Source organism: Saccostrea echinata, unplaced genomic scaffold (genome assembly GCF_033153115.1).
Source record: "Saccostrea echinata isolate AGI-Se365-2 ecotype Australia unplaced genomic scaffold, CSIRO_AGI_Sech_v1 ptg000041l, whole genome shotgun sequence".
NCBI lineage: Eukaryota > Metazoa > Mollusca > Bivalvia > Ostreida > Ostreidae > Saccostrea > Saccostrea echinata.
The window spans coordinates 1,425,336-1,493,829 of record NW_026889790.1 but is presented as its reverse complement, the minus strand read 5'-3'; the positions used below and the strand labels follow the sequence as shown (position 1 = coordinate 1,493,829).

The 68,494-nt window shown below is 34.0% G+C and overlaps 4 protein-coding genes across 5 annotated transcripts in view; 3 read left to right on the top strand and 1 right to left on the bottom strand.

Annotated features, from left to right (window-relative positions):
- The window catches only part of LOC133200711 (tetraspanin-18-like), a 13,024-nt gene extending 12,766 nt beyond the window's left edge, over window positions 1–258 (top strand). Inside the window, exon 9 of one of the 2 annotated variants that reach the window (XM_061336481.1) lies at window positions 1–258. This exon is cut by the window's left edge and continues 26 nt beyond it. In XM_061336481.1, coding sequence (XP_061192465.1) covers window positions 1–70 — 70 coding nt within the window. In that variant the 3' untranslated portion in view covers window positions 71–258. The other variant, XM_061336482.1, reaches the window with a different exon arrangement.
- Window positions 259–18,684: 18,426 nt separating this feature from the next.
- LOC133200909 (deoxynucleotidyltransferase terminal-interacting protein 2-like) lies at window positions 18,685–24,411 on the top strand. The gene is made up of 5 exons (XM_061336723.1): window positions 18,685–18,971; window positions 20,677–20,806; window positions 20,945–21,043; window positions 23,879–24,153; window positions 24,300–24,411. The coding sequence occupies exons 1-5, from the start codon at window positions 18,694–18,696 to the stop codon at window positions 24,394–24,396; spliced, it is 879 nt and encodes a 292-aa protein (XP_061192707.1). The 5' UTR covers window positions 18,685–18,693; the 3' UTR covers window positions 24,397–24,411.
- A 3,663-nt stretch (window positions 24,412–28,074) lies between these two features.
- Window positions 28,075–57,286, top strand: LOC133200834 (folliculin-interacting protein 1-like). Its single transcript, XM_061336650.1, has 39 exons — window positions 28,075–28,123; window positions 28,378–28,539; window positions 29,068–29,153; window positions 29,263–29,316; window positions 29,468–29,550; window positions 30,048–30,297; window positions 30,585–30,850; window positions 33,457–33,570; window positions 34,651–34,739; window positions 34,869–34,925; window positions 35,041–35,170; window positions 35,552–35,652; window positions 36,191–36,270; window positions 36,386–36,456; window positions 37,646–37,807; window positions 38,616–38,671; window positions 38,847–39,010; window positions 40,154–40,254; window positions 40,641–40,765; window positions 45,930–46,025; window positions 49,809–49,923; window positions 51,610–51,726; window positions 51,906–52,006; window positions 52,231–52,293; window positions 52,379–52,467; window positions 52,594–52,680; window positions 52,812–52,969; window positions 53,094–53,194; window positions 53,317–53,437; window positions 53,615–53,787; window positions 53,945–54,062; window positions 54,186–54,238; window positions 54,330–55,301; window positions 55,411–55,521; window positions 55,659–55,824; window positions 55,983–56,044; window positions 56,145–56,277; window positions 56,435–56,559; window positions 56,675–57,286. The coding sequence occupies exons 2-39, from the start codon at window positions 28,388–28,390 to the stop codon at window positions 56,751–56,753; spliced, it is 5,181 nt and encodes a 1,726-aa protein (XP_061192634.1). The 5' UTR covers window positions 28,075–28,123; window positions 28,378–28,387; the 3' UTR covers window positions 56,754–57,286.
- Window positions 57,287–58,255: 969 nt separating this feature from the next.
- Window positions 58,256–67,881, bottom strand: LOC133200908 (coilin-like). The gene is made up of 7 exons (XM_061336722.1): window positions 67,598–67,881; window positions 60,960–61,683; window positions 60,308–60,472; window positions 59,343–59,390; window positions 59,128–59,200; window positions 58,718–58,788; window positions 58,256–58,558 (listed from the first exon to the last, which is right to left on the bottom strand). The coding sequence occupies exons 1-7, from the start codon at window positions 67,879–67,881 to the stop codon at window positions 58,505–58,507; spliced, it is 1,419 nt and encodes a 472-aa protein (XP_061192706.1). The 3' UTR covers window positions 58,256–58,504.
- Window positions 67,882–68,494: the final 613 nt, after the last annotated feature.

Below are 68,494 nucleotides of genomic sequence, written 5' to 3'. Positions count from 1 at the left end.
CATGTGCTGCATTGTAAAAAATGATGACGATGACGAAGAGGAAGATGAGGAAAACGAGGCACATGTTTGATGACATTATTATTTATTAATCATTCCGTCCGGGGTTATGACCTCTCATCCAGTCTTCCAAGGTCAAGGACAAAGTGCCTAATTGATACTGCATTCAATGTGACAGAATTGGTAAAGAATACAATCCTTGTTTTGACAGTATGGACATGAACTATAAAGAATTTATCTGATGATTGGACTAATCCTTAAAATGATGAACTCGGTCATCGTCACGTTGTCATGGGGATAATAATGTGTTCACAAATTTGTGAAGTCCATTTGTGTTAAACTATCGTCAGCAGACATTCCATTGACCAAGAAGTCTTAAGAACATCGGCTTGTAGCTGGGGACAGTCGGTGCTCTGATGTCCAGCGATGCTCACGGAAAGCTAAAATGTGTTAGATGAGAGTTCGCGTGATTGGTTGTATTTATTACACATACCAAAAGATATCAAATTGTCCACTAGAGATTCTGTGGCAGAACGGTGGCGGGAATTATTCACGAGGTATTTACATAGAATGGATAATACTTTTTTACGGAATAAATAAGAGTAGGAACTTTGGGCATGCAAATAAAATTGCTTATGCAATTGATGACTATATCTGACTCCACTACTGGAGTCGCTGTTTGTGCACGTCACTGTTAGCAATCACCAAGTGATTCGATCTTAGCTCCACGGTACCATCATATAGAAGATAAAATAATTAACATCATTGTTTATTATGTTGCAGTTTTCCAGATAGACCAGACTTTTATATGCAGGATGGATCCAATTTTGATTTTAAATACCTTCTTTCTTTCTTATTCTTCAACAGGATTTCTAAGTTTTAAAGACAAATCCGCCATATTGTGATTTCTATTTATAGATAAAACGCATCATGATCAATCAGACACCCTGCTATTAGTTGATACTCGGCGTTACTATTTTTAATTTTATAGACCTCTATTGGAGACTTTAAAGCTGTGTTTTGCTTTTTTTAAGTTTTCTGTTATTTGCATTACCACAAGGCTGTAAATTTTGTAATTTTTTTTCCCTCGGTATGCTTGAACATGGATGGTGTGAATGATTTAATTCTGGTTGAGAGTGATCGAGAATTCATTCTTTTTAAAATTTTAGCAGTTTCAAATTTTTTAATGTGCAAGTCATGAGCACAATTTATCTTGTGATCATTAGGGACCATTTTTGGGACCAATTGTGAAATTGTTTATACGATGATTGTGCAATTTATCGATGTTTTAACTGCATTTATGATTTTTATGAAAGTTCCGTTTTCGTTGGGTATTCACTTACTATTTACTTTTGTTTATGAATAAAACTTGATGTATTTTGATGATAATAAAAGTATTTAAAAAATAAACATTGAGTATTGATGAACTTATTTATATTACCCAACTCAGCGTCATGGCTAGCCACAATTAATAATTATTATGTTTGGGAAACACTCAAATGCTACAGCATACGCCCATAAGTGAGATTGTTTTATTTCTTCACATAATTTTTTATTGAACAAATAATTTTTACGGAAACATTGTGAGGTCAATTTTACCCCAGATTCCAAAATTTCAGCTCGTCTGAGCTGAAAGCTCAAGTGAGACTTTCTGCTCACATTTTGTCTGGCGTTCAGATTTATCAAATGAAGGGACAGGCCCTCTTTCAGGTGGAGGTGATAAAGAAATATTGAAAATTTAAATTTAAACATATTTTATTGATCGGGAAACAGGCAGAGCTTATACATAGCCTCTCCTTGTATAATAGGTCAAGACAAAGACAATAAGTAATAATACTTGTACATGATAATAAACATGTTAATAATAAAAGATAAAGATTCACAATCAAGTTTCATTCATCATTATAATATATAAAAAAAGACGATGACCCCCTAATTATGTATAAATTATTTACTTTCTGTACCAGCTTTAATATGCGTATTTTAAAACTGTACATTTAAAATAGTATTCAATATTACAATATACTTAGTTTGTTCTCTTGGTAGATTTAAAACGTGTACATATGAAAAAAATTCACAGTATGTTTAATAAGAATATCGACATTTTTCTCTCAACAGAGTGTCGAGATCAAAAACAACATCAATATCATTTAATTTTGTTACCAGTAAATTTCCTTCAACCTTATATATTGGACATTTGATAAGATACTGTAGATCGCTATATTTTTAGCGACACCTTATTTTCGCTATTTTAAGCTATTTGGTATTTATTAGCGAGACAAAATTTTCGCGAGCCATGCTTTTTGTTGTATACAATCCTTAACAATACAAATATACTCGAGAATAAAATTTTCGCGACCAGAAAGACTCGCGTAATTACGCAAAAATAAAGTTCTCGCGAATAAAAAGTGATTTACAGTAATGTTTAGTATCCTCAGTACAAAATCCACACTTTTCTCATGATTGAACATCTGATAAAAAATGATTTTTTAAATGTAATTTAGATTGTTTCGCAACTGACAATGCAAGATATTCTCTTAAATTCTTTTCCAAAGTTGAAGTACCTACATGGTTTATTAGTTGCTCCCCAGCTTTTTAAGCTTTGCTTTAAAGATAGATAATGATGGAGAGTTTTTGACATCTTCACTAAGACTGTTCCAAAGTATTATAGTTGAGGGAATAAAACTATTATAGTAAGACATTGTTTACAAACTGGTATACACAAGTTATTAGATCCAGACCTTAGGTTGTATGCGTGTTGAACTGGAAAAAAGGTTGAATCAATTCAATCAATTAATCAGGTGCAGAACTATTAATTATTTTATATATCAATTGAAGTTTGTGTTTTTCTGTTCTAATGTGTAATGGTTCCCATCCAAATTTACGATACAAACATTTAAGATCTGGAGGAATTAACTCTAAGCCCAGTAATAATTCTGGAAGCTTCTAACTGAACTTTTTCAAGCAATTATCCCACCAATGTTTGCATATTCTGTAATGGGTCCTATGAAAACAAAGTAAATTTTCGTAAGTGAATTTCTGTCTATACTTTGTTTCGTGCCTTTTCATATATATTTGATATATAATTATTCCAAGAGCCATCTGCCTGAAAATGTGTACATGTGTTTTAATTGTTTTATATATTCACCTCCATATATCCAAATTGAATGTCAGGATAACTTATGTTTCCTTGTAAAATCAACATTAACAGTTTTTTCACTATTGAAATCTACAGTCCAAGCTTTGGATCAATTTCTTAATTTTACAAGATCTTGAGTAATTGATATTGTTGGATTAGTAATATAATAAATAGCAAACAAAGAAGTATTGTCAGCAAACAATCGAATTTTACTTGATATACCTTTAGCTATATCATTTAAGTATAACAAAATAAGAAGGGACCAAGTACATACCCTTGAGGTACCCCAACATCTAAAATTTTATATAATGATGAAAAACTTTCCAAATTCACTCTTGAAAATTTGGTGGGGTCCTTAAAAATCTCAAGAACCTGGGCCAGAAAAGATGAAACGTATTGAAGCTTCCTGACACAGCAGCTAGAAATCATTGCCTATGTTGGAAGGGCGAGGTCACAATAAGGAATAGATTTTAACATGGGAATATATAGGAAAACATGTTTTAAGTCTGAGCCTGGGTAGCTTAGTTGGTAGAGCGCCCGACTACTGGTGCAGGGGTCCCGGTTTATATTTCCAGTCTGGTCATACATTTTCTCCTTTTCTTTTACATACTTTGGTACCGTTGACCACCTCTGGACTTGGAGGTTAAAGTCCTGCCAGGGGCAAAGAGACCTTGGGTTGTGTCTTCGAGGTCGAAGACAATTTAATGGTTTGGGTCGGCCCGGGTAGCTCAGTTGACAGAGCTTAGGCTTTGGCTTTTAGGACTAGGCTTAGTTGTGCAGGGGTCCTAGGTTCGATTCCCGGTCCGGTCAAACATTTTCTCCTTTTCCGTTACACTTTGTTCAAATCATGGCCCCATCGTTTTTACTTATATAAACATGACTTCGGTTCTTATTTTCATAATTTTTTATTATAAAGTTTGTTTGTATCATTGTCCTAAAGGTAGGTCCGGGCTTTCAAAAATTTAAAAATTATTAACTTGCTGAAAGAAAATATAAATAAATTCATGTTAAATTTGCTCACGTCCTTCCGAAAAATCACAAAATACTACATGAGAAGAAGAAAATACTTGCTGTGGCCTTCAACTCCGACATTCACATATATCGACGACCTCTTAGCAATTAACAATAGTTACTTCCATTCATATATCGATTCGATATATCCTAGTGAAATTGAAATAAAAGACATCACAGAGTCTGACACATGTGTTTCATATTTGGATGTTTTACTGACTATAGACGATAAGGGCCAACTAACAACTAAATTGTATGATAAACGAGTTGACTTCAGCTTTTCCATCGTCAACTTTCCTTATTTATGTAATAATATTCCGCTATCATCTGCAAATGGCGTTTACGTCTCCCAGTTTATTCGATACTCAAGAGCATTCTCTGAGTACGTTCATTTTTCAAACCGAGGCAGGCTGCTGATAGATAAGTTGATGTTACAGGTATTCAATAACCTCGTTTAAAGTCAGCATTTCGTAAAATCTATGGTCGTTATAATGAATGTTTGCAAATATAACCTATTATTAGGTCGTATTTTGGCTGACGTTTTTCATACCTATTTTTAGGCCTTTCTTTTTATACTAATTTGACTATGGGATGGTTGTCTGCCTATTCGGTACGTAACGCTCAACAGGGGATGCTTACTCCTCCTAGGCACTTGATTCCACCTCTGGTGTTTCCTTGATTCCGTGTTTTGTGGTCTGTTCGCGGATTTGTATTCTCTGTAGCTTTTTTTTTTTTTAGATCGATCACTGTTCGTAACTTCACTTTTTTTTCAATGTGGAGGTGTGCTGGTTGCTGTTAGGTCCGAGTACATTAGTGAAGATGCAAAAATAATATTGAATCTATTTTTGAGTAAATCTTATTTCAGAAAAATAATATAGTCCTCATCCTGCCATGGATAACATCTCAGTGACAAACAATGGAGTGTGTAAACTGCTAAGTAACCTTAACATCCATAAGGCAACTGGGCCAGATGAAATACCAATGCCTCTTCTTAAAGAGCTATCAGTCTACCTAGCTCCTATCTTTACAACACTCTTCCAGACCTCATCATGCAAGGGAAGTTACCATCAGACTGGAAAGAAGCTAATTTAGTACCAATCTTTAAGAAAGGGAAATTAAAAGTCTAAAGCTGCTATAACTACCGGCCTATTTTACTCACAGTAGTTAGATATAAGATCCTTGAGGACATGACATACAGCGCCTGGAGATGCATGGTTTACTTACTGATGCTCAACATGGTTTCAGCGAGAATAGATTATGCGAGTCCCAGTTGACCAGACATGGAACCTTTTACTTTTTGGATTTTTCCAAATCGTTTGATAAGGTCCCGAACGATAGACTTCTGTATAAGTCGTACTATTATGGAGTCAGATGGTCAGAGGGTCTACACTACAATGGGTCAGGGGACTTCCTTAATAATAGGAACCAGCGAGTATTAGTAGATGGAAGAGTTCCAGCAATGCTCAGGAATGCCTCAAGCAGTGTGCTCCGATCGCTGATGATCCTCCTCTTTATCAACGATGTACTGGAATATGTCCATCATTCCAATGTTCGATTCTTCGCTGATGATTATGTCTCTACCAAAAGACCTGCTCAAATAACGATATCACTAAACAGAAGACCTGAATACAGTGGGAAACAGACTGGCAGATGGATTTCCATCCTAGCAAATGCCAACCGCTGAGAGTTACCAACAAACGCAAACCTGTGGCCAGCTCTTACAACATCCGCGGCCACAAGTTAGAACTAGTGAACTCTGCCAAATATCTAGGGGAGGGGGGTGCTACCATCCAAAAAAGCCTCAGATAGAATGAAAACATAGACACCGTCACAAAGAAAGCAAACTCCACCAGAGCTTTGATACAACGAAACTTACAGCACTACCCACGGAGTACCAAGGCCACAAACTACCGGTATATAGTACGCTTGTAAGACGTTAAGTAGAGTGTGCCTATTATTGCCTGGGACCCGAATACAGGTCACAACTTTCAGAAGCTAGAGGCAGTACAGAAAGGGAAATTAAAAGTCTAAAGCTGCTAACTACCGGCCTATTTTACTCACAGTAGTTAGATGTAAGATCCTTGAGGACATGACATACAGCGCCTGGAGATGCATGGTTTACTTACTGAGACGATCGGCTCGATTTGTGAGGAACAACTACTCACAAAATAGCAGTGTAACACAAACGCTAGGAAACACAGGCAGTTGTTTCGTATACGGGGCACCCCCTACTTATGGCAAAAATAAGTAGGGGATGCCCCGTATACGAAACAAGTGCCTGTGCTAGGAACTCTCCAGTAGACTTCTTTGGCGGAACGATACAAAGATGCAATGCATGATGCACAGGATAGTGCAAGGCCTGGTAATTATTCCACCATCTGAGCTACATCCAACGATGTCTGCAGCCAGGGGACACACGTACAGATTCCAGATACCATATGTGAGGACACTAGTTTATAAACAGTCCTTCTTCCAAGACAGTATCAGGATCTGGAACAGTTTGGCACAGAGAGCAGTGGACAGTTATACCGGACATGTTCAGACAGTAGGTCCTAGCACAGAGAACAGTGGACAGTTATACTGGACATGTTCAGACAGTAGGTCCTAGCACAGAGAGCAGTGGTCAGTTATACTGGACATGTTCAGACAGGAGGTCCTAGCACAGAGAACAGTGGACAGTTATACTGGACATGTTCAGACAGGAAGTCCTAGCACAGAGAGCAGTGGACAGTTATACTGGACATGTTCAGACAGTAGGTCCTAGCACAGAGAACAGTGGACAGTTATACTGGACATGTTCAGACAGGAGGTCCTAGCACAGAGAACAGTGGACAGTTATACTGGACATGTTCAGACAGGAAGTCCTAACACAGAGAGCAGTGGACAGTTATACTGGACATGTTCAGACAGTAGGTCCTAGCACAGAGAACAGTGGACAGCTATACTGGACATGTTCAGACAGGAAGTCCTAGCACAGAGAACAGTGGACAGTTATACCGGACATGTTCAGACAGTAGGTCCTAGCACAGAGAACAGTGGACAGTTATATTGGACATGTTCCGACAGGATAGGTCCTAGCACAGAGAACAGTGGACAGTTATACTGGACATGTTCAGACAGGAAGTCCTAGCACAGAGAGCAGTGGACAGTTATACTGGACATATTCAGACAGTAGGTCCTAGCACAGAGAACAGTTATACTGGACATGTTCAGACAGTAGGTCCTAGCACAGAGAACAGTGGACAGTTATACTGGACATGTTCAGACAGGAGGTCCTAGCACAGAGAACAGTGGACAGTTATACTGGACATGTTCAGACAGTAGGTCCTAGCACAGAGAACAGTGGACAGTTATACTGGACATGCTCAGACAGGAAGTCCTAGCACAGAGAGCAGTGAACAGTTATACTGGACATGTTCAGACAGGAAGTCCTAGCACAGAGAACAGTGGACAGTTATACTGGACATGTTCAGACAGGAAGTCCTAGCACAGAGAACAGTGGACAGTTATACTGGACATGTTCAGACAGGAGGTCCTAGCACAGAGAGCAGTGGACAGTTATACCGGACATGTTCAGACATTAGGTCCTAGCACAGAGAACAGTGGACAGTTATACCGGACATGTTCAGACAGGAGGTCCTAGCACAGAGAGCAGTGGACAGTTATACTGGACATGTTCAGACAGGATAGGTCCTAGCACAGAGAACAGTGGACAGTTATACTGGACATGTTCAGACAGGATAGGTCCTAGCACAGAGAACAGTGGACAGTTATACTGGACATGTTCAGACAGTAGGTCCTAGCACAGAGAACAGTGGACAGTTACACTGGACATGTTCAGACAGGAGGTCCTAGCACAGAGAACAGTGGACAGTTATACTGGACATGTTCAGACAGTAGGTCCTAGCACAGAGAACAGTGGACAGTTATACTGGACATGTTCAGACAGGGGGTCCTGGCCTTCAGACTACGTTAATCACACCATCAGCCATTTTAACCAGTTTTTAATCTGCACTTGTAGATGTTGTTACACCTAGCATAAGCTGAAGTGCGATAATACTCATGTTGAGGTGTTGCACTTTATTGGAAGAAGAATTAAGAAGAATGCATGTAAAACTCGCACACTGACCGTTGATTTTTAAGACAACATTCAATTACAAATATTTTATTGGCACAAACACGATTACAAAAATTGGCAATGGTACAACATATAAGAATCATAAATTGTTCATACATTTACACAATATGCTAGAATGTGAGGATATGCATAAATTATACAATCATTTGAGTTGCGTCAAGCGAAAAGGGACCCTCGTGACATAAACGTAATTACGTCACAATAGCGCTTCAAAGACGTGACGTCTCGCCTGTGCGTTTGCCAAAGAAAAATTCTCAGGCGATAAAGCAACACAAAAAATATATTTATTTATGTTATACCTGATGTAAAAAAAATAAACACGCCTATTACTGTCCGAATTAAAACTGAACAACGTCCTCTATTTATGGATTTACTGGTATTTTTTTTTTGATAATGTATAAATTATTTTAATTTTTGACAGATCTTGATAGTTTTCATTCATGAGCTGTCAATAAATGTGCATGAACATTTCCATGTACGTTGCTCTCATGGCCGTAGGAACCGGGGGAGGGGGGGGGGGTGCCCGCGCCCAATAATTTTGCCGATATTTAGAATACTATAGAAAACAAAGCTATTATATGCTTGTGCCCCCTCAATAAAAACATCTGATGACTTTTTTTGCTTGTAGTTTTCGGTAGTTGTTAGTGCCCTTCCAATCGAAAATGTATGGTTTTGACCCCCCCCCCCCCAAAAAAAATGAAATTGCTTCCTACGGGTCTGGGTCTGAAGGCAATCGCGTCTTGTACCTTTCTAGCAGAGCTCCAGATTCTATAGATAAGTAGTCTCCTACATCTATTTCAATGTTTATGAAAAAAGAGGGGTGTCAAGGACATCGTACATTTATGTAACACATTCGAGGTTGTTTCTTCGTTTGTAGGAAATACCCGAGAAGTCGCGATTACTCTCAATGCCCAGGGATTTTATCGGCAGAGACTAAATATTCGAATCAAGTTAACTGAAACTAACATAGCTGCAATTGCATTTTGTCAACATGAATAAGAAAAACATTAATGCAGCAGCAAATGAAATTTAAGTTTAGCCATGTCATAAAGGGTGAAGCGGCGAATGCCATACAGACTTCTGAATCTCCTCTTCTACGCGGTCGCCTTCAAACTGTACGTAATGTAATGTAAAGATAACGAACAGTGATCTTTCAAGAGTAATTTGAAAATTCTGTATTCATTGTCTATAAATAAACTGCAATAAATTAAAACTAAACACGGTATAAACCTGATGCGCATAAAGTCAACAGCGAAGTCGGAATATAGAAATTAAAATCAGACTCGTTCCGCTTTCAACATGTCATCTCACCCGATCCGATACTTATTAGCTGTTACTTTAACAAACTTATTAGTGTTATTTGCATGCTTATAAGACTCATAAAGTCTGACTTTTAGACCGTGCGGTCTACCACGGTATATTATTAGCTTCAACTAGCAAAGGCTAACAATATGATATACCGATAAAGTATACCGCGGTCTATTATTATCTTTAAAAAGAACCTTGTAAATAGCAGCAAATCAACTCTTGAATGCCAGGGGTCATCGCTTCGAAAAAATAAAATAAAAATTATTTTATTTATCGATTTTCAAATTATTTAATTTCTTCTTATATCTAAAATGATCAATGTGAAATCGGAAAAAAAAATTAAATTAAAAAATCTCGTTACGTCACATCGCCGAGTAAAGTTCGCGGGAACATTCCACGAGATCTGACTGCCTGGAAATGTCACATGTATCCCAATGATCATGATTTGGTAAGTAATTAGATCTATAGCAAAACGAAGTGCAGTCGAATGAAGATGCAAACATGTGCATAAATATATACATGTAGTAGGGATATTTGTAGAAGCAGCACCTCTAAAGAGATCAATGATCCCATTACTCGAATTTCCTCTATCACCACATTTCGCCATTTGTGAAGAACACAGTGACTGTAGATGGCATCAGTATTATGATTTTTAGATTAAATCTAACTTACTGAAAATTTGATTAAAACTGTAAATCCATGGTAAAATTCATATCAATGAGACAAAATCATTAAAACCTATGCTTATACATATATTATATATGGTATCATTATTTGGCCATATCCTGGTGTTGCCCTTTATAATTAGGAATATATAATAAATTAATAATAATAGGCCTATATATATAATTATATAAAAGTTCAAAGAAGATGGGCATGTTTGGCATGTGATCTGCATACAAAACATTATTTATAGTTTAAATTTCTACAATTTGGTCGGTTGACCACAGCTGGACATACTTTATAAAGTTACGCACATGGAAAAATGTTACATTTAGTTTGAAATACTTCGTCAAATTTAATATATATGTCCACTCATCTTAATAATTATTACATGGATGTAAAACTTAGTAACGCTTCACATAAATGATAAATACATGTAGGGTATAGTTAAATGCAATTACAAGTACATATATATATTATCAGTAGGTTGGAAGAATTGCTATTGCTTTTGGTGCAACAAAACCACAATTTATCCATTTGAAAATAAATCAGGACATAAAATTAAACTGACAAAAGAATTTATTGTTTGTACTAAAAAATATTAACGTTCCATGCGAGGATCGAACCAAAAATATTTCTTTTTTATTGCACTGGATGGGTATCGCATACTACTGAGCTATCACCGCTACACACACTTTATGGTTTTTAAAGTGACAATGAAGCACCGCATTTACACATTGGAATTTTTTTTTAGAAAAAGTTCATTTTTTTTATCGTCTCTTGGTCTTCTCTCCATTTTTTACAAATGATTATTAGCTTCTTTGAATTAAAATGCACACAAATAACATTTCAAAATCATGGAGAGATGACCAAGAGATAGCAAATTTTTAGAAAAACGTGTTTAAAAATGTAACATTTTCAGGGTTAGAAACTCCCTAAAATTACAACTCGCAAATAATTGCGAGTACCAAGAAAATGAACTTGCAATTTTATAAGACTACTCGCAATTTTCATATAAAGTTACATTTATATAAATTAAATACATATAACTTAAGGAAAAAGTAACTACTGTACAATACACAAAATACAACTACAGTGTGACTTTTATTTAAATTACTGGTTTAAATCAAAAGTATTGTGTTCTGTCATATTATATAATTTTGCTACAGTTTCAATGCAAAAAAAATCAACTCGCAAGTTTTTGCGAGTTACCTAATTTTTAACTCGCAATTTGGGAATTCTAACTCGCGTTTTGCGAGTTGTATATAGTGAATTTCGAACCCTGATTTTGTACCAATTGACTCACCTAGCCAATTTTCAAGTTCTTTTTTCGCAAATCAAAATACAATGTCGGGAAAATATTTCCCTTTCCTATTTCACAGGAACCCGATACATGAAAAGAATGCTAAAATTTCATGTGACAGATCAATGAAATTTTCACTTTTCAAGTGTCCCCAGATTCCTGCCAAATGCCAATTAACGGTGCCCTCGGTCTTTGTTCATGTCAAGATTCAAACATAAAAGCTAGTCAATATTATGAGAGGAGAATACTTGTACAATCACCCCCTTCCATTTTTTTTAGCTCACCTGAGCCAAAGGCTCAAGTAAGCGTTCCTGATCAAAATTTGTCTGTTTTCTGTCGGCGTCGGCGGCGTTGTTGTTGTAAACTTTTCACATTTTCATCTTCTTCTCCAGAACCACTGGGCCAATTTCAACCAAACTTGGCACAAAGTATTCTTGGGTAAAGGGGATTCAAGTTTGTTCAAATGAAGGGCCACACCTTCTTTCAAGGGAGATAATTATGAATTCGTGAAAAATAATAAAAATAATAAAAAAAATCTCTCCTTCAATAGAGACAAATGCACACTGTATTATTTGTTGATTTTGTCAGTAAATACTATAGGATACATATAAGAACATATCTATAATATAGGCTTGTGCCAAGTTGTGGTCAACTTCATAAAAAAAGAAGTCTGAAGAACTTTATTCATTCTTTGTTTTTGGTTGTCTAAAGAAAACCTTTGAAGCCTATCCTTATGTGTATATATATTAACTCGTATAAAATACTGATGTCAGCTATAATTGCTCATAAATGTAAAAGTTTTGTTGATTCGAGGAAATTCGAACAAAGCCTAACATAACTACATGGCATGCAGGTCCTGATAATACCATTGACCTTTAACACCTTTCAAGTACTTCTACAATTTACTACATATATTTATGCACATGCATCTTCTTTCGACTGCACTTCATTTTGATATAGATCTAATTACTTACCAAATCATGATCATTGGGATACATGTGACATTTCCAAGCAGTCAGATCTCGTGGAATGTTCCCGCGAACTTTACTCGGAGATGTGACGTAACGAGATTTTTTTATTTAATTTTTTTTTCCGATTTCACATTGAAAGAAGAAATTAAATAATTTGAAAATCGATAAATAAAATAATTTTTATTTTATTTTTTCGAAGCGATGACCCCTGGCATTCAAGAGTTGATTTGCTGCTATTTTCAAGGTTCTTTTTAAAGATAATAATAGACCGCGGTATACTTTGTATCATATTGTTAGCCTTTGCTAGTTGAAGCTAATAATATACCGTGGTAGACCGCACGGTCTAAAAGTCAGACTTTATGAGTCTTATAAGCATGCAAATAACACTAATAAGTTTGTTATAGTAGCAGCTAAAAACTATCGGATGGGGTGGCTGATGTTTGCCTATAGTTACAATTTTTGATTTTAGGTTTAATAATTTTATTTCAGGCAAATAGTTCTGGACTATAATGAGCACACTTCTAGGGCTCATAAACTTACATAATATTGTATAATTTAATGGTTAAGTCTAAATTTTCCCCTTTTTTTCATTTGCTAATGTACGTTTTTTTTTTTTTAATTAATGTTTACCACAACGGAAAGAGAAAAAACCAACCCTAATTCCCAAATTCTTCCCCCTCATTTTTTTCTTTTTTTTAAAGATTTATTTTTCATTTCAATTTTTAATTTTTTTTTTGTATTTAACATTAAATTCGTTTTAGTCCTATCCCTGCCACTTTGAAAGCAATGCTACATACACAAGATTGAAAAAAAATCGCGTATCAATTTGAACAATTAGATTTAGTCTTGAAATCCAAATAAAGTCGTGGAGTAAATTTTCGTCCCTAGAATGTTACGTCATTTCATTACAATTTGTGTAATTTGTTTTTTTTGTTTTTTATATTTCCAGGGAATCATTAGAATTTGATATTTGAAAACCGTGCATCCCTTTTCTTGTCGTAAATTCCACAGTTTAGAAACCTATCTTAATTTACAATTTGCAAATGCAAAATCAATTCCTATAAAATTTTAATAATACTGTCTGAGGACTCCTTGTTTTATCTCTGATAAATCAATATGTTATTATGCCTCCTCCCTCGAATAAAATTGCTTTCTATATGTGCCTGTTTACCGCTTGTGATTTAAAAATATGTTAAATTTAAAAAAAAAAAAGAAATGAAAGAAAATTGAAATTTCTATGATTAGAATATCCCACCGCGTCATGTGCGACATTGAATCCTCCTTTCTCGGACGAAAAACGATTAAGAATGGAATGGAAATTTTAAATCGTAATTATGTTTTTAAAATAAAAATCCGTTACGTTTATTTCTTTATTCATGTATATTTTATATGGCGTACATCTTATACAATAATCATGAACTACCATATTAATCCAGGCACTTAGCATCAGGGGGCGCCCCCTTTTTTCAAACATAATTTTTTAGTAATGAAAATGTTCATTGAAAGCCCCCCCCCCCCCCCCCCCTACACACACACATTTGTTGCAGTCAAATAAGGATAATGTAATAGTTTATATATCAAAAAAGATTGATACTGAAAGAAGTAATATGAAATATGAATTTAGAGTTTTGACAATCTGACAATTTTTTGCTCCTCAAGTTTTTTTTAGGGTAGTTGATTTTTTTTTTCTTTGGCTGCCCCCACCCCTTTTTTTCAAAATGGATGCTACGCCCCTGTAATCACAAAATAAAAGCAAACTGAAGCTTTTGCTGACACATGCTGAGAATAAATTCAAGAATTTTTTTTTACCGATGACAGCTTGTACATGTATTGTTTGGATTTTCAGAGGTGAGGCCCATTTCAAACGAACTTATACATGTATTATATTGTAATCAATTACACTGAGTACGTGATACATGTATATAACTGGGCATAATTATTTTCTAAAAAATTCAATTTTTTAGGGAAATAATGATTAATTTGTACTTTTATAAGTTAAATTGTTATCCCGGGCCCTCGATTGGTCACTAAAATATCTTGTATGAAACAACCAAAACGTGTACATGGAGCAGTAGGTGGTACATAAGAAAAATACACCAGAAGCTAAATATATTTTAACAATTTTAGTACATTTTAAAGTGGAACAACGTCTTACATTTAATGCTGTCTGACCGATTATTTCGCACCAAGCCAAGATAGTAAAACTGGTTATTTTTTTACAAGTAATGTTTTAGTGCTGAACAAATTAATCTCAATCGTCTATAGTGAAATATTATTTACCATGGAAACAAAATACACGTTTTTCTTTTTACAGAATTGTACAATATTTGTCTTAAAAAAAAATTATACGAACTGCAAACACCAAGGTAACGTGCTTTTGTTACAAGCACAAAACGTGCCGGGCTCAAATTTCCCAATACAGAAGCCCATTTTTTCTCTCTCTTTTCCCTATGTACAAAAACTCCATTTCATGTGTATATTGGATATATTTTAGTATCATAAATCACTGGCATACAGGCACGTACATGTACACTGTAGCATCGGTGGGAGGATGTTGAGAAAAACAAAACAAACACAATAAGCCTATTTCAAAGGGGGGGGCAGATTTTCTAGATTTTCATTAGCATTATAGATAGAAATAAAATGATACGACATCGCTATTTAATACGAAAGCCCATTGAGCTCATTTTCGTAGATAAAAAAAAATTTATTTTTCGCGTTATAACGCGAAACTTTCGCGAATAAACGCGTAACTTTCGCGTTATAACGCGAAACTTTCGCGTTCTAACGCGTAACTTTCGCGAATAAACGCGTAACTTTCGCGAATAAACGCGTAACTTTCGCGAATAAACGCGAAACTTTCGCGTTATAACGCGAAATTATACATATATAGTCATGTTACTCAGGAACCTGTGTACTTGACTGACAGATAAAAAACATGAACGCAGAGGGGGACTTCTATGAATTTATAAATGACATTTCTTCAGAAGATGTAAAAGAGAATTGATGCGAGAAATGGATAGATTAGTGTTGATTTTGCATTTAATCTCAAAACCCTACTAATTAATTAAATGAATATTTCTTTAAAGATTTTCTTGTTTTTCACTTGTTGAATCCAAGAAATTCTGTAGACTAATTTTTTTTCTCAGGAAGATCTCCACTCGTTGCTTTCTTTGAATAAATTGTCAATGTTTTCGTAAGTAATGGTATGACCAAATGGTGCAACCTTAAAATACAATGTTGTATTTCTTCAGTGAGTCTATCGGAGATGAAATATTTGATACGAATATTTGTCATCCAATTTTCACATTAGGTTACTCATGTGATGTGACACAATTGTTCCATGAAATACAAATTTACCTCATTGTTGTCAATTTTCTGAGATCTTTTATTTCAAATTCTATATAGAATGTTCAATCTAATTAAAATTAGACTTGTATTTTCGCTCCTCTACTATACGCTTCAACACTTGTATTGAACAGCATCGAGAAAGACAAAATGTGACGGCAAAAAAGATTTAGAAAGAGGAAAGACACATTCAATGGCGAGAAAACATAAAATTTCAGCTCGTGATAATCCAAGTTCAAAATAGTCTTTCGTTTTTCACTGTAATGAATAAACTAGATCATTAAAAAGTAAAACAAACTGTAGACTTATGCAAATGTCTCTGTTTTACAGGGAAAGTTTCGCGTTATAACGCGAAAGTTTCGCGTTTATTCGCGAAAGTTACGCGTTTATTTGCGAAAGTTTCGCGTTATAAAGCGAAAGTTATGAGTTTATTCGCGAAAGTTACGCGTTTATTCGCGAAAGTTTCGCGTTTTAACGCGAAAAATATATATTTTTTATCTACGAAAATGAGCTCAATGGGCTTTCGTAATTTAAAGATGTGTAAAATAATTGAAAGCAAAAAATAAAAATCCTCAAATTAAAATTTACAAGCACACCCTCCAGAAATTGAAGTATGATTATGTAGATGATGTAAGAAAAACGTATTAATGAGATGATGTCATTGAATATATTCCTTGAAAATTTACTTCTAACTTTGTATTTCAGTATACATGCAAATTATATTTTTTTCCTTGAACAAACACCACTATTTTACAATAAATAGATTCATCTCATGATATTAAATTTTAAATACACCTGGTAAAATTAATTTCATCGCATACAAAAGTGGTTTTGGCAATGACGTTACAATGACGTTATGTGACGTTATTTAACGTTTTATAGCGTAAGCTTGTAAGCATTGCACTCATTCCATTTTAAGTTTTAATTAGATTTAAGTATCCAATAAAAATTTGGTATTAAAATATTCAAAATGACTTGCTCTATCAGAAACTGTTAAAAACCAATTTTCGGAAATTTGGTCACGAAGGTCCCTTTTCGCTTGACGCAACTCATTTGTACAATAATTATGTAATACAATCATTTCGAGATTTATGACATTTTCGCGTTTAATAAATGAGGGTGTTATTTTCAGTATTTCTGGACATTGACTATTAAAGCAAAGTATTACTTTTTAAGTACATGTATAAGACATATTTGACTTTTTCCTTGAAAAAAAAATCACCAAGTTCCTTTCAAAAGTTAACCTATGATTATTGTATTTTTGGCAGCTAAATAGAAAATGAAATTCATCTTCAATCTCTCCTAAAAGACAATACTACAAAGATCATGAAAGGGGGTCCATACTCTATACCAACTAAAGAATATTTTAAAAAACAAACAAACACATACACACAAAAGGTGAGGGCGATAATTACCCTTTATTTCGTGGGGGTGGGGGTGGGGGAGACTCTTCATCAACCTTTTTGGGTTACTTTACCATTCAATAACTCTAAAAATTCTAGGGGGTAGGGGAATGAGGGTTAGGACCAAAGATTTCTTGACAAACCAAAAAAAAACAAATAAACCCGAGAAAACCTTTTTCATGTATGTGTGTGTGTGGGGGGGGGGGGGGTTAATATTTCTCAGATCCTTCCTTCCTACATATAATTACCTTCTTTCTTTCTCCCAAGGTAGGGATAGAGGTTTCAAGGTAATTTTTGGTCATTTTACTACTAAGATGGGGATGTTCAGGATTAGCTGCAATAATGTAGCCCTCTCCGATTTTTTTTAATCTGATATTTTCAGGAGAGGGCTACAATTCCACTGCATCTCCGTAATGGTGCAAATATATTTTTTAGATACGGGCGACTGCAGGCAAAATAAATTGTTTTTGCATTCAACTTACTTCCAATGAGACGGAATTTTTATTCACTATCAACATCATAGCCCTTTATACGCGAAAACCAAGTAAAATAAATCTGCGTGTTTACCAGTCGTTCTCCTCAGCAGCCATGACAGTTCTCGCGTGATGCACTGAGACTTGCGCTTGAAATTTAGAATCACTTGATAAAGTAAATGTCGGTGTTGATAAATGTTTGTGTTGTATGATATCACTAAACATCGATAAATAATAGCATTCCATGGGATATTTTTTCATAAACAGTGATATTTATGCTTAAAATAAGGGAAATCCTCAACTATCCGCTCCCCTAGATCCCGTATTCTCATTGGTTGTCCCAAACTAAAATCGATCAAGGTCAGTAAACATGGCGGATAAATTCAAGTTGTGATGTTGACTAGCTGCAATAATGTAGCCCTCTCCGATTTTTTTTAATCTGATATTTTCAGGAAAAAAAAAAAAAAAAAATCGGAGAGGGCTACATTATTGCAGCTAGTTCAGGATATCCTCTTCCCCGTTGGGTCCCGTTTCTGCATATTTTGAAGCTGTGTAAAACAACTATGAAAAGTTGCAAATCAATGCACTTATTATTTATTTAATTATTTATGCATTCATTTATTTATTTATGCATTATTTCTTTCCTTCTCTCTCTCCCTTTTTAATCTATTCAGATAGGCCTATAAATTATATTTTGATCGGGATCGGGAATTCAAGTAAAAATTCGTACGCCGATTCAAAAACCATCAAATTTAGTTTATATGTTTATAAATAAGCATGTTTTTATACATTTTGAATGTATATTAATGGAATAAAATATAAATTAGTTTGATTTTTTTCTTTGAGCCTGAATGAAAATAACTATATTTTGGTGTAAGTGCAAATAGCAAAGTTGTTCCTCGGCATTTCCGGTTGTATAGAACGTGATGTGATAGGGAGATGAAACACAACTCGGAAACGTATTCTTCGTCGTCTGAAGACGAGAGTTCTTCTGACGAAGAGTTGAAAGAAGTAGCTTTTACTTTGAGTGAAAGTATTGCTCAACAGTTATCAAAAAGACAAGAACGATGTTCTCAAGTTGACAATTCCATATTTGTTTTGGACAAAAGGCCAGGCAATATTTCACCCAACCTTTCGCCAAAGAAAGACCAAGGAAAAGAAAAATTAAATGAAACCTCAAAGAGTAACGCTATTCGTAAAAAGAAAAAAAAGAACTAGTACGTAAATGAAAATTTTAAAATGAATTTGTTAAATTGTGTTGGATGTTTGGATGATCAGTCGTATTTAGCAGGTCTAGCACAATCTCTTGATTTAGCTATATAGCTTGATTTAGCTATATAACTTTATTAAGCTATTCGGAGTAGCTTGATTTAGCTATTTTACCATACTTTTTTCTTAAACATGTTATTTTCTCATCATGTACAAAAAGTCGCACCTTGGTGCAGTGATAATATTCAACCTTGAACTCTACTGAAAATAATGCATGTAAAAATCACTCATCAAATTGCGTCTCTTAAAGAGACTTTGTACTCAAAGTTCTATATGTTTTGGGGCTATATAAAGCAAGTGAAACAGTTACTTCTTCAATGAAATTATAAAGGAGGCCAGTTATGGTCAACAAGGTAATTGACTGGTAATAAATCAATACAATGAGAAGCAATCACACTTATCCATGCCTCAACGCACACAAGGTAGTGTACAGTTACTCAAACAATGGAAATTCATCTTTTGCTTAAAAGTATTCAAAAGCTGCAATGTTAGAACTATTTTTGATTTCGGTTTGTGTTTTCATAGCCCATAGTACATATATATGCATAGTCAAATATTTGCGACTTTTTGTTTATTTTTTACAAAAAAAATTTGTGAAAAACTGCATAGAAATAGCTTTATCAAGCTATTTTGAATAGCTTAATAAAGCTATATAGCTATTTCAAGCTATATACCTAAATCAAGAGATTGTGCTGGACCTGTTTAATGTAAACATGTTTTATGCCATGGGAACATGCAGCAACTCTGTGAATAAGTCATTAGAATTTTATTGTCATTTCTTATTTGACAATTCCCTCTCATTCTAACTTTGAATTTTTATGTTTAACTATTTATTAAATTTGCATTACTAGTGTAGGTATGTAATACCTAGAGTAAAAAACAAAAACAAAATTTTCCATTCAAATATTATAGCTTCCCAGTCATTATTCCCAAACTCCTGATATTGAAGAGTTTCTGTAGTTTGTTTTTTTTAATCAATGTTTGTGATGTGTTGTACATAGACCTATATCATGAGATTTACCTGCAAAACAGACTGAAAGAACTTTTCAGTACCCAGGAAAGGAATACTTTTGTCACGGGGCCATTATTTGAATGGAAAATTAAGTGCTTGTACTTATTTTGGATCTACATATTGATACAGTAAGCAATACAGTGTTCATAGTTTTTTACATTTCCCAGCATATTTTACTCTAGTCATGTATTCAAGTTTGAATGAAGAGAATGAAGTGACTTTGAGTAAGAAACAACATTTTCTTATCCTTCTTTAAACAAATATTATCATTTCACTAATAATTATCCATCCCTGTCCCTTTCTTACTCCACTGGTACACAAAACAATGACCCTAGGATTTTCGTTTTACAATGTTAATAAAATTCAACATATTAAACGGGCCACTTGTGTAACAATAGAGAGTTAAATTGTATGCTATACAATCCAACATATAATATTTATAGTATGAAGCATTGCATTTGTTTTACTGTTTAAAGTTTTTGAAAGGATTATGGATAGGCCTCATGCTTCTCAATCATCCCTAAATCTGTAAAGCTTCTGTAATTTTCAGTCAAATCTGATAACTTCATGTTTTTAAAATTATTTAAGTAGAACTTTATAAAGTATCCATTTTATGATTTAGAATATATCTTGTTTTCAAGTGATGGTTTATCTTCATACATTCACTCTAACATTAATCTCATGGATCCAAGTTCTTCCAAACTTGGAACTTCACAAAAGAGACGAAAGAATAAAGAGAAAGATACTAACAAGAGTGACAGAACTGTACAGGTAAGCCTTCTGAATATGATTTAATGTGAACATACTCGGTAGATTAAAATGTTACCAAACAAAAATTGCACTTACCTGGTAGTTAAACAACTGTCTTGATATGAAACATGGGCTGATATTGCTTAACTTTTCTTTAAGGAAATAATGAAAAAGAGTATCATTAAGCCGGATTTTGAAAAGCAGGATTCACTTGAACCATATGAGGAAAGTCTGAGAAAATTAAAACAAAAAAGGAAGGTTTGTTTGTTTTGTGGATTATTTACTTCTTGTTATTAATTTGTCTCTAGTATGTCTTTATTTTATTTTACTTTCCACTGATTTATTAATTTGTCTCTATTATGTCTCTATTTTATTTTACTTTTCACTGATTTATTAATTTGTCTCTATTATGTCTCTATTTTACTTTTCACTGATTTATTAATTTGTCTCTATTATGTCTTTATTTTATTTTACTTTTCACTGATTTATTAATTTGTCTCTATTATGTCTCTATTTTATTTTACTTTTCACTGATTTATTAATTTGTCTCTAGTATGTCTTTATTTTATTTTACTTTCCACTGATTTATTAATTTGTCTCTAGTATGTCTTTATTTTATTTTACTTTCCGCTGATTTATTAATTTGTCTCTATTATGTCTCTATTTTATTTTACTTTTCACTGATTTATTAATTTGTCTCTATTATGTCTTTATTTTATTTTACTTTTCACTGATTTATTAATTTGTCTCTAGTATGTCTTTATTTTATTTTACTTTCCACTGATTTATTAATTTGTCTCTATTATGTCTCTATTTTATTTTACTTTCCACTGATTTATTAATTTGTCTCTATTATGTCTTTATTTTATTTTACTTTCCGCTGATTTATTAATTTGTCTCTATTATGTCTTTATTTTATTTTACTTTCCGCTGATTTATTAATTTGTCTCTATTATGTCTTTATTTTATTTTACTTTCCGCTGATTTATTAATTTGTCTCTATTATGTCTTTATTTTATTTTACTTTCCGCTGATTTATTAATTTGTCTCTAGTATGTCTTTATTTTATTTTACTTTCCGCTGATTTATTAATTTGTCTCTATTATGTCTCTATTTTATTTTACTTTTCACTGATTTATTAATTTGTCTCTAGTATGTCTTTATTTTATTTTACTTTCCACTGATTTATTAATTTGTCTCTAGTATGTCTTTATTTTATTTTACTTTCCGCTGATTTATTAATTTGTCTCTATTATGTCTTTATTTTATTTTACTTTCCGCTGATTTATTAATTTGTCTCTATTATGTCTTTATTTTATTTTACTTTCCACTGATTTATTAATTTGTCTCTATTATGTCTCTATTTTATTTTGCTTTTCACTGATTTATTAATTTGTCTCTATTATGTCTCTATTTTATTTTACTTTTCACTGATTTATTAATTTGTCTCTATTATGTCTTTATTTTATTTTACTTTCCACTGATTTTTTAATTTGTCTCTAGTATGTCTCTATTTTATTTTACTTTCCACTGATTTATTAATTTGTCTCTATTATGTCTCTATTTTATTTTACTTTTCACTGATTTATTAATTTGTCTCTAGTATGTCTTTATTTTATTTTACTTTCCACTGATTTATTAATTTGTCTCTAGTATGTCTTTATTTTATTTTACTTTCCGCTGATTTATTAATTTGTCTCTATTATGTCTCTATTTTATTTTACTTTTCACTGATTTATTAATTTGTCTCTATTATGTCTTTATTTTATTTTACTTTTCACTGATTTATTAATTTGTCTCTAGTATGTCTTTATTTTATTTTACTTTCCACTGATTTATTAATTTGTCTCTATTATGTCTCTATTTTATTTTACTTTCCACTGATTTATTAATTTGTCTCTATTATGTCTTTATTTTATTTTACTTTCCGCTGATTTATTAATTTGTCTCTATTATGTCTTTATTTTATTTTACTTTCCGCTGATTTATTAATTTGTCTCTATTATGTCTTTATTTTATTTTACTTTCCGCTGATTTATTAATTTGTCTCTATTATGTCTTTATTTTATTTTACTTTCCGCTGATTTATTAATTTGTCTCTATTATGTCTTTATTTTATTTTACTTTCCACTGATTTTTTAATTTGTCTCTAGTATGTCTCTATTTTATTTTACTTTCCACTGATTTATTAATTTGTCTCTATTATGTCTCTATTTTATTTTACTTTTCACTGATTTATTAATTTGTCTCTAGTATGTCTTTATTTTATTTTACTTTCCACTGATTTATTAATTTGTCTCTATTATGTCTCTATTTTATTTTACTTTCCGCTGATTTATTAATTTGTCTCTAGTATGTCTTTATTTTATTTTACTTTTCACTGATTTATTAATTTGTCTCTATTATGTCTCTATTTTATTTTACTTTTCACTGATTTATTAATTTGTCTCTAGTATGTCTTTATTTTATTTTACTTTCCACTGATTTATTAATTTGTCTCTATTATGTCTCTATTTTATTTTACTTTTCACTGATTTATTAATTTGTCTCTATTATGTCTTTATTTTATTTTACTTTTCACTGATTTATTAATTTGTCTCTATTATGTCTTTATTTTATTTTACTTTTCACTGATTTATTAATTTGTCTCTAGTATGTCTTTATTTTATTTTACTTTCCGCTGATTTATTAATTTGTCTCTATTATGTCTTTATTTTATTTTACTTTCCACTGATTTATTAATTTGTCTCTAGTATGTCTCTATTTTATTTTACATTCCACTGATTTTTAGGAATCAACATTCCCCTTTACATTCATATAGAATTTAAATTTTGCTTTAATTAAGCTTTTCAAAAGAAATGTAAGGCCCACAATTTCAGCATACCTTGAGGAGGCAAAATTTGCCTTTTATCTAGATGGTTTTTAAAGGAATAAGAAAACTGTTATTTCAGTGAGAGTTACTTCTCTTATCAGAGGGTCAGTGAGAGTTTTCTCTCTTATCAGAGAGTCAGTGAACCTTAATGATTTAAAGAACTTGGTATGGCTAGGATATAAAGAGTTATCTTTGACACTTCTTTCTTTGAAAACTTTTAGAAAGAACGTGAGATGACTAAAGGCAAGGGATGGTTTGGTATGAGAGCCCCAGAAATGACTGATGAAGCTAAAATGAATTTGGAGGTGCTGAAAATGAGAAAAGCACTGGATCCCAAAAGATTTTACAAGGGCAATGATATGAAAGGACTACCCAAGTTCTTTCAATTTGGAAAAGTTGTTGAATCAGCAGCAGATTTCTACCACTCCAGAGTGCCAAAGAAGAAACGAAAAGCAAATCTTGTTCAGGAGCTAATAGCTGATGCAGAATTTAGGAAGTAAGTAAACATTTTTTTTTTAGTTTCTGAACTGGTTTTAAATATAATAGATATCTGATTATTTTTTTTTAAATCAGCTGTGATCTTTTTAAAATTATGGTTAAAATATTGTTTTCAATACCTAACATCATGTCCCTACATTTTAGATTCAATAAAAGGAAATATGTCGAGATCCAAGAGGCCAAAATGAAAGGAGAGGGGCCATATAAACGAATGAAAAGACCTAAGAAGAAGAAAAAATAAATTTTATTCATAGTACTCAGACTTTGCTTTTTCCTAAGCAAGTAAAAGACATGTTAATGGGATGCAAAATTTCAAACAGAAATCATGATGTGTTTTTGATGAGGCATTAAAACTTGAAAAGAACATGCAATTAAAAGGCAGTTTACAAAGAAAGTTGGTTGCCCACATGGCGCAGTGGTAAGAGCGTTCGCTCTAGAGTTGCGGAGTAAGGAGTTGATCCTTATGTCGCAGGTTTGAATCCTACTGTGGGACTTGGAGAACGGTCCTTCGGAAGAAACCGTATAAACCAAGGTCCCGTGTCGCAGTAGGTGGTGGCATGAAAAAGATCCCTCGCTGCTCAATGGCCCTGAGTGCCGAGTATAGGTCAAATTTTGCAATTCTCCACAAGCAAGTGGTGGTGTCTCCATATGAGTGAAAAATTCTCGAGAGGGACGTGAAACAATAAACAAACAAAAAAAAGAAAGTTGTCTCCCTTGTAGAGGCAGGATAATGGCAAGGTCAAATTTGCTCTTTTGATTATGTCAACGGTTTCAAAAGAGGGGGGGGGGGGATTTCCAACAAAAAATCTGACAAACCAAAAAAAGTGCTCGACCTTACAGCAAAACAAAAAGAGGATGCAACCAGCATCTAAAGGAAAATTTACTTCAGCAAAATATTATACTCAGAAAAAGTGCCCCCCCCCCCCCTTGCGATCTACTTGTTAACGCTTCTGGTTTATATAATATCTTTGTAGTAAGGTCGTTAGAACTCTTTTGAAAGGTGTCTAGTCGGTAACATTGTCATTCCTATTGCTTACTAACCAGTCATCATGTCCTATCCATCTCCTGTAGCAAAGTAAGTTACTTACAGAAGTATAATTCTACATTCTCGAAGAAAAAAATGTACAAATGTAGGAAATGAAGACAAATCTGTATTTTTTTCCTTTAGAGTCTTTGGTATGTAGAAGGAATGGCATTTGAAATGATATACTTCATGATATAACACATTTTGCTTGGACTTGACACTTTTCGAAATACATGTAGTTGGCCGTAAATGAAAGTCAAGGTTAACAATGTCCTATCTGAGGAGTGGCATTTCTTAAAATTGTTCAAAGCGGAGGACTCCTGACATACATATTAGCTTTTCTTTTCTGATGGTGATTGACTAGGAAAATTGTGCATTATTATTGCAATACAGGTTAGTAGTTCAGTTTAAAGTTAGCTGAAATGATTTTTTCTTTTTTTTTTTTTAAATGATAGTCGAATTGCATATTATATATCTTGTCTATCTGTCATAATTAAATATATACCGTTTTTATTATTTAAAGAAACCAAAAATCAAAAGAAGTAACTCAAATAAAGGTCTGTTGGTGTTCAAAAAACATATTTACTTTGCTTCCGAAACGAAGCATACTTAAGAAACACAGTTTCTGATAAGTTCTAATCTAATTTATCACCCCACCCCATTTTCTTAAATCTAGACCATGCAGACCAGCAGAAATGTACGAAATGAGATCGAAATAAACCCAAATGAATGATACAAACAGATGCAGACACGAAACGAGATAGAGCAAACTTAGTTTCGTTTCTTAAAAACTTGAAGGTTAAACAGAATCCCAGTTCGTTGTATTGTAATTTGTATTTAGCTGATTTCATTTGACTTGAAGATGCATCAAATCATGTTTTCTTCTACCGTTATAAGACAGCGGACAGTAAATGTTCTATCCATGTCAGTCTGTTGGCTTTTGAAAACGATTCCACTAATTATTTATATTGGGGAGGGGGGGGGCAAATCTCAGGTTTATAGGTTGCAATTCCAATGAGATTTTTTTTACTCGGGGAGGGGGAAGGGGGGGGGAGGGTAAACTCTCTTCTCAAGAACATTTGTGGGGGATACATCTATACATTAACTTTGGAGGATTTTGCCTTCCTGCAACAAAAATTTGGGAGGGGTGAGGGGGAGCACAATTAAACAGCTTTTAATGGAAATTTCTATACTAAATCAACGGCAAAAGAAAAAAAGTGGGGGGGGGGGGGGGGCTCCCATCCTCCCTTGTTATCTTATGCTATGTGCCCGATTTTGATAATGTCAAAATTTATAACAAAAAATATAGGTAAAATTTGTGCATTGAAGTATACTTGCATGCATATCAACCGTCTAGAAAACAATGCCCCAAGCAGTTTTAGTAGATCTTTGGCAGGGCTGACAACTTTTACTAGCAGTCAACCCTGCATGTCTGCCTAATTTTGCTGTGAGTTTCAAACACTGGCCCCAAGATCTTTAAAAAAAAAAATAAACTGTAAGTTATGGAATTTCATATACGGCAGCCAACTGCTTACTGTCGTATATGGATTCCATAATATAAAAGTTCCCTTAAAAACAAAACACTAAAATTTCCGGACAAGAAAAATAACCCAACAGTTATTTTTAGATTGCGGGGGGGGGGGGGTACGGAACTTTAACGACAGAGAAATGGTTATAAGAAATTATTTCGTCTCAGTTTTCTAAATCTGTATGGAAAAATGGGGGAAGGGGGGGGGGTAGTAATAAACTCTTATTAGCGTCTAAGATAATCTTGGCGGATTAATTTATTAATAATAATATATTAGAAGCAATACGGGGAAAATCACAAATACTTTTGCATAAGGTAAATAACGTATATATTGTGACATCTTTACCCCCCCCCCCCTTTATCATAAATCACAAGGTATTTTACTCTATTCAAAAGTATTTGTGATTTTTTTAAATTTTCATATTGAAAGGAAATTCCTATGTAGGGGAGGTCGGTCAAAGGGACTGGTATATTATATAAATACTATTTAGAGAAGGTCCTGGGTAACACAAGCCATAATCAAATACACATTTATATAAAAAAAAATAAAAAAAAAATAATTTTGAAGCTATGCATTTTCTTTCAGAGGAAATACTTCTTCATTCTTCTTTCCCCTACAATTCTAGATCAGCTTTTTTGTCATTAACATAACCACAACAACATTGATTTAACTAAGCATCGTATTGAACAGCTGTTGAAGAAAAAACAAGTCAATTATATCATCAGTGGTGGTAGAAAACGGTAAAAAGTTGGCTGTCGTATATGGAATTTCCATAGGACTTGCCCCATCGCCCCTTCCTCCGCCTTTCCCGTTGAAAAATTCCCCAATCCGCCGATTTTTTTTTTATATTACTGTAATATATTGTTGCGATGATAGTGTTTATTCAAGCATGCATATAAAATTTTTTAAAAAAAGGCAATATACCGTCTATATATAAGCAGTGGCAGTAAGCAGTTGACTGTTGTATATGGAATTCAGAAATTTATACTTTGAAATATAAAAAAATGATATCAGAATTCAACTGAATTTTTCAACATCCAATTTTTTTAATATCAGAAAGTCATCAATGGTGCTCTGTGGCCTCATCAAAGTACAATGTACATATTGTAATTCTCTTCTGACCTAGCAAGTGAAAATGAATCGAACTATAAAAACAAGTTAGCCCGGCCAATGTTTTCATTATTTAATAATAAATAAGAGGCTAATGGTTGCAATCTCCTTTTTTATTTTCATGCGAGATTTTTATTTATTTACTTTTTTTTATTGATCTTTTTTTTAACAGAGTTTTACATTACTGAATACATTAATAAATCGGGATCGAGATTTATCGTTTGGCGGGAAACCGAAAGTATCCTCATCGGAGATACCAGATGACAGTCGATGCAGTCTGAGATGAAAACTCATTTAGTTTAACAGTAAGTGTTTTTTGTATTCGTAAGGATAACTTTCTTCGTGAACTGTTGGGTAGATCTGGCTTTGTCAGGTCATTGAAAGAATGATGGACCGATTCAGTGATTGTTAAGTCTTTGGATTTTAATACTAAGGCCCTTAGTCAAAAAGGACTGACAGGATCACTGGACTGCCCATTTTTAACATGTCTGCAAACCTGTCTAAATAAATATATCTATTAGCTAATATCTGTACTCATTGGTTAGCTTTGATCCTTTAGGTAAATCAAAATGAATGTGAAAGATGAATATGACAAGCAGTTTTTAAACCAATATCAGACGTTGTTTATGTCTGATAAACTGAGAAATGGCACACCAGCAGAGAAAGCTGACATATATCGCAGTCTCATGGGACAACTTCAACTTGCACAGAGGCATGGGAGGTATGCTATTTAGAGGTTGGGTAAGCCCAACTATTTAGCAGTTAAAATCTCATTTGGTGCTCAAGTCTACTTACTTTTATTTATCTTTCAGTACTCATTTTAGAGTGAATTTCATGCATTTTAATCTACTGTAACTAAAGTGTTTGAGTGAAATGAATGAGGGAATAATGATACATCGGTATATGGCAGTACACCAAAAAATTGTATTGCGGTACTAAATATGTGTACCTGTATATCCCGAGATATAACATTTTCAGCATTTTTACTCACCTGAAGAATTCTAAAAAAAAAAAAAATAAATAAATAAAAGTTGAAGTGTAGCACATATTTTCCCCATTTAAGTAAGCAAGTGATTTCTTTCTTTGTTGAATTTTTTCCAGGTGGTAAATGCCTGGTTCCTTGTGTTGAAAATAAAATAGATAAACTTAATATTTCACACTTTTATATTATATAATTTTCTGTATGTCCCCCATGCATATCTTAGTGTGTAGAGAGTCCTTAAGATTCAATGTGTTTTCATTAATTAAGGCTTCCCAGTGACAGCCATGAACTTCTTAGAAAAGAGTATTGGAAACCATATACAGCCATCGTGGATACACATAACACAGAACAAGGTAACAGTCTCAGCTGAATTAATACGCACATTTTGTATCTTATCAGTCTAATGATTTTATCCTCAAGTACTGTGCAAAGGCCATATCTTGAAGAATGTTTTATTTGTAGGCTTAAACAACTTTGCTGAGGGGGCATTATCAATCTGCAGTAAATACAGAAATGGTAAGAACATATGCTCATAATTTGTTTACATCTCAGGTTTGAAATAAACACTCTTAAATAAATTTATATGCATGAGGACTTGCAAAACTAATAACAAATGTATTCTCTAGTTCAGGAATCTTTGATCTGAAATATTTTATTTCATATGTAGAAAGCCAGAAATGGAGGAGTTCTCTGTCCCTGGAGAAAATCAAAGAAATGGACTGTTACAAGACATACCTAGCCAATGTCAAGGTCAGTGTTACAAGACTTACCTAGCCAATGTCAAGGTCAGTGTTACAAGACTTACCTAGTCAATTTCAAGGTCATTTTACAAGACTTATCTAGTCAATAGCTGAAATCAGGGTCAGTGTAACAAAAAATACCTAGACCAGTGCTACAAGACTTAACTAGGTAATGTCAAGGTCAGTTTTGTAAAACATGTTCATCTAATGGTGAAAAAAAAATGCAGTTCATAGGTTATATGTAAATTTTCTCTATTTAAGAGTTAATATTAATTTAAACCAACTTTTAGCTTTGTTAACAACTTATTATTTAGTTTACAAACTACATATTATGTAGTTAACAAAGCTTAACAAACATTGATCACCGTGGAATTCATTTTATTCTTGTCATGTATCGTGGAAATCAAATTTTTGGACCTAATTTCAGTGTAATAAAAATTTTTTTTTTAGAAATAAACCTTTAAGTTTGAATATTGTATACAAAAGTTCTACCTGTTTATGATTTAGGCTAAGAATGAGCAGTTACTGCCAGAGAGCAAGCAGTCACAGGTCATAATAAAGTCTAAGAACTCGATCATAGATTCTAGTGCTGTGGCTTCCCTAAAAAATCAGGGAAGGTCGACATTGTCCATGTCCAGTGGAGGTGGACAAGGATCCAATGGAGTCTTAAGCAGTGTTTCTAATAGCAGCCACAGTACCACAGAGAGCTGGAAAGGACATCATTCTACAACTAATAAAAATACAGAGGGGCACAGAGGTATAGAGTTTTGCTTGCTTGTTTTCCAACTTCATGTTTATATAGTGTGTATTTCTATTGATAGAACAGACAACAATAACATGGGGCATTTAATGGCATTTTGTTGCAGAATAATGATAAAACATTTAAAATGCTAACATACAGAAAGAAAAATAATAGACATAAGAATGTTTATAGTATTTAAAATATATGAATATTAAAAATATAAGTAAATACATGTAGTCACAAACATTTACAATAAGTAAAATAACAAATGAGATGTGCCATAATGAAATTATTCTGTCTAGTGCACAATCAGGTGAATGGAAACTTTTATCAAGCCCAGGGCAGACCTGATACTTCTAGCAGTAGTTCATTGTCAGTAGGGATTGCCAGAGGTCAGACCACTCAAGACAATGTCAAAATGTTTGGAAACAGTACTAGACAGTTTGCGAACAGAAAACCGCTGTTCGGAAATGGGGGGAAGATGTACGGAGAGAGAGAAAATACCCAGCCTCTTGGAAGACAATTTGGAGAAGAGAGGCCATTCCAGAACAGAAACATGAGAGAGGAGGTAGGTAAAATGGACTGCATTTGTTATCCTATGTACTATATACTAGGGTGTTATACTGAACACTGGGATATGTTATACTGAACACTGGGATATGTTATACTGTATACTAGGATGTTATACTGTATACTAGGGTGTTATACTGAACACTGGGATATGTTATACTGAACACTGGGATATGTTATACTGTATACTAAGAAGTTATACTGAACACTGGGATATGTTATACTGAACACTGGGATATGTTATACTGTATACTAGGATGTTATACTGAACACTGGGATATGTTATACTGAACACTGGGATATGTTATACTGAACACTGGGATATGTTATACTGTATACTAGGATGTTATACTGAACACTGAGATATGTTATACTGAACACTGGGATATGTTACACTGAACACTGGGATATGTTATACTGTATACTAGGATGTTATACTAAACACTGGGATATGTTACACTGAACACTGAGATATGTTATACTAAACACTGGGATATGTTATACTGAACACTGGGATATGTTACACTGAACACTGGGATATGTTATACTAAACACTGGGATATGTTACACTGAACACTGAGATATGTTATACTAAACACTGAGATATGTTATACTGAACACTGGGATATGTTATACTGTATACTAGGATGTTATACTAAACACTGGGATATGTTACACTGAACACTGAGATATGTTGTACTAAACACTGGGATATGTTATACTGAACACTGGGATATGTTATACTGTATACTAGGATGTTATACTAAACGCTGGGATATGTTATACTGAACACTGGGATATGTTATACTGTATACTAGGATGTTATACTGTATACTAGGATGTTATACTGAACACTGTGATATGTTATACTGAACACTGGGATATGTTATACTGTATACTAGGATGTTATACTGAACACTGGGATATGTTATACTGAACACTGAGATATGTTATACTAAACACTGGGATATGTTATACTGAACACTGGGATATGTTACACTGAACACTGGGATATGTTATACTAAACACTGGGATATGTTACACTGAACACTGAGATATGTTATACTAAACACTGAGATATGTTATACTGAACACTGGGATATGTTATACTGTATACTAGGATGTTATACTAAACACTGGGATATGTTACACTGAACACTGAGATATGTTGTACTAAACACTGGGATATGTTATACTGAACACTGGGATATGTTATACTGTATACTAGGATGTTATACTAAACACTGGGATATGTTATACTGAACACTGGGATATGTTATACTGTATACTAGGATGTTATACTGTATACTAGGATGTTATACTGAACACTGTGATATGTTATACTGAACACTGGGATATGTTATACTGTATACTAGGATGTTATACTGAACACTGGGATATGTTATACTGAACACTGAGATATGTTTTACTGAACACTGGGATATGTTATACTGTATACTAGGATGTTATACTGAACACTGGGATATGTTATACTGAACACTGGGATATGTTATACTGAACACTGAGATATGTTATTCTGAACACTGGGATATGTTATACTGTATACTAGGATGTTATACTAAACACTGGGATATGTTATACTGAACACTGAGATATGTTATACTGAACACTGGGATATGTTATACTGAACACTGAGATATGTTATACTGTATACTAGGATGTTATACTGAACACTGGGATATGTTATACTGAACACTGGGATATGTTATACTGAACACTGAGATATGTTATTCTGAACACTGGGATATCTTATACTGTATACTAGGATGCTATACTAAACACTGGGATATGTTATACTGTATTCTAGGATGTTATACTGAACACTGGGATATGTTATACTGAACACTGGGATATGTTATACTGAACACTGGGATATGTTATACTGTATACTAGGATGTTATACTGAACACTGGGATATGGTACACTGAACACTGAGATATGTTATACTGAACACTGGGATATGTTATACTGTATACTAGAATATGTTATACTGAACACTGGGATATGTTATACTGTATACTAGGATATTATACTGAACACTGGGATATGTTATACTGAACACTGGGATATGTTATACTGTATACTAGGATGTTATACTGAACACTGGGATATGTTATACTGAACACTGGGATATGTTATACTGAACACTGGGATATGTTATACTGTATACTAGGATGTTATACTGAACACTGGGATATGGTACACTGAGCACTGAGATATGTTATACTGAACACTGGAATATGTTATACTGTATACTAGAATATGTTATACTGAACACTGGGATATGTTAAACTGAACAGTTTTCACCCTTACTTGTACTGTATACTGTTACATTTAACCCCCAAAACGTTCTGTTGGTGAATTCATTTTCTAATGTGTCTGGACAAAAACGAAACTGAACTAAATTTCCCTGTACACAGGAGAATGGTTTATGGACATTAGTTGCTCAAGTGCTCTTGCAAAATAGTATTGAACTTTGCTTAAAAACTAATTTTCTTAAAAATCAGTAAGTTTAAGTCTGTTCTCTCTTCAATGCACCTAAGTAAATACGAAGGAATTCTTGCTTCTTTCTGTTTATATAAGGCTGTCTCCCTGAAGAGGCCATTTATGGAAGATGAGGATGAAAGATATGGTGGTGTGGAACAAAACAATCTACCTAATTTTTCTGGCCCTTTTAGAACAGCCAAAGAACAACTAGTAAGCACTTTCTATTGAAAACACTTCTGTTTAAAAGAATTTGGCTTATTTTGTAGGGGTGAAACGATACACCTCCTTCACGGTTCGATACGTATTGTATAATTATGTCTCGGTTCGGTTATTTTCGATACGATACATTTTGATAGAAGGAAACAAATTCAACGTTGTTTTGTGCTTTCTTTTTCTAAATCTAGTCACATATTTTACGAATTTTATTTGCAAATTGACTAGAAGAAATTGATTAAAATTATTTGACTGTCAAAAATTATTTTACAAGCTATCAGTCATCAAAAATTTACGTTTTCTATACTTATTTATACCGAGTAACGTGTTTTACCTTATGCCAAACCCGACTGAATAACGATCTCGACCGAAAAATGAACCGAACCGAAAATGAGAGATTTTGCACCGTGTATCAAACCGAGAAAAAATACCGCGGTGAATCGATACCGCGGTGAACCGTTTCACTCCTATTATTTTGATTATCCATGGCAATTAGAAATAATTTAATTTTGTTTGTATTCTAGCCTCTGATTGGTTTATATCCAAAAAGGAACACAAATTATTTCTGTATAACCTGGTTTGGTATGGGGACACACCCCCTGACAACCAGCTGAATCGTCTGTATCCATGCAATCCTCTCATTTCCAGTCCTCAGGATTCATGGAAAATTCCAGATTTAATAAATGTACCTTTAACTTCAAACAGTAACTCGGATCTTACCACATGTAAACAAACAACATGGCTGCTAGGACTTTGTATCAGTTTTTACCTCCCCTCGCTTCCCATCACTTCCGTTACTACGGTTGTATTATGTATTATTGAGCAGCAAATTTGAACTAATAAAAAGCAACGAAATTTTACAACAACAGTTGTTTAATGATTTTAAAATTAAATTATAAGGAATGACTCTAATTCTTGGCCAAATTATTCGAGTATAACCTGGTTTGGGTCAGTTTATGCTCTTTTATAATCAGCTTTGTGGATTATAAAGCGTAAACTGACCCAAACCAGGTTATACTCGAATAATTTGGCCAAGAATTAGAGTCATTCCTAAAATCTATATGTCCATTTCAACAGAATATTGATAACCAGAAAAAATATGGCAGAGGGCGTGGTCAGGTATCCACTGCTTCCTACGGGGCCACCAAAAAGTCTCTAGGACCTAGGTCAGATCAATCTACAAAAAGGAAATCCTTAATAATCAAATGAATTTCAAAAATTCTTGAGTTGATAATATAGCACATTATGAACTTTTTACTTTTGTGTAAGAAATTTAATGTGTGGATTATTTTCAGACGAGGCACAAGCAGTAAATTTGTTCCTCCAGTGATGAACAGAGAAGAAAATGAAGAGTAGGTGTCTAATTTCTTACTACAAGTCTGTTGACTAAAGTAAAGATTTGACTTGAAAAGAAAAAAAACATCCTTAGTAAAGGTTTCTTAGAAATAATGAATTTTTTGATACCAGGAATGAGGATGTTGGAATAAAGGCCATCACGAGATCTGTCCTTGGTAAGAACGGAGAGAAGAATGAAGAAGTGACAGATGAACGACTGAAAGGAATAGAGCCCAAAATGATAGAACTTATTATGAATGAGGTAATCTGTAAAATGTTTACTAAATAGATAAAAATAGTTTGTTTATACAATGTATTGTAAAAACAATGAATTCTTGTTTAAAACAAATTTAACAATTTTCACAAGAAGTGCAGATTAATGAACTCTGGATTAAGTAGAGTGAATTAAATACTAACAGTGCATTATGCTCAATTTGTCATAATTGGATAATCATTAAAACATTTTCAGTTTCCAAAAGTGAAGACTTATCGAAAATTTTCTTGGAGGAGTAGGGGCATGAATGCTTCTATTTTACCTATACATATCTGAAAAATGTTTACACCCCCTCTGACCAATGAGGAAATTCATGTACAATGTACTAGATATGACACTCCATTACATTGGATATCCTCTTTGATCCAGATAATGGATAATGGCCCACAGCTGTCCTGGGATGATGTAGCTGGCCTGGAGTTTGCCAAGAAGACCATCAAAGAAATTGTGGTGTGGCCAATGTTAAGACCGTAGGTGTCAGAAATGGAAACACATGCAATTCTAATTTACAGAAATTAATACAACCGAATTTGTATCAGTTGAGATATACCACTGACATTGTTTAAAATGTTAATATATATCCCTTAACTGAAGTTAATGCAGGCAATTTGAAACATTTTAAGAATATTTACATGTACCTGAATGCGGTTAACCAATACCGGGCCCCAAGACCATAAACTGAAAATAGACTAAAGTCAAAGTTTTGATTTTTAATACATGTGTATCTTGAGTTTTCTTTAATGTATTTGCTTAAAAATTTGCAATTTTATATAACATTTAAGTTCAAATATATGACGAAAATTTTGTTTCAATATCAAAATTATTTCAAAAGTTATACTGGTTTGAAATTTTGACTTAAGTCTGTTCTCAGTTTATGGTCTTGGGGCAGGTAGTTGTTATGTGTTTGGGAGGCATTTAAGCATCAAGTCACAGATAACAACTACAGTTTACAAAGAATGTTGTGTGTCTTGTGTCTCTACTTGATTTGATTGGTCTTTACTCTTTCAGTGATATTTTTACTGGTCTTAGAGGTCCACCAAAGGGTCTGTTATTATTTGGGCCACCTGGCACTGGCAAAACTCTGATAGGTAAGTGTAATTCATTCTTACAAGATAATTTCTAAATATCTAATTCAGTGTGTGGTTTTTAAACTTGAACACTTAATTAATGCTTTAATAATGAAATTGTGTTGTTGATTTTCAGGTAAATGTATTGCAAGTCAGTCCAAATCTACATTCTTCAGCATCAGTGCCTCCTCCTTGACCTCTAAATGGGTAAACAATACACAACATCTGAAATTATCAAATGCTTTAAATCTGTTCCTCAGTTTTATAAATTTTTTTTATTCTAATCTTTATGTTAGCTTCTACTTTGAAGTGCTCATTTTTTATTTCATAAACCTGTTGTTATTGCCATATACTGTAGTAAGGTGTCTGTTGTTTGCCTGTAAACAATTTTCAAATTGCTACTCCTCCTACAGTTTTAGTTCGTTTCAATGTCACTTTGTGCACAAGAAGACTACACTAAGATAAATAATTCCATATATCAATTTTTGTTATACATGTATTTGTGAACAGTGTTGCCGTAGTTACTAAAACCAGAAATTCTTGTGAAATTCTTTCAAAGACGCTACTCCTCCTACAGTTTTGGTCTTATTTCAATAAAATTTTGTACACAAGCAGACCTCACTAAAATACTTAATTCTCTACATCAGTATCTGATTTCAATGAGTTACCAAAATAAAAATTTCTGTGAAATTCTTTTACGTTTTGTGTAGGTCTGGTCTGATTTCTAAAAATTTTTTTTACACAAGTTAGACTATACCGTGGTTAATAATTCTGTTCATTGATGTCAATTTTGGTTTTGCCATGGTTACTAAAAATAAATATTTTCTATGAAGTTTTAGTCAGATTGCTATAAAACTTGCCACACACAGAGACTAAACCAAGGATCATTATGTATTGCTATACGTTGTTCATAGTTTCAAATCCTAGTACATGTACTTTGTTCTTAGCACAAATCTGCAGAGCTGCAGTCTCGTTAGACTTTTATTTTGTTGAACAACAATTTTCCTTGTTTTCATGATAAAACTAGACAACAAAATTAAATGATCAACAAACTATAAATATTACTAATTATAGGACAGGAAATGGTAGCTGTTCACAAATATAAATATCAATGAAAATGTTTTCTTTATAGCAAAAACCTCAAAATTTATTCCCCACAAAAATTAATGAAACCATATACATGTATACATTTTTATGTGTTACTGATCATTTCAATTGAAAGTAGTTTATTCATTTCTCAAACATGATACCATCAACATTAACCTCAGCAACAACAAATTAGTTAATATTCAGTCTTTTTTTCTGAGTTCACAAATCATCTTTACTTGTAAAAGTTCGTTAACAATGAGGGATATTACACTTAATAATGCTGACTGTGTTTTTTCTGGTTTGTCAGGTAGGAGAGGGGGAGAAGATGGTGCGAGCGATGTTTGCTGTGGCGCGCTGTCACCAGCCAGCTGTTGTGTTCATTGATGAAGTGGATTCCCTGTTGTCTCAGAGGTCGGACGGTGAACACGAGGCCTCCCGCAGAATCAAAACAGAGTTCCTGATACAACTGGTAATGCCAGAGCTCAACATAAATGTTTATTCTCTTGTCCAGTTTCAGTGATAATTTTTCATGGACAAATGAATATTGCAGGGCATTTATAGTCAAGTGATTTGTCTGTAATTTTTTTTTTTTTGAAGTTGAAATGTTGAACTTTGATTAGTTGCATGGATCTAATGAAATTTGGGTTTTCAGTATCTGGTAGGAAAGCTGTAACATGGGAAAACAAGGGTAATAAAAAGAATTAGAGAAAGATGGCAAATAGATGTTTGATGTATGTCTTTTTGTTGCTATTTTTATAGTACATGTATATTTTATATAGCATTTACTGCTACTTAGGACAGGATAACTTGCAATATGTTTCAAAAACTCATATAACAGATTCAGTGAATATATTATAGATTGAAAAGGGTCTTTTCAAGTTGTCAAATAGTTCTTTATTGAAATATTTTCAGACAAGTAAAAGTAATGTTTGGAACTTTTTGGAAAAGTAAATTTCATAGTCACTTGTCCAAGTGGACATGTATGAAAAACCGTTAATGTAGAGCCCTGAATGCACAGTTATGTCACCTCTACCAATACTGGTAACCTGTACTAGGAAAAAAAATGTCCTGCAACAAAAATCAGCTTTGCATAACAACTTGCAAATATGTTTGCCAAACAATGAGGGCACTTTGTATACTGATAAGACACCAATATTATATCCTTATTGTTGAAAAGTTATGAATTTGTACCTCATGATGTCTCAGGTTTACTTAATGTAACAAAAGTGTTTGTTGTTGTAGTTCTTGTGTTGTATAATGTGTAAATGTAATTATAGGATGGAGCTGCCACGCTGTCTGATGAAAGAATTCTAGTCATAGGAGCTACCAACAGGTCAGGAAAAATTTGATGTGTAAATAATCCAGTAAACTCTTTCACTCTCAGTTCCTGATCCAGCTTCAAAACTTAAATTATTGGTAAATGTAGAATAAAATGGAGAGAGTTTGCATTTGTACATGTGGATTGCACATTCAATATTTGATCTGTAATTGAAGTTTTCTTCGATCAGGCCCCAGGAAATAGATGAAGCTGCAAGACGAAGATTTGTGAAGAGACTTTACATCCCCCTTCCAGAAGGTGAAGCTCGTAAACAGATTGTCCTGAATCTTCTCTCCCAGCAGAAATATCAGCTGACAGCGGCTGAGTTAGATGCCATTCAACAGCAGTCTGAAGGTCTGGGAGAAAGAAATGATATCCATTTTGTTGGATTTTTATTTATAATAATACAGCCTACTTCGGACATACTGAAATTGAACCAACAATTTTATCAATGTGACCAAAGTTCAAAATAAACAAAATTGGCCTTTGAAAACTTTCTGAAATCCTAATCCTGATCTAAAACACGTAGATAAATCAGAATTAATTACACAGCTAAATTTATGACACTTTGTTCATTAAAGATTCATTTGTAAAAAGTCCAACATTTTTCAAACTCGGTATAGTTTCTTGATTTTATTCTTTATCGGTAAGGCCAATAAAAATTAATAGTTTCTCAGGTCAAAAATTTCAAAATTCAATGCGGCAGGCAGGTTCTTTTTTTTTGAAGCAGGTGTGATATACCTTTTTTTCATGTCAACAAAATGATGATATCAACTGATTTTTACTTTTTTGTACTCTTACATTAATTATAATATGTATTCAACTTTAAATAATGTTATTTTAAACATTTGTCAAAAAAGTAAAATCTACTTGTATAATTATGATGTCACCAACCATGATAACAACTGGCTAGGAGGACTTCAGTATAACCGTTATAAAAACAACTCATTATCAGGTCCGTGGACTGATAATTTACTTCAAAATAAGGAATATTTCAAACTAAGTGATTACAATATAAGTGGAGTAGGCTGTAGTAACATTGGGGGAAAATATTTTTAGAATACTTGGGCATTTATAAAACCTCATTATATGTATATACTGTAGAAGCACAATTAAATTTTCGTGGGGCTAAAATTTCGTTGATTTGTCATCTAAAATGCTTTCGTCGGCATTAAATTTCGTTGCTTAGAAAGAAACCCTACTCATTATATAGTCATATAAAGATTTTGTGTGGGATTTAATTTCGTTGATAATTGTTAACAACGAAATTTTATCCCCAATGAATATTTCTGCTTTTACAGTAATTATATATAAAATTAATGATGTTCTTTAGTTTACCAATCTTGCTTGCCAGTTATTTTTTTGTTTAAGCAGTAAAAGCTAATTATTTGGGTTCCAACTCTGCATAATGTAAAAGTTTTAAAATGTTTTACCACAGTCTCAAAAAAAAAGGTGTGCTATAGTGATTAGAGAATACAATAATTTGTGTATTTACAGGATACTCGGGGTCAGATATGTCCTATCTATGTAAGGAGGCAGCTCTGGGTCCCATCAGATCCATGGCATTTGGGGACATTGAAAACATTACTGCGGAGCAGGTATATAAAATAAAGGCATTCAGAACACTTTATTTCCATGTAAGGGTTTTTGCATGGCTTGACAAGGGGGTGCTTGTGTGCCCAAGGCAATCTGAAACAATGCACTTGTTGCATGGTTCTTTGTTTCTTGATTAAATGATCAAATCTATCAGGGTAGGATGACTAAAGCCTGTAATTAGGTGAATAATTACTTGTTTTACATTGATTGGTCCAATAGTTAATCAAAAAGATGTGTGCAGACATCAGTTTTGTACCATGGACATTTTTAATGGAAACCTTTGGTTGGTAGAGTAGTAAGTGTATTTTCTACTGACCAGTGGGTTAATCTTGTTAGAGAAATGACTGATAAGCTGTAGACTTGTTATATTTATCATGATTACTTTCAGGTTCGACCTATTCTGTATGAAGATTTTGAAGCAGCCTTTCATCAGGTTAGAGCCAGTGTTTCTGAAAAAGACTTGGATCTGTATCTGGAATGGGATAAGACATTTGGAAGTACCAGTAATCGAAAATAAACCTGATTTATTTTGAGTGACAGGTTCAAACAGTTACCATTTAAGTGAAAATCATGTGGTCAAGATCAGTCTGAGAAATAAATGAAAATGTCCACATTATCCTATGGAAAATATGACTGATTTTTCTATTTGATTCATGTAGGACTTGGCAAAAAAGGGGCTGCTGTAAAGTATTTTTAATGCAAAGAAATTGGATGTTTTGAAATACATTGTATTAAATGTATATAATAATAAAACCAGGGAAAGTGTTTCTCTGAATGTTTGTCAGTTTTTGAAAAGTTACCAAGAGAGACCATTTAATCTACAGGGCCAGTAACATACTATACTTGATTTCATGTTATCACTTTATATAAAAAAGGGAAAAGGGAAATGATATCACGTCATCCTGATTATTTACACAGGGTCAAACTGACAAACGTTCCGTATTTTCAAAAAAGTCCTTGGATTCATTCAACAATAATAATTCTTTAATAAAAATTTTATCAGGATCATTTATGAAGAGTTTAGTTGTGTTTCACAAACTCGATAACCTGTCATGCAAGTTGGTGTAGTTTAAGTCCACCACTAAATTCGTGCAACACATTATCCAAGATTTAACATGGCTATGATTGATCAAATATGTTTTTCTAAAACATTTATTGCTGATCCTGCTCTGCCTTCCAACTTGCATTTGGATTCCCAAAATTCTCAGCTCTACAAATTGGAGAAATGGGATGTAATAATGGCCTAAAATGAAAGGAAAAAAAAAAAGGTTTTCTTAAAGTCTGAAGCTACAGTTTATGTTTACCAGCTTTGGAAATCCTTCGAAACTGAATAGAGATCAGGACTGAGTTGCTCACATGTTATCTCTGTCAAATTTTTACCAGTGAACAAGGGCTTTAACAAATGGTTTAACCTTTGCAAAGGTTTTGAGCAACCCAGTCCAGTCCCAGATGAGACCTGACAGGCTGAGGTACTGTGTCACAGTTATCTGCTGATGTCAACTACAGGTCTAAATTTGAAGCCTTCCACTATTATCATACCTCATTAAAGTAATTCTGTAAATTGCATTATCTGACTGGTCTAGACACTCGTATGACAAAAAGAATAAGACATTGAGCATCCCAGAGAGAACTAGAAATCTGTCCATAGGACATGAATGCCCGATCGAGGGTATATTAGTAATGCAACATGAAAATTTGTATTAGTGTATGAAATTTGAAGAGAATATCTTGAATAGTTTCTTTAAAATTGAAATCTAAAAAGTTTGATATAGATGATAAATTCTCACCAAATTATGTATAAGTGCATAAGCTTACATAAATATATCTTAAATGGTTTCTTTAAAATTAAGCAAAATGCAAATTTAAGAAAAGTGAGGTCATGGTCCCAGAAAAGTTCAAGGTCAAACATTTTTTATGCAGTTGAATATTTCTCATAAATACGTATCAGCATATTAAGTTTGATAAAAATATTTTGAATGGTTTATTTAAAACTGAGCTAAACACTAATTTAAAATAAATGAAGTTAAAGTCAAAGGAAAGGTCAAGGTAGAAAATGTTGATGCAGTTGAAAAAGTTACATCAGTATATATCAGCATATGAAGTTTGACACTAATTTAAGAAAAGTGAGGTCAAGGTCAAAGGAAAGTTCAATGTGAAAAAATATTGATGTAGTTGAATAGCTTACATCAGTATGTATCAACATATGGAGTATGACACTAATTTAAGAAAAGTGAGGTCAAGGTCAAAGGAAAGGTCAAGGTCAAAAATTGTTGATGCAGTTGAAAAGGTTACATCAGTATGTAGTAGATGTGAAGTTTGATAAAAATATTATAAATGGTTTCTTCAAAATTGAGCTAAACACTAATTTAAGAAAAGTGAGGTCAAGGTCAAAGGAAAGGTCAAGGTCAAAAAATATTGATGCAGTTGAATAGCTCTCATCAGTATGTATCAGCATGTGAAGTTTGACACTAATTTAAGAAAAGTGAGGTCAAAGGAAAGGTCAAGGTCAAAAAATGTTGATGCAGTTGAATAGCTCTCATCAGTATTTATCAGCATATGAAGTTTGATTACACTATCTTGAATGGTATCTTTAAAACTGAGCTAAAAACTTAACTAAGAAAAGTGAGGTCAAGGTCAAAGGAAAGGTCAATGAAAAAAAATATTGATGCAGTTGAATAGCTCTCGTCAGTATGTATCAGCATATGAAGTTTGTTAAAAATATCTTGAATGGTTTCATTAAAACTGAGCTAAACACTAATTGAAGAAAAGTGAGGTCAAAGGAAAGGTCAAGGTCAAAAAATGTTGATGCAGTTGAATAGCTTACATCAGTATGTATCAACATATGAAGTTTGATTACACTATCTTGAATGGTATCTTTAAAACTGAGCTAAAAACTTAACTAAGAAAAGTGAGGTCAAGGTCAAAGGAAAGGTCAATGAAAAAAAATATTGATGCAGTTGAATAGCTCTCGTCAGTATGTATCAGCATATGAAGTTTGTTAAAAATATCTTGAATGGTTTCATTAAAACTGAGCTAAACACTAATTGAAGAAAAGTGAGGTCAAAGGAAAGGTCAAGGTCAAAAAATGTTGATGCAGTTGAATAGCTTACATCAGTATGTATCAACATATGAAGTTTGATTACACTATCTTGAATGGTATCTTTAAAACTGAGCTAAACACTAATTTAAGAAAAGTGAGGTCAAAGGAAAGGTCAAGGTCAAATTGTTGATGCAGTTGCATAGCTCTCATCAATATCTATCAGCATATGAAGTGTGATAAAAATATCTCGCATAGTTTCTTTGAAACTGAGCTTTGAACAGAGCTAAACACAAAGTGTGACGGAAGGACAGAAGACGGACATGACAAACACTATATGCCCCGGCCATATTCATGGCGGGGCATAAAAATCATATTCCCCCAATTCAGAACTCTCATTTTCTTATTGAGAATACTTAACAGACATAAAAATCTGCCTAAGGATGGTACCACATTCCTCATGCCCATTTAGAACAAGTTAATATCTTTTACTTGATAAATAAAACCCCATGAACAGTTAGAAAAGCACAGAGCTTGCAGTAAAATGTCTGATGACTATTAAATGAAAGTGAATATGAGAGCAGTGATAAATTTGTAAGTTTGTTTATTTTTAAAAATTTGGCTTGATTTGGAATGATAATTTATTGCATGACAGTTTGAGAGATATGAAGATTTCTGTCTGTCCATCACACTTTGTGATTAGCTCAATTTCAAAGAAACTGTTCAAGATATTTAACCAAAAACTGATAAATTTTGATGAGAACTATTCAATTGTGGCATAATTTTCTAACCATGACCTTCTCTGTGTCCTTGACCATACTGTTCGTAATTTTGTGTTTAGCTCATTTTTAGCTCACCTGAGCTGAAAGCTCAAGTGAGCTTTTCTGATCACCCGTAGTCCGTCCGTCTGTCCATCCGTCCATCTGTAAACTTTTCACATTTCCAACTTCTCAAGAACCACTGGGCCAATTTTTACCAAAGTTGGTACAAAGCATCCTTGGGTGAAATGAAATTTAAATTGTTAAAATGAAGGGCATAGTCCCTTTACAAGGGGAGATAATCAAGAAAAGACAAAATAGGGTGGGGTCATTAAAAAATCTTCTCAAGAACCACTAGGCCAGAAAAGCTAAAACTTATATGGAAGCATCCTGTGGTAGTGTAGATTCTAAATTGTTCAAATCATGACCCCTGGGGGTAGGATGGGGCCACAATAGAGAATCAAATTTTTACATTGAAATATATAGGAAAATCTTTAAAAATCTTCTCAAGAACCACTGAGCCAGAAAAGCTGAAACTTATGTGGAAGCGTCCTGGGATAGTGTAGATTCTAAATTGTTCAAATCATGACCCAGGGAGGTAGGGTGTGGCCACAATAGGGAATCCAAGTTTTACATTGAAATATATAGAAAAAATCTTTAGAAATCTTCCTCTTAAGGACCAGAGAGCCAGAAAAGCTGAAACTTATGTGGAAGCATCCTGGGGTAGTGTAGATTCTAAATTGTTCAAATCATGACCCCTGGGGGATAGGGTGGGGCTACAATAGAGAATCCAAGTTTTTACAATGAAATATATAGGAAAAATCTTTAAAAATCTTCTTCTCAAGAACCACTGGGCCAGAAAAGCTGAAACTTATGTGGAAGCTTTCTGAGGCAGTGTAGATTCTAAATTGTTCAAATCATAACCCCCAGGGGTCGAGTGGGGTCACAATTGGTATTACAAGGGGGAAAATCTAATTTAAGTAAGTGAAGCTTTTGAACTGTGTCCTAGATATTTTTATGTAAGCTTATGCACTTACAGTGTATACATAATTTGGTGAGAACTTATCATCTATATCCAATGTTTTGGATTTCAATTTTAAAGAAACTATATTCAAGATATTCTCATCAAATTTCATACACTGAGACACATTTTCATGTTGCATTAATTATACTTATATACCCAGGATGAGGCATTCATATCCTATGGACATATTTCTAGTTTGGTAAATAAACAAAAATATGAAATGCCTTGATTTATCAGGAGTTGTGTAGTGTAGTGGTTTAGTCTTGAAGGAAAATGATATACTCAGGATTTTTATTGCTAACGTAGGGTTCAAACCCCAAGTCAATACCACTGTAACATTTTTTTAGTAGTAGAATAATTTGTGCCGAGAAAATTTTCCACAGAAAAGTTTTTTTTTTGTCATAATTTCATAAATTTCTATAGTAGTATTAAAGCTAGAACTTTACTCTAAATACTAAATTCACAAAATGCATGAATATGATTTTAATATATCTGATTCAGAAGTTATAGGCATTAATTCTGCATGTCTTGTTCAGCCATATTCTTTGTATACTGGTATCAAGTGTTGAGAGCTATATATTTATATATATAAATATTATATTATAGTCTGTAACAGGGCATTGGTGTCCAATAGATAATTTTTTTAAGAAGCTCCACATATGCGTAATATCTATTATTAGATTGCGAAAAGTATTCCGAAAGTAGGTTCAAAATAGTTTGGGAAATCCTCATCACTCTATGCTAGAGAAGGATAGAGAAGTTCCGAATGTCAAATTCCATTTCTGGCAAAGATAAGCCAATGGGAATGGATCTTACAGAGTCAATGTTATCAACAATCATGTGATGAATGTAATGGAGGCCCGTAGTAAATATGGCATTACTTAAAATTTTTCAGAATCGTAAAATAGGAAGAAATTCTGGACTCTTCGGCAAATATTCAGAAAGAGGAAAAGAGTAAGTATTTGTAGAATTATTTATTTTGAGGTCGTATTTTCATATTTTTTTTAATGGCTAACAAAAAGTCACTTAGTTCCCTCGTGAATCTTTGTCAAGGAGCAGTGTTATACGAGTCATTGGACATTGTTTACATTTTATGTTTATAATTCTCTTAACAATGAAATTATCATCCTCTGGTAATCTGGAAATGAACACAAAATTTTCGTGAAGTATCGAAAGTATTTGAAAGCAGCTTCATCTTTCGGTGTGTATTAGTGCGTGTGTTGAGTAACGTAAACAGCGGGCTGATTGTTTACAGGCCAGCTGATAAGCATGTGACCAGTTCACATGAATATGGATCACAATGTACCCTGTACATAGCTTACACATCACTGCCCACGAACTGCAGAATGAAAGAATTCATTCCAACTTAAAGAGTATATCTTGTGATTTTTAATTTTTATTACCAACCATGGGACTTTTAGCTAATATTACCAGTGGAACTAATGTGACAGATTTGTGGATCACTAACAAATCTATATTCAGGAAAAGGTAAATTATCAGTTCCTGTAATGTAATACTGACTCCGAAGTGTGCATGGAGGTCTATATAAACCCTTATTTTCACTAACTCTTTTGCAGGGCAACCCAGTATAGTGTGGCAAAATATTAGTTGGCAGATATTATATATTATACCACTCTCTACCATCGGCTCATACATTCACCTCTGTCGTTGGCTCGCGTATATCACAGTGATAAGCACAAGAAATAGTGCGTTTGTTTTAATTCATTATGATTAAATGTCTAAGCTAATGATAGTCCTTAAGGAAAGATATTTACTAAATAGATCTAAAACTATTAGTTTAATTTGAAATAATCCTTGAAATATTATGTTTTTTACGTTATGTAAAAAATCTTGAGGTGAGCCCATTGCAGAGGTGTCTGAGAAAAGAACGAATGACAACTCTGCATAGGAGATTGATATTATACCTGCACTTTCTAAAGAAAGTTTGTGTATATTATCTGTCACACTTTCTTCATCCTGTAATTACTCTTACAGAGTTTTCATTTTCATCTTGGGGGCCAAATGGCAGTTGAAAAAAACTTTTTTCTGTAATAACCTGATTTCCCAAACTCCTTACATTTTACGCAGTAGCCAAATCTTATTTCACCAGATGAATGGTGGTGTCCTTTAGATGTGCAGTAAGGTTCTGGAGTTTTCATTTTAACCCCTGGGGTCGAAAAATGGTGTCATTACATTTTGCAAATCATCTTTTGGAAGGTATTTGGTGGTGTCCTGTATATGTGCAATAAGGTTTAGGAATTTTCATTATCACTCTGTGGGCAAAATGAGGGTCATATTAAAATGCCTTTTTCATTTTACAAAAACCTGATACCAAGAACTCCTCATACATTTTACATAGTATCCATTTCATCTTTTGTAAGATGTGCAATAAGGTTTCAGAATTTTCATTTTCACCTTTGGGGCAAAATGGGGTTAAAAAAATTTAGGTTTTCAAGTTCCAATTTGGGCTGATTTTTTTTCTTCTCTTTTTTTCTTTACATTTTTTTTTTCTGGAACTCTCTCTTAAAATCAGAATTTACTTCATCACAGTCTTTTATAATTTTATATAATTTCAGAATGGTATATGAATTCATTATTTGAAATATGAACATAAGAGTCCTATGGTCACATGCTCACCTGTGCATTTCATGCTCAGTTTGATACATGTATACACACTTTATGTAAATTATAGAAAAAAATTGTGGCTTCTTCACTACTTAGGTACAAGGGAGCTAGGGTACATTTAGAGGCAAACACCTACTGGTATTACTGTATTGTGACAGCATCTAATTAACAATGCTGTAACATAATTTTTCACCACACTGTATCAACTTGCTCAGCAAAAGAATAGTACATGTACTGCAGTTATTGTGAAAAATAGTCTTAGGCTCTTAGGCTAGCTCTTGGTATTAATGCAATTTGAGTGGCAATTAATATCATTTAGTGTAAGTCTAAATTTAATTAATGAAATATATAATCAGGTATTTCATATGGCAAAAAAAAAAAGGAAACTAAACAAACTTAAGTAAGATGTAAACATAAAAAAAATGCGTAAATTGCATTAGAATGATATTTTAATAACTATCATAAACTATGCATAAATTGCATTAAAATGGGAACAACCATCTTGTTTGTAATTTTGCGACTGTTCAACCCTCTCGGTTTGCGACCTGTTAAATCAGAATTAATGTTAGCAAATAAAAAAGAGAAGACAATTATTCTCATAGTTAATGCTGATATTCATACATCTCTTCTAAATCACTGGGCTGTCTTTGTGCTGCCATAGGATGGAATTAAGATTTCAACATTTTGGAAAGCCAATTAAGCCATTAGATGAAATAGTATTTAGACTTTAACTTACTGTATATCTAATCAGGGAACCTGTAGCATTCTGTGATTTTCTGCTATGGGCACCCAAAATTATTTAAAAGGAACAGAACATAATATCAGAATCCTGTTGATAAAATAAATAAATAAATACTAATTTTATTGTCATAAATTTGTTTTATTTTTCATTAAGGGCATTGATAAATAACCATATCAGTGGTAGAAATGAGGTTCTACTTCAGAGAGCGTAAGCATTAATGCCTTTATGTACACAACCATCTATAGAAACACAATGACATTCATCTAACAGCATTCACCCCATCTCCAGTCCAGTATCTAACAGCATTCACCCCATCCCCAGTCCAATATCTAACAGCATTCACCCCATCCTCAGTCCAATATCTAACAGCATTCACCCCATCCCCAGTCCAATATCTAACAGCATCATCAATCCGTTTATCTAACCTTCTTCTTCCTTCTTCCCCTGCTGCACATCCTTAATTCATGCAAATAAACCTCAGCCATTTCAACAAAAAGATAAAAATAAACTTTTCATACATACCAAGAGATTAAGTTAAGGCATACATGCTACATTTTTTTTTTGAATGAAATAAAAGCATTTATTTTATATTTTTATATTTTTCTAACTTTGTTAGAAATAACCAAAATGTATACAACATCACATAGATATTGATTTATGGTCATTTATTTTCAGGTTTCTGTATCAATAAAAATTGACGTAATAACTTGTATTTATGACAAAGTCTTGTATTAAAGTTTATTATTAGACTGATATTAGATAAAAAAAAAATAACAATTTCCAACGACAGTCGTACTGTTGGATTTTTTTTTTTTACCTAAAAAGTACAACCTGTTTAGTATAACAAATGTGCAATCTTTATTAGTGATAGAATAACTAAAATTGTATATTTTCGGAGACCAGTTATGAGGGAGTCATAGGATATGAAACAGATGTCGGAGATAAGTTTTTGTATACCGGTAACTAAAAGTACAGAGAACTTTTACCTGAACATGTTATCAAGCTTTAAATCGGCCAATCAATGAAGGGCAGTGGGCAGATACTTTATGTAAACAATTAGTAAGGTATTTTTATCACATCAGTGTTTCATAAGTAATGTTAGTATTCAGGCTCATGTTCAAGTTATTATTTAAAATCTTGATGCTGCATGGTAAATTCAAAGGGACAATGCCATGAAATTATATTTTGACATTAAAAAATTCATTAAATGCACTTGTACATAGAAATGAACACCATGTAATCAAAAAAGAAAAAGATTGTACTGTATATTCATGTTAAAACATTAGTTACATGAAAACATATTTAATGCTGTGTTAACTTTTTGATAAAGCATAATGAGTTTTGATGAAAACACGTTTTATTTTTCACAGATGGAAGCCCCCTAATTTTGATCCCTCTCTGATTCGGCTGCTGATTTACAGCGAGGTGGACGGAAATCGCATCATTCTGTTTGACTCCAGCTCTGTTGTCAGGTGGGAGGATAAGGTAAGAGAATTTAGAGAAATGTTTTACTGCACCTTATAAAATCATTTTTAGCTCACCTGAGCCGAAGGCTCAAGTGAGCTTTTCTGATCACATTTTGTCCGTCGTCTGTCCGTCTGTCTGTCTGTCTGTCCGTCCGTCTGTAAACTTTTCACATTTTTGACTTCTTCTCAAGAACCACTGGGCCAACTTTGACCAAACTTGATACAAAGCATCCTTGGGTGAAGGGGAATTTAAATTGTTAAAATGAAGGGCCAAGTCCCCTCACAAGGGGAGATAATCAAGAGAAGACAAAAATAGGGTGGGGTCATTAAAAAATCTTCTTCTCAAGAACCACAGGGCCAGTAAAGCTGAAACTTATATGGAAGCATCCTGGGGTAGTGTAGATTCTAAATTGTTCAAATCATGACCCCCGGGGATAGGGCGGGGCCACATTGTGGAATCAATGTTTTACATAGAAATATATAGGAAAAATCTTTAAAAATCTTCTTTTCAAGAACCACTGGGCCAGAAAAGGTGAAACTTATGTGGAAGCATCCTGGGGTAGTGTAGATTTTAAATTGTTCAAATCATGACCCCCGGGGGTAGGGCGGGGCCATAATAGGGAGTCCAAGTTGTACATTGAAATTAATAAGAAAAATCTTTTAAAATTCTTCTTCTCAAGAACCACTGGACCTGAAAAGCTGAAACTTATGTGGAAGCCTGCTGGGGTAGTGTAGATTCTAAATTGTTCAAATCATGACCCCTGGGGGTAGGGCGGGGCCACAATAGGGAATCCAAGTTTTACATTGAAATATATAGGAAAAATCTTTAAAAATCTTCTTCTCAAGAACCACTGGGCCAGAAAAGGTGAAACTTATGTGGAAGCATGCTGGGGTAGTGTAGATTTTAAATTGTTCAAATCATGACCCCCGGGGGTAGGGTGAGGCCACAATAGGGAATCCAAGTTTTACATTGAAATATATAGGAAAAATCTTTAAAAATCTTCTTCTCAAGAACCACTGGGCCAGATAAGCTGAAACTTACTTGGAAGCATCCTGGAGTAGTGTAGATTTCAATTGTTCAAATCATGACCCCCGGGGGTAGGGCGGGGCCACAATAGGGAATCCAAGTTTTACATTGAAATATATAGGAAAATTCTTTAAAAATCTTCTTCTCAAGAACCATTGGGCCAGATAAGCTGAAACTTACTTGGAAGCATCCTGGGGTAGTGTAGATTCCAATTGTTCAAATCATGATCCCCGGGGGTAGGGTGGGGCCACAATAAGTACTACGGGGGGGGTGGGGGGGGTGGGGAGAGAAATCAGGTGAAAAACAGCAAGGCCAAAGTTACTCAGGTGAGCGCTGTGGCCCATGGGCCTCTTGTTTCATTTTATAATTTGGAAATGAATTCAACATTTAAAAAAAAAGCATTCAAATCCAATGTTTATAATAGTACAGCTACGGTAATTAGAACAGCAAAAATTAAGACTGTAATTAGAGTAGTTGAACTAGCACATTATTATATTCAAACTACAGGAAGAAACTACACAGCATCATCAATCAAACCAGGACATTTTAAAAACAAATGGTAGACAACATCTCTTGTAGGAATTTGATTTCTTGGCTAAATAAATTGAAGTGAATTACATGTACATGCAAGTATAATATGGAAATACAATAATTACAGTAAGAATACATTTTTTTCAGCAGCAGCAGAATCCAAGGTGCCAAAAAGGTGCAAAATGCAGAAGGAAAAACCCAGTGAATGCAAGTCCCACTACCACAGGGGAGATAACCTGTCAACGCTATCAGCCAAAGTACCAGGTAAGGACATTGTCTGTCAGTTCTAGGCATCGTGGTAATTGATATACTGGTATTTTTATTCCAGAGCTTACAAAATCATGCTCTGACTTTAAGACATTGGATTGATTATATCTAGGATATATTTTAGTCATTGCATTAATTGATATTGATATACTAGTAATGGCATTTTAATCTGGTAGCTTACAAAACCTTGCTCTGACTGTAAGACATTGGAGGAGGTGGTGTTTGGTAGTGTTGGAATGGCACAGAAGGGGAGCTCACTCAAAGTGCATTTTTTGTGGTAAGGTTACGTATTACCTAATTAACAAGTCTAAACAAGAGAAACATAACAACAATAATGATATATATGTTATATATACACCAGCTTCTTTATCAAATACCTTACATGTGTATGCAGACATCAACTTTTTTTTGTAAAATACAATATTTTATACATATTAACATACTGCAAATAGTTCCTGAACATCTGAAGTAATGTTTACTTTTAATTTTATTTATTCTTAGGTCACGGATGTTGCTGACAAAAGTCTTCATTCCGACAGCCCCCAAACAAGAGTCCTTTAACAGGTATGTAATTACACAGTTAATTATAAGAATGCAGCTTGTCTGTTTCTTTTCTGTTAGATTATCATTTTTCATTTGTATTTTTCAGTGACCTTGATTTTAATCAGAGCTCCCCAAGTCAAGGGGATCAATCCAGCCCAAAGCTTATTTATCACCCAGAGAAATCTCCCAGTATTGGTAAGTCTGTCAAAGAGGAAGGATTTTCTACACTTGGCTTAATTTAAATGTCTAAGCAGAATGGATTTACTATCAAATGGAAGAATTAATACATTAAGTAGACGTTTATGCAATGTTTATTTATAGCTCAGAGTATCCCGGTTGATGTGCCCTCCTCACGAGACAGAATTGCCACCTTTGATATTTATGACCGAGACAGTGGCCTAGCTTCATGTAAGCAGTCAATAAGAAAATAAGTAGTATAGAGCACTTCAAATTTTTACCAAGAGAGAAAAAAGTCTTATGCAGTGCTTAAGTATATATTTGATTTTTATGTAAAATCTGAGGTTGTATTTTCCTTGTAGTGACCTCTAGTGGGAGTTTCCAGACTCCATTCCCATCCCCTAGTAGTAATGCTAGTAGTTACAGCAGTCTACACCGAAGGTGGATGAGAAGTGTCCACACATCCATTGAGGGGTGCATCAAGAAACGCAACTCCCACGACAATCTTGTCGCTCAAGATGTAACTGTCTCTTCTGTTTTCTGTACTGTACACATAGTACTTAACAAGTAAAAAATTGCAATAAAGAACACTCTTGAGAACATTTGGTAAATGTTTAATTAATATTTTTTCCTGTCATTTCCAGACCTCGTTAGGCCCTCAACCAGGATGTAGAAAAAGAAGAAGTAAGCTCGCGTTGGGCATTGTGTTTGGCGGTGATGAGCAAAAGAATCAGGACGACAACCTGTGAGTTAGAGTGATCGAAATTACTGAAAAAACATTTTATTTTACGCATTGAGTTAATTGTGATGAAGGTTAATTATCTTCATTTTTTTAAAAAGAATTTTCCTCTCTTTCTCTCTCTGCAGGTTATTCCAGAATTTTTTCTTCTCCCATATAACACTGATAGAGGGGCACCTTGAAAGATTAAAAATGGAGGTTGAAAAAGCATACAGCACTAAACAAAAGTTTGTGGATATTGTCATGGAGGTATGATATTGCTGAATGTCTGTGGTTAAAAAAATTGGTTTGATAGTTTGTGTTGATCATCAGTCCTATTTTATATAAAAAATAGATCCTTTTATCACATAAAAAAAGAAAGATATTCAAATACTGAACAAGTAAATGAATGAGAAAAATATGTCAAATTATACTTTATGGTTTAAGGCTTTGGAGACTTTTCGAAGTGACATCATGGATTTATACACCTCTCCACGGTTGAGTGAACCTGTGTGGCAGAGCATGATGTCACATCCCAGCTACCGCTACCAGATCTGTGAGAATTTTATGAAGGAATTGGTAACACTCATCAACAAGTTTGACAGCAAAAATAATGAATTGTAAGTCATCTAGATCCAAAATACAGTTATTTTCTTGCTGAATATTTTGTGACTCACTGATTTGCGTCACAAGATTTTTGTGTAATGAACAGATTTACAGTGAGAGTGTTAACTTTCCTGATTTAAAAAAAAAGGATTTACCTCCTTCTTGTTACAGTTTTATGAGTACCCTTGTCACAGCAGTGTTGACACATCATCTGGCATGGGTTCCCACAGTAACCCCAGCAGGGGGAACTCCCTCCAAGACCTACCTCCACAATCATTCTGCAAAATGGGTATGCATCTCTTGCAAAGAACATTGTTACAGAGCACTATAAATATATCATCTTTTTTAATTACATAAAGAAGTAAGAAGCTGTGAGCTCTTTGTATAAACCTGTTGGAATTTTTCTTTACAGTTGGACACATTAGCAAAGACCCATCCTTACAATCCACTCTGGGCTCAGTTAGGGTAGGTCCATGTAAATAGTAGTGCCATCATTTTTTGCCGATATTATGCTTTGCATTTGTTATTTTTTAATCCATCATTTCTTGGATTTCAGGGATATGTATGGTGCTATTGGCTATCCACTGAAAATAGCCAGGACAATTATTGTAGGAAAAAAGGCAGATCTTGTCAAAAAAATTCTGTACATATTGAGTTACTTCATTCGCTGTAGTGATGTCCATGAGAATGGTGAAGTCGGAACACTAGAGTCGTTTCTAGATGATGTTTGCATGGAATCTCCAGAGGAAGATAAAACTCCCGTCCATGAGGGTTTTAAGTTTCCCTCAGTCCCTGACGAGAAATTACAAACAGGGTTTCATATAAGCAATTCTGTGATATTTAACACTAGTTCACCTGAAGTTCAAAACAATGTAGAAATCAAAAAGTGTGTTGATAGGAGTGATCTGAAATTAGATGTCCACAGTCAGCATAGCTCACAAAGGAACAGTAACGAGACGGAATCGTCAGAGATGAACCAGGACGAGGGATACTGCTCCATTGTGCAGTCTGACGAGAGTGAGAAGATCAGGTGTAGGTTATCAACGGACTGTGTGGTGGAAAATGTTCCTGTTGAAAATGTTATGAATGTGAACAGAGCCGCAGTTAGTAGGACTAGTGATGTGAATGAGAAACTCGTAAAACCTGCCAAATCTAGTTCTGTGCTTTCATCTAAGGTTAGTAACAGTAATGATATAACAGTGGAAAAGAAGCCATCAACAGCTGACATAAAGCACCAGTTTCTGTCAGATAGAAGTAATAGTATGTTTAATGAGTATTTTGAGGATGACAGTATAGTGACAAAAACAATTGATGATGTGCCGCTAGACAAGCGAGTCATTCACCCGGCAATGAGGGATATTGTCATGTCCCAGTCACTAGAATGTTTAACAGAATCCTCTGACAATGACACACATCAGAGGCGACTTGGGTCAGTGGGACAGTCTGCCAGGCCCAAATTATCCCCTCTCTCCAGGCAGATGAGTTCAGATTTCTCCAAACCCTCCACCTACAATCCCGGTCGCTGCAGGTTAGCACTGATTCTTCATAATATAAATGTGTATCAACTTAAAAGCAACATTTTTTGGGTTTGGGTCTTGATGAAACATGGTACTAACAGATTATCTCTTCTGTTGCAGGTCTGTAACCCCAACAGAATTGAACAGGCGCCGTCATCTCTCCTCAACAAGCAGTTTTGATTTTGATCACATGGATCCACTTGTTCACTTCAAAGAACTTCCAATGCCAAGGTAATTCAACATTGTAATGAGGTTTTCCTCACTTGCATGCATTATCTTCTAGTGTTGCATCATTTAACATCAGAGAATGTCCTTAGATTTAAAAAAGTTTTGATATTTTTGTAACCATGTATCTTTGGTGTTTTCAGCATTAGTAGTGAGAGGAATAGCAGCATTAAAATGTTTGATAGGAACTTTGGACGGTCCCTTCTTGCCGAGTATTCTGACCATTATTTATCTAATTTTGTCCTGCATGGTACATCGGACAACAACTTTAAAGAGAAACTTATACGTGATCTCCACATGGCAACTCAGGTCTGTTTTTGTGATGTTTAATGAAAATAAGAAAATAGACATGGAGAAAGGTCTAAGTTTCTATCTGTAAACATGGAATTGTGCAATGTCTAGAATCATGTATTGATTTTTCTGTAGGATGTAATTGTTTTGTCTACAAAGTTTTTGTTTTCTTGCAGCACTCCGTGTTAGATGAGCCAATAACAGAGGCTGTGTTTATAGTAGCTGATACAGACAAATGGTAACGTGTCATTGTCAACAAAACTTATCTAATGTTGATAATCATTTGTGAAAGATAGTCCTAGTTAACCTTGTATGACATGATTGCTGTGTGTTTTCAGGTCTGTGGACATTACCAGCAGTAAGTCACCAGACCAGCCTCCGAAAGTTAGTCGTGTGGTGGCCTCTCAACTTGTGTGCAATATGATGGACGCTGTTCAACAGCTACACCGCCTCAAAATGAGTTCCGAATTTGTAAGTTATGTAAATGTATCTCAACTTTTGTAAAAAGACATACAATTGCAGTTTTGGAAAGGAAAAGTCATGTACATACTGTATCTGATGGCATAAGATTCTTTTGGGGCATCATTTGTCAAAATGGATAGATAATGATTTTTGTATTTATTTATAGTGCTTAATGCATCTAGAAGACAGGCTACAGGAAATCTATTTTAAGAGTATTATGCTGGCCGAGTACTTAAGAGAGAGTAAAACCCCGGGTCAGTGTGACATCAAGGAAATGACCAAATTACTCGGGTAAGAACAAGGATACTTTCTACATTACATGTATTTATGAAATGCTTTAGGTTGGAAGAAATGTCATTAAACATACATGTAATGTTATCAGAATTTACATGTCCATTATTTTTAGATTTGATAATGGAGATTTGCCATTACTGGTGGCCATTGCAGGGACACACTCTCCCCAACTGACTCTGGGAGACCAGTGATCAGGACCCACCCATGCCAAACACCCCTCACATATCAGGCAGCAGGAGTGATTTAGAATCGGTTTAACCCACGTTCCTAGGAAGCTGATCTCAGATGTGTCCAGATTTAATATATCATTAGTTTTATTTAATTTCAGGGTGTTCAGTTAATGATACTGGTGCCATAATAAATATACATAAAGGGAATGAACATGTAATTTAATTTAAAAGATGGGGAATAAGAAAAAAAAAGAAACTAGTAAATCAGGGATTTTTATGCCAATAATTTGTGATATATTTTGTTTGGATTGTTAATTTCCTTTGTGCTTTAATTTAGCAAATAGGTTTTAATAATTATGGACTGATTTAAGCACAGAAACTTCATTGATTGATTTAAACTTGTATACAAGTAGATGCAACCTGCATGCTTCTGCCTATTCAGTTATCTGTACTTACATTGTATGTGTAATTGCAAATAAACATTGAAGCTTAAAGCTGAGCCAGTATTTTTTGATGTCAAGATTTATGTATCAAATAAAAACTTGAAATTTGAATTTTTTGGTCCTATTACTAGTATTTATATATTTTGTCTGAAGGGCAAGCTGTTTAATTTGGGAGCTCAGTATCAAAAGTTAAGGTGAACTGTGACTGTGGGATTCAAAGAAATCACCCAGGTTTACTTAAGTGCCATGCAAGACGATATTGATTGGAGCATGTCAGACATACCAGAAAAAATTATTTAACCCAATTTGGTTAAGCAAAGGTAAACTTTAGTGAAACGACATGTTGATCGATTATGTGTGAAGTTTGATCATACTGTAGCAATTTTGGCTATATGGACCATTGGTATCTGTCTTGGTAGCTCAATGGTTAGAGCACCTGACTAGTTATGCAGGGATTCTGGATTCCATTCCCATTCCAGCCATAAAATTTTTCCTTTCCTGTTACATTAGGTGTAGTGACCAACATTATGAGAATGTTGGTGTGGGTGGACCAGGGTGGCTATGTCTGGAACACCTGATTTAATAATGCTGGGTTCTGAGTTTGATTCCTGGTCCAGCCATTTCTCATTAGGTATATTTGGTGCTGTGGATCACCCCGGATTTGCTGGTGAAAGTCCTGCCAGGGGCTAAAGAGTCTGGGTTGTTTGTCTTCAAGGGTGAAGAAATGTAAGGAGTAAGAAAGTAGTGGTTAGGGCAAAATGGATCAAGGATATACATGTATAAACCTTGATAGCTCAGTTGTTAGAGCACCTTACTAGTAATACAGGGGTCCTGGGTTTGAATCCTGATCCAGCTATATTTTTCTCCTTTCCTATTACAATACTATTAATTGATCTCATACAATTGGCTTATCTCAACAGCTAAAAAATTTCTGAAACTGGAAAGGATGAATAGACATCAATCTGTGTCCAGATTTTCCTTTTAAACCATAAGAAACTCAGATTGTCAAAGCCCCATAGGCATTTTATTTTCATTTACTTCATATCTTTTCTATATATTTATTCTTATACCCTATTATTTGAAAATAAATCATGTAGTCCAGGCTGTTAATATTTGTTCTTTATCCCAGGAAAATTAAAAACTACTCTTGGGGTTAAATAATGTTCCTTTTAATGTGAAACAATCATGAAGGCTATGTGTTAAGAGAGTTTATTTTCTTTTTTAAAAAATGGAATACATGTATATGTAATTTTATTAAATACATGAATTCATATTTAGGTGACTTTGTTCACAAGAGGTGAGCATGGTAGAACTTATATGATAATTGACTCATTCAGTGATTAGCCTCACTTCCATCAGAGAGGTCAAAGGGTGAGTCTCCACCTGAAAAAAAAAATCATTAGCATTCAGGTCAACTGACATACATGTCTGCATTTGCCCAGATTATTATTATTATTATTTATATTATTATTTTTTTTAATATGTTATTTTTTTTAATTTATCATCATAAAATAATTTAGCAGTATAGTAACAAAAAATTACCATTGTTTCTTCTGAGTCCATATCCGTTTCTTCATCATTTAAATCAACATCAAATTTTCCTAATGTTCTCTCTGGAAAAGATGTTAAGATGGATAAACAGGATTCAAATTTGAAAAATCTCATTCCCTTTTCATAAAACATAAGAATAGCAGAAAACAATGTTTTATACACCTTTGCACTGGAATTTAAAAACAAAATGAAATTGCAAATCGTAATTCGAATAATTAAAATAATCTTATCCCTGAAGACATTGAATCCACATCTTAGAATGTATGTTATAGCTACTTAAAGTCACAAAAGTACCGTTACATATAAAAACTTAAACAAGCAGATATCCAGGAATAAATGTCATATGAACATAGACTTCCAGGGCTAGTGATAAAAAGACAAATATGCATGGCGGATCAAACCTTTATTGAAGCCTGGACTGATCTTCATTTCTACAATCTGTGATGAGCTGTTAAAACTGACTACTTCTGCCTCCTGTAACAAAATTCACCCAAACTATTTATATCTTCAAATGGAACAAATCAAACCAAACAATTAAATGCTTGGAGCATGTACATGCAAATATGACAACATTACACATGTAGTTAGTTTTTTTTTCCCCAATATGGAATCTCACCTTGTAATCTCCAACTTCTGGTGTGTAATTTTCAGACATTTCAAGCATCTACAAGATAAATACCAAGTAAACAATGCAACATGTTCTATTTCTCTCCATATTTGAATACCGGTATACCCTACAATGATTTGTAACTTTCGCTCAATTTAGAACATGTTGTACAAAAATAAATTAAACCAAGGATTGAATAAGTCAAATGGCAGTTATAACAATTTTAAAGACCTGCAGTTCATCAATTTGACTAAAGTTATACCTCTAATTTACATTACTGTATATTAACAACCCAAAAGCAGAATCTTATATATATATATATATATATATATATATATATATATATATATATATATATATATATATATATATATAAACGTTTGTTTACTACATGTATTTTTTTTAAACATATATAAAGGCATAACTTAATTGTAATGCCTTTTTATGCCCCCGTATTTACATGTTTATTTCTTGTGAGAAGGCCTTTCCTTGGGCACCATCAATGTTGACCATTTGACCTTGACCTTGATGTTTGACTTACCTTTGAAAATTTTTAACCTTTTCCATATCTTTTCAATGGTTGCTGCTAGGGCTTTCATATTTCACAGGTATATTCCTCGGGACAAGACCTTACTTTGGGTACCAACATATTTGATTTGCATTCGAAAAAGTTTAACCCGGTAACCTTCGCTATAAGTTGCCATACAGGGTCATCAGTGTTTCACAAACACATCTTGTTTTTTTCTCTTTTTCTAGCCATCATTTTTTTTTCTGGATTTTATGATGAAAAAAATATTTGAAAGGGCACATAAGGGTTTATTAAGTAATCCTAAACAAACATATTTTTTTTTAGGCCTAATCAAACTGGCAGTTTGAGGAACTGTATATTTTATGGTGGGTCTGTGTTTTGCTAGATTGACACTTTATTTGAGTTACGGATGGTTTATTTAATTACAGAAATAATGAGCCCATACCTTAAATGCTATCTTATCTCCAGGATTAGGACTGCCTTGAAGCAATGGAAACTGCTGGTATTCCCTGCGTACTGGAATAGCAATGACAGGACTGGCGTTACTAGATGACCTCTGTGGACAGGTCAATGGTGCTGATTCCTCTTTCCCATTACTCAGACTGGTGTTCTATTAATTAGAAAACTTCCTATTGACATTAACATTTATTATTATCACTTGCATTCACTCTCTCTCTCTCTCTTTATATATATATATACCATAATGGTAACAAAAAAACTGACAGTCATTCAGGGCATGCAGTATGCTAATGTCAACAGTGTTGACATTTTATTCTTGGAAAATGATGTGGCCTCAGAAAGGTCTCTCTCATAATTGTGCAGTTTTAAGAATAGCTATAGAAGACTCATGTGACTCTCAAAAAAAAAAAATTAGTGTCTTTCTATTTAGTATTAAGTATGAAGTCTGTAGGATAAAAATGTAATTCCATCACATGATCACTACTATGTTTTGACTTTAATTTTAGACCCGACTCCAATAATTGTATTTCTCTAAACTATCCTCCAGCTACATATACTAGAATGTATTGACTATGAGCTCTGTTGGTTGAAAGGTACTAAATTTAGCCAATTAAACACAATTTATGCCTATTTTATACCTGTAAAACAAAGGATCTATTGGTGAGTTTTGTCGACAACTGCTGTTCCTTTGTCAGCTCTCTAAAACTATTGCTCTTGATCTGCCGACTTCTGGGTCGAGAAAACACTGCCACTCCATTGGCTAGAACTGACTGTGTCACAGTGGGCCTATCTATTGCTGATGGGCTCTCACTGTATGTGAGATCTACAGTTTGATCCCCATGTTTGTGATATACAGGAGTGCTGGTTCTGAGTGACTCCTCCTCCTGCTGGAGGGCGTCTTCCTGTGTCCTTGAGGAGTCTAACATTGTACATGATTGTTCTTCCTCGTTATCTGAAGTAAACTTAATATGCATGTTACTGTTCAGATCTACTTGTTGTCTGAGAGGTTTGACATTGATTGAATTGTTGCTGACAGTAGCTGCAGGTGCTGCCTCTTCTCTTCGCCTTTTACGTTTTCTTGTACGCTTTTTCTTGTCAGGTTTGACTGTATCCTCTGTGTGATTTGTACTTCTATCTGGTGTCATATCCTCATCCTCCAGAGTTTCATGTTTTTCTGTTGATATTTTCCGTTTCTTTTTTGTCTGGTGTTCCTCGTCACCTGATATGTACATGACATCTTCTACACCTTTTCTCTCTGTTTCTTTACTTTGTATTGAGCTTGATTCTTCTTTGCTCTTCTTCTTTTTTCTTAAATCCTTATCTTTATTGTAAATTTCTGCATACTCTTCTGGTGTTATCAACCTAAAAAATGTATGTTTACCTAAATGATAGAAAAGTATACCTGTTTTTCTCTCTATGAGCAAATAATATCTAGAAAAAGGACAACTCATCTGCCACCTTAAAATCGAACAACAAAACTTCTGAAATTCCCTCTTTTACAAGTCAAGTAGCAGACAACATATTTCATCCCCCCCCCCCCCATCTTAGAACAGACCTCTTACTGTCAAAAACAATTACAACTAGTGAAAAATTACTTTCTTATGTTCGGACTTTAAAAACTTATGATCCAGATATGCTTTAGAATTTCAAACTGTCTGTATCTTATGTCCTAGATTGTGATATGCATGTGTAGCAATGTGATGTTTTAATCTATGAATAAATAAATTACGATAATGAATAAAATATGAGATATAATCTGAAAGATTATATCAGTATTATATATAACGGGTATATATATATATATATATAGAGAGAGAGAGAGAGAGAGAGAGAGAGAGAGGGGGATATTCAATGTTTTGTAGATGAATATGGAATTTATTTCACGAGTGGGACAGGATTTTTTTATACCAGGTATTTTCACAAGTGTGAAGCACGAGTGAAAATACAAAAAAAATCCTGTCTCACGAGTGAAATAAATTCCATATTCATCTACAAATCATTGAATTTTCTGTTTATTACATTTTCTTTGATTTTCCCTTTGCCCCTGTCTTTTCTTAACACAGTGTCATAGGCTTGACGTCATAGTTGAGCGGTTGAGACATCATAGCTTGGCAGTTGTGAGATTGAAAACATTACATAGCATGGATTTTAGCAACATATTTGGGAAGAAAATGGCAGTTTTAGCTCTATCAAGATGGTTAGTTACTATCTCTATCTTTTGACAGGCCAGAAATTATTTTTTACTCACTTTGATATCCTTTCACATTGTGAGAGAATATCATTTTGGTATCCTTTCACACTGTGAGAGAATATCACTTTTATTCAATAAATAAATCACAGTATTTCACTATTGAAAATGTAATATATATATATATATATATATATATATATATATATATATATATATATATATATATATATATATATATATATATATATATATATATTGACTGTAGACCAGGACAATTTTATCTGCTTCCTAAGATACACAAAGAAGGTATGCCAGGTCGCCCTATAGTTAGCGCTATTGGACACCCCACGGAGAAAATTTCTGAATACATCGATTTACATCTCCGTCCACACGTAGAGAATTTGCCATCCTATCTCAAGGACACCACGGACTACATTAACAAGACGCCCTCTACTGGCCTTCCAGATCATACCTAGCTGCAATAATGTATCCCTCTCCCTTTTTTTTTTTTTTTTTTTTTTTTGGGAGAGGAAAAAATCAGATAAAAAAAAATCGGAGAGGGCTACATTATTGCAGCTAGATCATACCCTTCTCGTGACTATGGAGGTCACATCTTTGTACACCAATATTCCGCACGATGAGGGTATCGAAGCCTGTAGAGAAGTCTGGGATAGTAGATCCATACAAATTCCTTCTACCGAGTCCCTTGCCAAGCTCCTTGAACATGTTCTCAAGTATAACAACTTCATGTTTAATGGAGAACATTACCTGCAGGTTAATGGCACTGCTATGGGTACGAAAATGGCACCATCTTATGCCAATATTTTCATGGGCAGACTGGAACGCAACTTGCTACTTCAAGCACCATTTAGGCCCCTTAGCTGGTTGCGTTTCATTGACGATATAGAGATGAAGTGGGTGGAATGTCGCGAGAGCCTCGAGGCATTCATTTCGTTTGCCAACACCTTTCATCAGTCTATCAAATTTACAGTAGACGTATCTAATTCGAAAAACATATTCCTAGATACTACATCTACCCTGACTGATGGTGAAATCGAGTTCAGTCTCCACACGAAACCCACAGATTCCCATCTGTATCTTATGCCAACTAGCTGTCATCCCCCACACACATTTAAGGGTGTGCCTAAGGGTCTAGCCACCAGAATTCGGTGCATCTGTTCATCCCCTGCCTTATATCAAGAACAAAGCGGTCTCCTTAAGTCCCACTTATGCAAGAGAGGCTACAATGCCCGCACCGTACAAACTGCTATTGATGAGATGGCGGGACATGACAGGCAAAACCTATTACGCTACAAGGAAAAAGACAATAGCGGCAGGGTCCCTCTGGTAACCACATACCATCCCGTCCTTAAGAACCTCAGCGGTATCCTTCAAAAGAATCTACCAATTCTCCACTCAAATAAACGAATGGCAGAGGTCTTTAAGGAGCCCCCATTGGCTGCATACAGGCACCCGAGGAACCTGAAGGACATGGTAGTAAGAACCAGATTGGACAATCCATTACCTAACGGGGGCTTTAAAACTTGCTCTGACAGAAGATGTCTTCTCTGTAAGTACAGCTCTGACACAGACAGTTTTAACAGCCCCGTTACAGGCCGCAGCTACAAAATACTAGGGAATTTGTCCTGTCAAACAGACAACTGCATTTATCTCATCAGCTGCAAAGTTTGCTCCAAACAGTATGTTGGTGAAACAGGAGATCTCCGCAGGAGAGTCAATAATCACCGTTCTACCATTAGGACCAAAAAACTCAATGAACCCGTTGGGGAACATTTCAACCTTGAAGGTCACAAATGGGAGGACATGACAGTAGTGGTTATTGACCATAATCCAAGATGGACAGACGCGCAGAGAAAAGGCAAGGAAAAGTTCTGGATGCACAGGCTGAAGTCATTCCGCCCTAATGGTATTAACAAACTTAATGACTTCACCAGGATGAACGTGAACTAGACCCAATCCCGAATTGTAACAAACAAGTTCATTCTCTCTATATAGTGTAAACTTTACCGTTAATTCATATTAGTAATCCTGGAACAACCTACCCAAATATTTACAGCTCACATTTTTGTTTATTTCTTTTTTCCGATTTCCAAATTTAGAATATATCCAAATTCATATTTCAAAATTATCCTTCCATATTATCTTTCTTTAATTTCTTTTTATCATGTAGAGTTACGCTATGTTGAGAGAATAAGACAATGTACGATTTACTGTTGGCCGTAATTAATTAGCGATAATTAATTCGTTCAATTATGTAAATCACACTTCACCAGAGTACACCCGATAGACCGGACGCAATTCATAGCGCTCCGGATTTCTTTGTTCACAACTGTCTATAAACTCAAAATTAAACATGTAACATTGTAAATATTTAGTGTTTGGTAGTTTAGTAGTAGTGCTAGTTGTTTTTGCTTCTCTATTTCCTTTGTTTTTATGACTTCTTAACTTTTTTCTTTGTCCTGAGGAAGGGACAGGTTGTCCCGAAAATTTGTCAATTATTATTGTTCGTGTCGTTGGTCATTTTTAGTGCTTTATATATATATATATATATATATATATATATATATATATATATATATATATATATATATATATATATATATATATATGAAGAGAGGAAATTTTGAGTTCAATACATATCTCAACAAAATTTTGAACTGTCTACATGAAAAATTGGTAAACCATCTGAGGAGGCTTCCATATAAATATGACTTATTGTGGCTTTGATATTCTTGAGAGGAAGATTTTTTAAAGAGATTTTTCCTATAAATTTTTATGTAAAACTTTGATTGCTTTTTGTGGTTCCACTCTATTCCCAGCGGATCATATTTGAACAAATGTGAATCTACAAATCTACAAATTACCTGAGGATGTAAATATGACTAATCATGGCTTTGCTGTTCTTGAAAAGATTTTCAAAGATTTTTCCCATATATTACTACATTTTTTTCAAACTTTGACCATCCATTGGGGCCCTACCCCCCCCCCCCCCCCCCCCCCAGTTCATGATCTGAACAAACTTGAATCTACAAATTACCTGAGAATGCTTTTATATAAATAGGAATAAGCATGGCTTTGCTGTTCTTAAGAAGAAGAATTTTGAAGATTTTCCTATATATTTCTATGTAATACTTTGATTGCCCATTGTGCCCCCCCCCCCCCCCACCACCAATAATTTGTACAAACTTTGATCTACACTACGAGGGGTATTTGAAAAGTTCTGATAACTGCTTGCTAAAATATTAACCATTTCACGGAAGTTAATAAGTTTGATACCATTGAAAAGAGCTGTAAAATTTGCACTTATATTAACATAATTTTCTTACATTTATGACGTAATTCCTCCGAAAATGACGTCAGAATCTCGAATGTTTGGCATACTGAAAAGTCGCGTTTTTTGTCCACATGAGAGGATTGAAAAAGTGCTGTCAAAGGCTTATTTGAAATGATATTTCAAAGAAAATTTGCATGGAGGTAGAGTAAGACTGTAAAAATGGGACAGTAAATCAGCAATTCCATATTTTATTTTTTTTGCTTGATCAATAAGCATGGTAATGTTATCATAGGCATTCATAAAAGATTTTTATTTATATGACATAGCTGGATTTTCAGTCAATTATTTAGCTCTCCACTATATTAAATAAAAGATATTCTATATAAAACTGATGTGTAACAATGCTGTTTTCCACAAATGTATCTTAAGTATCAGGACCGTTACTGTTTACGAATAAGACGTACAAAATTTTTCCCCCGGACTTGTTTCTGTGCGTATTTTTTCATATTATTTCAACTTCGGCGATCCAAAACTCACTATTGCTTTTGACTTTCGACTCCAAAAAATACATCTGAGTTCCATTACCATGTACAATCTTATTTATTTTCCATGATTTAAAAAGTTCGAACATATCGAGTTACAGTGGGGTCAGAACTACACCGACGCCATTTTGGTTTTTACAAGGAAATATAGGACACCCTTAGCTTAACCTCTCTTGAGCTTTAGTAGTTCCTGCAAAATTGGTTAAAACACCTGACAAATTAATGCCAGCAAACTCTGTAACACCATCCACTATTCTCCTGTGATTGTCAACTTTGCGATTTTCTCACAGCAACATCTTTTTTACACAATATTTTGCGCGAGATTCGATAATAACATGCTATGTTTGACACACTCTTAAACCATCTCAGAACTATAGGAGCCCCTGAATGTAAGTTCATATGATAGACTGTAGGCAATGTAAACATTTTTCCAAATGGCAGTTGTGTCTGTTAGCGTGCATCCGAGTAATGAACAAAACTGGACTTTAAAATTTCACTTCACTGAAATTGTGTCTCTTGTTACATCATTTTTATGGTCAGTATGCTAGACATTCAAGATTCTGATGTCATTTTCGGAGTTATGTAATAAAAATTACAAAGTGATGTCACAATATGTGTATATTTTTGTGATCTGTCCAATGATATCAAATTCAGTAATTTCCGTTAAATGGTTAATATTTTATCAACCAGTTCTCAGAACTTTTCAAATGCCCCTCATATTTTTAATTATCTCCACTTGAAAGATGGTGTGGCCCTTCATTTGAAGAACCTTGAACCCCCATTATCCAAATAGGCAAGTTTGGTTGATATTGGCCCAGTGGTTCATGAGAAGAAATTGAAAATGTTAAAAGTTTACAGACAGATGGACAGAAGGATGAACAGATAGACACCATACTGTCCATACAAAATTTGATTAGAAAAGCTCACTTGAGCTTTCAGCTCAGGTGAGCTAAAAAGTTATGAAGAGTTTAAGAATTTAACTATACATTTTTTTTTGGTCAAAAGAATGTGTGAAAAATGAATTCACGAGATGCAATAAACAAAGGTCTGGAATAGGATGTGAAAGTTTACTGAAAAATATGATGCCATTGTCTTGCAATGTGCAAAATGAAATGGCAAATTTATTATCTGAAGTGTGTAAATTGTATTATTCACCATGTTCACAAAATTAATTGCACTCATCCAAACAGTTTCACTTTCTGACTACAGGGGCTTGATCGCATTGTGTATTTTAAAAAAAAAACAAACCTATCAGAAACCATGGAAACATGTGTTATTTCTTTAAAATACAGATGCACAATATCATCTTCACGAAATATAGAGGATTTTTCCCACTCTGGGACTGTGCAGCCATTGATGAGGATAGAGAGAGACCCGTCTCTCTGAGGCATGAACTTCCGCCTTACGTAGGAAAGAAAATCTTTCACTTTAGGACACTTTTTTGTTTTTACCAAAACCCAAGAACATGGCAGTGAAAGATTGTCAAAGAAAAGTTTTACGCGAACAGGCACTTCTTCCATGGACGCAGACATCTTGTTTTCTTTTTTTAATCTTCATCACAAAAGAGTTAGGCTTAAATACTTTAATGCTCTCAGATGCGTTTGTCTTAATGTTTGTATTCTGATTAATACATAGAAAAATAAAATTTATGAACAACTTATCTAAATCCAGGAATAAATCTTCAAATAATTATTGAACTTGAGGAAAATATAATCTGATCGGGATCGAACTTCAGGAAATTAGACTAAAAAAAGAAACATCACGTTTTTACACCACTTTGGGAAAACTTGGTGAAATAATGTAATTTCGCTCAAAAAAAGGCAAGTGAGTTTCATAATATTAACAGCAGATAACAAAGTGTATGTTTTTCATGATATTTTAAGTATAATTGCTTCAAATCTTAGAAGAGAACACAAAGAAATAGTTAAACGGTTAAATATGCGTGTATGTCATATGGATTGTGTAATAGTCAGGTCCAGTACAATCTTTTGATTTAGCTATGTAGCTTGAATTAGCTATATAGCTTTATTGAGCTGATCAGAATAGCTTTATAATTTAAAGGTTTTTTTATATGCTGTTTTTCACAAAAGTTTTTTTTTGTAAGAAATAGACAAAAAGTCAAAGAATCTGGGGGGATAAGACGAG

Bases quoted from the DNA above. Each gene is read 5' to 3' on its own strand.
- LOC133200909 (XM_061336723.1), top strand. From the start codon at position 18,694: ATGAAACACAACTCGGAAACGTATTCTTCGTCGTCTGAAGACGAGAGT. The intron at 18,972-20,676 runs GTACGTAAATGA...CTTGTTTTCAAG, and splicing joins AAAAAGAAAAAAAAGAACTA to TGATGGTTTATCTTCATACA. The intron at 20,807-20,944 runs GTAAGCCTTCTG...CTTTTCTTTAAG, and splicing joins AGAGTGACAGAACTGTACAG to GAAATAATGAAAAAGAGTAT.
- LOC133200834 (XM_061336650.1), top strand. From the start codon at position 28,388: ATGAATGTGAAAGATGAATATGACAAGCAGTTTTTAAACCAATATCAG. The intron at 40,766-45,929 runs ATAAACCTGATT...AATGTAATGGAG, and splicing joins GGAAGTACCAGTAATCGAAA to GCCCGTAGTAAATATGGCAT. The intron at 55,825-55,982 runs GTCTGTTTTTGT...GTTTTCTTGCAG, and splicing joins ATCTCCACATGGCAACTCAG to CACTCCGTGTTAGATGAGCC.
- LOC133200908 (XM_061336722.1), bottom strand. From the start codon at position 67,881: ATGTCTGCGTCCATGGAAGAAGTGCCTGTTCGCGTAAAACTTTTCTTT. The intron at 60,473-60,959 runs GTATAAAATAGG...TCTAATTAATAG, and splicing joins ATAGATCCTTTGTTTTACAG to AACACCAGTCTGAGTAATGG. The intron at 59,391-60,307 runs GTATGGGCTCAT...TTTATCTTGTAG, and splicing joins GAGATAAGATAGCATTTAAG to ATGCTTGAAATGTCTGAAAA.